The sequence below is a fragment of the Schistocerca piceifrons genome, chromosome 7 (genome assembly GCF_021461385.2).
Source record: "Schistocerca piceifrons isolate TAMUIC-IGC-003096 chromosome 7, iqSchPice1.1, whole genome shotgun sequence".
NCBI lineage: Eukaryota > Metazoa > Arthropoda > Insecta > Orthoptera > Acrididae > Schistocerca > Schistocerca piceifrons.
The window spans coordinates 515,255,221-515,327,309 of NC_060144.1; positions in this window are offsets into that span (position 1 = coordinate 515,255,221).

Below are 72,089 nucleotides of genomic sequence, written 5' to 3' on the forward strand. Positions count from 1 at the left end.
CCACCCCCGTCCCCCCCCCCCCCCCCACCCCTCGGTTTTGAATACTCTGTCGTGTGTGCATTGCATCTTACGCCACACGCATAACGAATTATTTCTGACAAGCTAAAAACAAAAATTGGGGTGGATTATTTATCCTTAGTTGCTGCATCTGTAGAGTTGTATTTGCTTTCGAGAACGTCGCTACTCCAGACACATAAACAGAATACTGAGCAAGAGGAAAGTCGCTTTTATTTTAGGGCAAATCAGTGTGCAGTCAGGATTTCAGTTGTTGTACTAGCAAGCAGATTAATTTGCAGCGAAAAGTATTGATAATTTTTAAACAGTCATACAGTAGACCAGTAATTTATTTTTTGTGGTTATTCCAAGTCTAACATTACACTTTACATCACGCATCGTAGATAATGCACTTCGGCACTGATTTCTAGTTATATAGTTTTCATTGAGCATACAACTGACCCGCCAGGGTAGCCGAGAGCGCTAACGCGCTGCTTCCTGGACTCGGTTAGGCACGCCAGCCACGTATCGAATCTGCCCGGCTGACTAATGACGTAGGGCCGGTGAGCCGACCAGCCTGGATGTGGTTTTTAGGCGGTTTTCCACATCCCCCTAGGTGAATACCGGGCTGGTCCCCACGGTCCGCCTCAGTTACACGACTCGCAGACATTTGCAACACATTCACACTATGCCATGGCTTACATTAGACACAGACAGCCGGTGTACACTAATTCCTTCCCAGGGGGTACAGGTTGGTGGTAGGAAGGGCATCCGGCCACCCCTTAAACTTACCATACCACATCCGATTAACCATAGCCGACCCTGCGGGACAAGGCTCAGGCAAAGAAAGAAACAAAGAAAGAATTGAGCTTACAATTATTTTCTTTTGGAGCATAAATAGATTCATTTTCTATATATCAGATTCTTCATTTCATGAAGTTTAAAGTTTTATTTCACGACAGTGCTCCATGCGTAACACAGGGCCAACTAACAGTCAGTTTTGCTCAGCAATTGAATACAATACCTAGGTATACGTTACAAAAGAAGAAAGTTTTTATATCAATATAGATTCAGTTTTCTCTCACGTACAGGAAATTTTTCATAGAAAGCTTTCAGATGACCCAAGGATCTGTTATAATTCGTGGAGGATCTCCTGTCTCCTGCTGACACAGGGGAATGTCAAAGTGCGGTGCTCACCATATGCCCTCCCATGTGATACACACGATCGAGCAAAGTGGCGCAGTGGTTAGCATATTGGACCCGCATTTGGGAGGACGACAGTTAAAACTCCCGTCCAGCCATCCTGATTTTGATTTTCCGTGATTTTCCTAAATCTCTTGAGGCAACTACCGGGATGGTTACTTCGAAAGGGCATGGCCCATTTCTTTCCCCATACCGTCCCTAACCGGAATATGTGCTGCGTCTATAACTATCTCGTTGTGGACGGGACGTTAAACACTAATCTCCTCCACAAGATGCAGACGGGAGCAAACGCGTGTGCCATACAAATGTTTAGGGGCAAGGCAGAGGGTCAGCTGCTCCGAAGGCAGGTGATGGAACCGAAGCCATACTCTCAGCTAGCTCTGCCTTGGGTGTACACTCAAGTACGATAATGTAATGTTAGTTGTGAATTGCTATGAACAAGAGAAGCTCATAGGAGCAAGACACAAGGAGCTAAGAAAGAGGTGGGTTAGTTAATGTGTAAGTAGGCTGTTTATGTTTTCTTATTGGCAACGTTACGTAGCGCTCAATATGAAAATCACTGGCTGTGCTGTGTGCAGTCTGTGGCTGCTTTGCATTGTTGTAATACTCGCCATTGTAGTGTTAGGCAGCTGGATGTGAACAGCGTGTGGCGTTGTGCAGTTGGAGGTGAGCCGCCAGCAGTGGTGGATGTGGGGAGAGAGATGGCGGAGTTTTGAAATTTGTCATGAACTGCTATATTTATATATGATGATATCAAGGTAAATACATTGTTTGTTCTCTATTAATATCTTTCATTTGCTAACTATCCCTATCAGTAGTTAGTGCCTTCAGTAGTTTGAATCTTTTATTTAGCTGGCAGTAGTGGCGCTCGCTGTATTGCAGTAGCTTGAGTAGCGAGGATTTTTGTGAGGTAAGTGATTTGTGAAAGGTATAGTTTAATGTTAGTCAGGGCCCATTCTTTTGTAGGGATTATTGAAAGTCAGATTGCGTTGCGCTAACAAAATATTGTGTGTTTGTTTAAGCACAGTCATTTGTAAGTGTTCAAAAGGGGACGTTTCAAATGGAACCTTGTGTGATAGTATGGAGACAACGTTTTATTTACAATCTACAGTGACGGAAGCGACTCACTGAAACATAGTGCAATCACAGCTGTATTGGCCAGATGAATTTTGGGAGATGTTTCCTAAATAAAAGCTTACCTTTCTAAATCATATCGGCGCATCAGGTCTTGTTCATTCTCTGAATAACATTATGTAGCCGCACTGGAGGGGCAGCTTACTGTGGGAACAACTAATTCAGCGCGCTGAACAGTATCGGGAAGGTAGGCAACGGTTACCGTGACCTTGAGTGCTGCAGTTCCTAGCGCCATGGGGACTCTGATTTTATTTTGCACAGCTTTTATTTACTTGAGAAGGAGACCCGTTCAGAAACCCGATGCATGGGTAATCCAGGTTTCAAGTGGACTAGATTCCCCAGCTGTAAGATGAAGAGTATTTTTTGTTAAAGCTAAAATTTGTTAGACAAGTAACATTAGAAGCACAGAGAAAGCTGTGTGAACCGCTGAACAATAGATACGTCGTGCCAGGTTTGTAGTAGAACATCTTTGCCTTAGGATGGCGCTGAGATCGGAGACTAGGGGAGTGGCAGTGAGACGGGGAAGGTGAAATACACTACTGGCCATTAAAATTGCTACACCACGAAGATGACATGCTAAAGACGTGAAATTTAACTGACAGGAAGAAGATGCTGTGATATGCAAATGATTAGCTCTGCAGAGCATTCACACAAGGTTGGCGCCGGTAGCGACACCAACAACGTGCTGACATGAGGAAAGTTTCCAACCGAGTTCTCATACACAAACAGCAGTTGACCGGCGTTGTCTGGTGAAACGTTGTTGTGATGCCTCGTGTAAGGAGGAGAAATGCGTACAATCACGTTTCCGACTTTGATAAAGGTCGGATTGTAGCCTATCGCGTTTGCGGTTTATCGTATCACGCCATTGCTGCTCGCGTTGGTCGAGATCCAATGACTATTAGCAGAATATGGAATCGGTGGGTTCAGGAGGGTAATACGGAACGCCGTGTTGGATCCCAACGGCCTCGTATCACTGGCAGTCGAGATGAGAGGCATCTCATCCTCATGGCTGTAACGGATGGTGCAGCCACGTCTCCATCCCTGAGTCAACAGATGGGGACGTTTGCAAGACAACAACCATCTGCAGGAACAGTTCGAAGACGTTTGCAGCGGCATGGAGTGTAAGTGGCTTGGCGCTGCATCGTAGACAGGAGTGCCTGCGATGGTGTACTCAACGACGACCCTGGATGCACGAATGGCAAAACGCCATTTTTTCGGATGAATCCAGGTTCTGTTTACAGCATCATGAACGTCGCATCCGTGTTTGGCGACATCGCCTTGAACGCACATTGGAAGTGTGTATTCGTTATCGCCATACTGGCTTATCACCCGGCGTGATGGTATGGGGTGTCGTTGGTTACGCGTCTCGGTCACCTCTTGTTGGCACTGACGGCAATTTGAACAGTGGACGTTACATTTCAAAAGCGTTACGACCCGTGGATCTATCGTTCATTCGGTCCCTGCAAAACCCTACATTTCAGCAGGATAACGCACGACCGCATGTTGCAGGTCCTGTACGGCTTTTTCTGGATACAGAAAATGTTCGACTGCTGCCCTGGCCAGCACATTCTCCAGATCTCTCACCAATTGAAAACGTCTGGTCAATGTTGGCAGAGCAACTGGCTTGTCACAGTACCCCAGTCACTACTCTTGATGAACTGTGGTATCGTGTTGAAGCTGCATGGGCAGCTGTATCTGTGCACGCCATCGAAGCTCTGTTTGACTCAATGCCCAGGCGTATCAAGGCCGTAAGGCCAGAGGTGGTTGTTCTGGGTACTGATTGCTCAGGATCTATGCACCCAAATTGCGTGAAAATGTAATCACATGTCAGTTCTAGTATAATGTAATTGTCGAATTAATACCCGTTTATCATCTGCATTTCTTCTTGGTGTAGCAGTTTTAATGGCCAGGAGTGTAGTTCGCTCGGAGTGAGGCGGCCGAGTTGGAGTTGTGTGCCGGCAGTTGACGGCTGCTACAAGTTCGGCAGTTAACAAAAATGGTTCAAATGGCTCTGAGCACTATGGGACTTAACATCTTAGGTCATCAGTCCCCTAGAACTTAGAACTACTTAAACCTAACTAACCTAAGGACATCATACACATCCATGCCCGAGGCAGGATTCGAACCTTGCGACCGTAGCAGTCCCGCGGTTCCGGACTGCTGCGCCGAGAACCGCAAGGCCACCGCGGCCGGCGGCAGTTAACAGTCACCAGCTTCAGCGACCGACAGGACCTTGCGTGAGCGGCGGATCGCCGCTGTGTTGAAGTTGTGAGTCTGCTACACGCTGTAGATCCTGGGTTGTTGAATGGATATGTCTCGTGAGCTTCCGATTTGGTTTGTCGGATGTGAGTGAGCCGAGCGTCGGCAGTAGCTATAATTGCTGTTTCCTGTACCAGTACTGTAACTGTTTAGTTCTGTAGTTTCTGTTTGCTTGTTTGAGTTTCACTCCCGGTTACATGTGAGACTTCTAGTTACTCATCTTGCCCGTATCTCTAGCCAGGAAAGTTGTCTGTGCGCTCCTATAAAATTACTGAATTTGTTTCTTTATTTGATGCCCCAATCTGCCAAATTTGGTCTCAACTTCCTGGTTGGCTAGTGCAAGGCGTCGGATTTGTTTCGGGGCGCATTTGAGTATTAAGTGGGCTCATTTCATGTCCTACAAGCGTCCTGCAGCGTACAATTTCATTTGTTGTCTTACTGGGTGGATATACTATCAAGTTTGACAGTGGTTTTTTGTCTTTTGTAAGGATAGGATCTCTTAGTCTTAATTATTTAAGTCTCTCTCAATGAGGACTTTATTTTGCGTTTGTTACTACTGTCTCATATGTGGTTGTTCTGTTATTCATAAGGTTATGTTCTGTCTGCTGTTAGTCAATGTTTCGTCAAGCAACCGAATGCGTTAGATTGGGTTTAACGCTCCGCTCTGCGTATCGGTTACTTGTTTACCCCTCGCCCACGTGGCGCGAGTTTGGCACTCGAACTTCCAGCTCGGTAACAGCATTATGAACTGTGTTTAGATTTTGGCCGTCTTACAAGTTTCATTGATTTGACTCTGTTAACTCACTGAAAAATTATTTACTTGTTTTTCTTGTTACTGTAACTTTGATCGTCGTGCCGTGGCATTAGGGTGGTTAGTTGAGTTTGTGGATGGGACCAAACAGCAAGGTCATCATTCCCAGCGGATTAGGGAAGGATGGCGAAGGAAGTTGCCCTTGCCCTTTCGAAGGAACCATCCCGGCATTTGCCTGAAGTGAGTTAGGGAAATCACGGAGAACCTAAATGAGGACTCCGGACGTGGGTTTCAACAGTTGTCCTCCCGAGTGCGAGTCCAGTGTGTTAATTACTGCGTCAACCCGCTCGGTTCGGCATTCACTCTCTAGAAGAGTCCTGATACAATACTTGTACTAAATTCTGTATTTCTCTGTTAATAAGGCCACCATTTGTGTTTCTTTTGGTGGTACTAGGGTGAAATCTGTCTGGTTGATAGAGCAGGCGCAGCGTCTGAAAGCGGAGCTAAGTCCGCGCCCGACTGAACGGCTAGCCGGATCCAGGTGGTCTTGCACCACTTGATATTTCCGAGCCCAGTACGCCTTCCCAGGACAGGGTTTATTAGAGTCTTAATCACTGCGCTGCTGCTGTCTTTTTTAATTTTTTTAATTTCCAGCTTATGTAAATTGTTTCAACGCTTACTGGCTAATTTGCCAATTGAGTAATTGCTAGTTTTATTATACGTTTTTATGAAAGCGTGGCCGCATCAACTGAATTGTTATTAATCTTATTCCTTATGTGCAGTGTTGGTTTTTGAACTTGCCAAATAATAAGAGACCCGTGAGGGGTTGCTGGTCCCTATCGGGCGCCTCCCCAGGTGGCAGATAGGGGAATTCTCACCAGATATGGTGGGTACCGGGGAAATAAAATACCCGGGGTGGACCAAAACCAGCGAAGAGGAAGTCAACGGCTCGGATGCTGGAAGAGAATTTTTTTTTTTTTTTTTTTTTTTTTTTTTTTTTTTTTTTTTTTTTTTTTAGCATTCCAACGGTAGAAGAGGCGGAAGGCATTTCTACGAGGCAGGCAGAGCTCGGAGCCTGGGAAAGGCAATCTGCCTAGGAAATGGTAATCCAAAAGCTTGGAAGCTGTGAGGTGGCAGCCCCATCACCAAGCTTAACCTGCGCAGCGCTCGTAACGCGGCCAGGGGACTCTTTACCTACTGGCTCACATCAACAATTTACCTCAGATAATGGATTCAAAGGAAACGGACATAGGCTATGGAACAGGAATTTGCGAGATGGAAACAAGAAACACTGCTTCACATTTGGAACATGGAACATTCGTAGTTTTAATAAACCAGCTGCAGCAGCGACTTTGATATCTGAACTAAAAACATAAAAGACAGATATTGTAGCTCTACGGGAAGTTAGGTGGCTTGAAGAAGGAATACACAAGGAGGATAATTGTGTCATTTTTTATGAGGGAGATGAAAAACATCATGAATTTGGTACTGGTTTTGTTGTTAATAACAGGATTGCTATTCGGGTTAAGAAATTCCATTCCATTAACAAAAGACTGTCTTACATAACAATCAAACACCAGTGGTACGATATAACATTCATAAATGTCCATGCACCGACTGAAGATTCAACTGAGGATGAGAAAGATGAGTACTATGAAGAATCAGAGAGAGTAGTCAAAAGTATTCCAACAAGAAATATGATAATTATCTTACGGGACTTTAATGGAAAAATAGGTAAAGAGGATATGTTCATCCCCACAATACGAAAACATAGCAAGCACTCAACCACAAATGAAAATGGATTAAAAATGATCAACTTTGCACTGTCAAAGAATATGAGAATTTGCTCAATGATATTCCCTCACAAAGATATACACAAAGGTACATGGTGCCCTCCAGATGGCAAAACAGTAAATCAGATTGACCATGTTATGACAGATCAACATTTCATTTTATTTATAAGAGATGTCAGAACGTACAGAGGAGCTGAAATTGGCTCAGATCATTTCCTAGTGGTAGGAAAGATGAAAATCAAGATGATTTGTAATCAACAACCAAAATCCACACCAAAACCTAATTTAGACATCGAACGACCGAAGGAACTGTCTGTTAAAGAAGCCTATGTGATTGAGATAAATAACCGATTTACAGCATTGCAAGAAGCTGAGGAGCGAAGTAGTGTCGAGAAGGCTAGGGAAAGAATAAAGACTGTGGTAACAGATGCAGCAGAAAAAACACTGGGCAGGAAAAGAAAACGAAGAAACAGAAATGGTTCAATGAAAAGTGTCAGAGAGCAGTAGAAAGGAGGAAAGAAGCCAGGATGCTGTGGCTGCATAATAGGGAGAGTGAGGACAGGAGGGAGACATTCAATGCGGTTAGAAGAGAAACAGCAAGAGTTCTACGAACAGAGAAAAGTAAATATCTAACTGGAGTCCTAGAATCTATAGAAGTGGAAAGCAGGAATGAAAACTCAAAGAAGTTATTTCAGTATACAAAGAAAAGTAAGAGAGGTTATCAAAGTGAAAACCTATTCATAAAAGATAAAAATCAAAATATGCTAACGCAGCTGTAAGGGATCCTAGAAAGATGGAAAGAGTATTTCTCAGAAATGTTAAATTGCGCTGAACCGCACATAGCCTTCAATTACGCGATGTCTGAGAGTGACAGCATTAATAACGACGAATGTAGAATCACAGAACAGGAAGTGATCCAGTCCATTCAAAAGCTCAAAAACAACAAGGCAGCAGGTGAGGACCAGATATCAGCAGAGATGTTAAAAGAGGGCGGAAGCCAACTACGCAAAGAAATTTATAACCTTATCATAATGATCTGGAAACATGAAACACTGCCTGAAGATTGGAAAACTGCAATAATTTGTCCCACACACAAGGAAGGAAACAGAATGGAATATGGAAATTACAGAGGAATCAGTTTTCTGAACATAACATACAAAATCCTGTCAATGACTATTCTGGAAAAAACTTAAATCTGACTCAGAAAACATTATTCAAGATTACCAGGCTGGATTTCGAACAAATCGTTCCACAACTGATAATTTGTTTACTATACGTCAAATCTTTGAGAAATACTGGGAATATAACAAAAACATCCATTGTCTCTTCATTGACTTCCAGCGAGCCTACGACAGCATCCACAGAAGCAGCCTCTACAACACATCACGAGAATTTAGTATACCCAGTAAAATCATTAGGATGATACAACTGTGCATGGATGGCTCCCAGGTAGCAGTTAAGTTCAGAGGATCCATGTCCCCCACCATTCCAATTAAAACAGGCTTACGACAGGGAGACGATCTTTCAAATGTCCTCTTCAACCTTGCATTAGAGAAAGTGGTTCGGGAGAGTAATTTACATCTATACAATGGTCTCCGATTCGAACACAGTGAAGTAAAACTCCTGGCTTATGCAGGTGATATAGTGTTGCTGAAAAAGAACTGAAAGACATGTACAGATCTCTCAGGCGCAGTGCCAGCAAAATCGGGCTTTTGATTAACCAAGAGAAAACCGAATATATGGAAATAGGTCGAGTCATACACCCAAATCCTTAGTTTGAAATTGACCAACATTCTGAATTCAGAAAAGTTCTCCAGTTTAAATACCTTGGATCACGTTTCAACAGTAAAAATATCATAATAATGGATATAAGTGAAAGAATAGCCTCAGGATCAAGATGTCTGTACTCACTAAGCAACCCACTCAAAAGTAAAGCTTTGTCAATCACCACAAATATGAAGATGTACAACACTATTACCTGCCTCATAGTACTATACGGTTCAGAAAGCTGGACGCTTACAAAGGATGAAAGAGAAAAACTGAATGTTTTCGAAAGTAATGAGAAAAATCTGGGGACCTGTGTTGGAGAATAGCGCATGGAGAATTCGAAAGAACAATGAAATTTATCAGTTAATGAAGCAACCCACTATCATCCAGAAATTAAAAAGTAGGAGACTGCAATGGGCTGGACATGTGGCCAGAATGGAAGACAAAAGAATCACCAAGAAAGCGTTTGAAGGAACTCTCCAGGCAACAAGACCATTGGGCCGACCCCGTACAAGGTGGAAAGAAGACACAGAGAAGGACATCGCAGCATTAGGAATGTCCGCAGGGTGGAGAGAGGCTGCGAGAGGCAGAAGGCGGTGGAAGCAGATCGTTGATGCAGCTCGTGGTATACAGGGCCTGTGATCGCCGAGAAGATATAAGATCTGTCAATTTCTTGAAGATTCACACTGACTATTTCTGCCAATCAGGACGCAATATTTAGCATGAATTTTGTCTGGTTATTTCTTTTGCGTTCCTTGCTCAACTCCGCTATTCGGCCGTACAGTAATTTTCTTATATGGTGGTTATTTGCAAAGTAAAATTCTATTTTGGATTGTAAATCTTAAATTTTCTTTAGAGAAAGAATTTTTAGCTCTTTTCATTGTACTGCTACAGTTTTTATTATTATGTTTAGTGTGTTTACTATTAATCAGTGTGATACAGTTTTATGATTGTAAATTATTTTGTTAGTACTCAGTACGACTAGAGATGTTTTTCCTGTAGATGTTTAATATATAGAACTTAGTGTATTCCGTTAAAATAAAGAGAAAGTTCACAACACGAATGATATCCAAACTCTCTTTGGCCCTGTCCTTCCTACCACAGACACCCTGCCGCGGGTACTGCATACCACCATGTTAAAAATGGTTCAAATGGCTCTGAGCACTATGGGACTTAACATCTTAGGTCATCAGTCCCCTAGAACTCAGAACTACTTAAACCTAACTAACCTAAGGACATCACACACATCCATGCCCGAGGCAGGATTCGAACCGGCGACCGTAGCAGTCCCGCGGTTCCGGACTGAAGCGCCTAGAACCGCACGGCCACCGAGGCCGGCTACCACCATGTAATGACCAAGGATGTACACTGGGCAGAGATACAGTAAGCAATAAATTTTGTAACGGAATTTTGAAGAAGCAGCCATAAAGTTTAATGTAGTATAAGAAATGGATAGTATTTAAATTTTCTAGCCCTGTATAATCTGGGGAGTGTGCTAGTTGTGTTGTAATTCGATGGTAGAGCCATTCATGATGCAGAACCAGTCCTGAGCAAGACCAGAAGGGCCGGGTCTTCCCCATGGAGGAGGCAATCTAGTGTCACTACCTAGCCTTAGGTGACGTTTGTAAGAAGCTCTCGTGGAGCGTTGCGTCAGCTACACTGGCCAGCAAGTCTAGTGTGGCAGCACGTAGGATACAGCAACATGTATGCAAAAGGATTGCGAGACGGGCTAGATGTGGTCTGTACCACACGACGGCAATAGCCGGAGGGGACATTACACTGTCACCAGGATCGCTGTTGAACTATGTTGCGAGCTACATGACTGGGAGCCGGGCAGTAGAGCAACAAATGTGCCTCAGAGCAGTTTAAATAGCTGTGAGTTTTGACATGGATTCATTCGGAGCCCAGCAGTACTACAACGAGGCCAGGCCTATGCTAGACGTCGAGATGGCTGGGCGCCGCAGCTGCAGTCATGGGTTCAGGATGGATCTGACAGTCACCTCTACCACGAAGTCTACCCTGGAGGAGCCCGTATGCGCCGTGTAGCGAACTTGCCGTCTGTGCGAGTCACCTACAGACTTTTGCCGGGAAGTGGCGTGTCATTTCCGTGCACGGCAGTCATCCCTCGTCACTGCAGAAGATGAGAGCTACTCTTGCGTCGCCTGGGCATAGATGTTCGACATCAGAAGGCAGACGCAGCCTACTGACAGGCCACCGACTTTCCATCCACGTCAGACATCAGCGTTGAAGGGCGCCAATGCAAATATCACTCGACTGTGGCTGAGACAAGTCGCCCCCGACCCCTCATGCGCCAAAGTGGGGCGTCACCGCTACTCACTGATGATGGAGAAATGCTGTACAGTGCTTTCTCAACCACCAGTCTCTCACTAGGCTCACCATTCAGCCCCACCCTCTGCCAGATGGGCCACTACAGAGTGGTGCACTGTGGAGTGTTTCAGGTTTGCTTGGGTTGCACGGTGGTTTGTTGTACTTCACGTCATGCACCAAACAAATAGACTACTGGGCATTAAAATTACTACACCAAGAAGAAATGCAGATTATAAACGGGTATTCATTGGGCAAATATATTACACTAGAACTGACATGTGATTACATTTTCACGCAATTTGGGTGCATAGATCCTGAAAAATCAATACCCAGAACAACCACCTCTGGCCGTAATAACGGGCTTCATACGCCTGGGCATTGAGACAAACAGAGCTTCGATGGCGTGTACAGGTACAGCTGCCCATGCAGCTTCAACACGATACCACAGTTCATCAAGGGTAGTGACTGGCGTCTTGTGACGAGCCAGTTGCTCGGCCACCATTGACCAGACGTTTTCAATTGGAGAGAGATCTGGAGAATGTGCTGGCCAGGGCAGCAGTCGAACATTTTCTGTATCCAGAAAGGCCCGTACAGAACCTGCAACATGCGGTCGTGCATTATCCTGCTGAAATCTAAGGTTTCGCTGGGATCGAATGAAGGGTAGAGCCACGGGTCGTAACACACCTGAAATGTACCTCCACTGTTCAAAGTGCCGTCAATGCCAACAATTGGTGACCGACACATGTAACCAATGGCACCCCATACCATCACGCCGGGCGATACGCCGGTATGGCGATAATGAATACATACTTCCAATGTGCGTTCACCGCGATGTCGCCAAACACGGATGCGACCATCATGATGCTGTAAACAGAACCTGGATACATCCGAAAAAATGGCGTTTTGCCATTCGTGCATCCGGGGTCGTCGTTGAGTACACCATCGCAGGCGCTCCTGTCTGTGATGCAGCGTCAAGGGTAATCTCAGCCATGGTCTCCGAGCCGATAGTCCATGCTGCTGCAAACGTCGTCGAACTGTTCGTGCAGATGGTTGTTGTCTTGAAAACGTCCCCATCTGTTGATTCAGGGATCGAGACGTGGCTGCACGATCCCTTACAGCCATGCGGATGCCTCTCATCTCGACTGCTAGTGATACGAGACCGTTGGGATCCAGCACGGCGTTCCGTATTTCCCTCCTGAACCCACCGACTCTATATTCTGCTAATAGTCATTGGATCTCGACCAACACGAGCAGCAATGCCGCGATACGATAAACAGCAATCGCGATAGGCTACAATCCGACCTTTATCAGAGTCGGAAACGTAATGGTACGCATTTCTCCTCTTTACACGAGGCGTCACAACAATGTTTCACCAGGCAACGCCGGTCAACTGCTGTTTGTGCATGAATAATCGGTTGGAAACTTTCCTCATGTCAGCACGTTGTAGGTGTCGCCACCGGCGCCAACATTGTGTGAATGCTCTGAAAAGCTAATCATTTGCCTATCACAGCATCTTCTTCCTATCGATTAAATTTCGCGTCTGTAGCACGTATTCTTCGTGGTGTAGCAATTTTAATGGCCAGTAGGGTAGGTTGCCTCCTGAACACTCCTATGCATAATGAATGGTGCTTACTGAATATTCGGTCGCCATTATGTATTATTAATGAGAATACAGCTAGTCTGTGCCCTGAATCCTTCTACCTTCTTCCTCCGACGTGGCGCAGACTCCGCCTCCTTACAGGTTGTAGATAAAGCTGCTGAAAATTAGCTTCTCGTTCTCATTCACTCCACCACATAAATGAGAACTGAGATTCAGTTCACCATCTTATATTAGCTTCAAAATTATAACCCCATACATGATAAATGAAGACCGCTACAAATTTGTATACTGGCTTTCTCTACTACGTACATAACAGGTCTGATATTTAACTTGATAATTAACAATTACAATACATTTATTATGTTTTACATTTCGCTTCTTAGATTTCATGCACCTCTTTCTGCCGCAAATCCCGCTCCATGGAGCTGTTCTCTCCACCTCAGCAGGCAGGGTCCACTGACTGCTAGCCCCTTCCGTACAGTCACTGGATCGTTAGCTCTCGTATCAGCATCTACGATTTAAAATACCTCCAAAAATTGGAGTGTTCACCACTTATCGACTAGTCTCAGTCGCGAACATCTCTTTTCTGACATATGTATTTGAGGAAATTATACCTCTCATTCAAGAAGTGGAATGTATCACTACAACCCCTATCATTTACCACCCCAAACAGTCATTTATGCACGAGCAAGGCGTTATGTGCTGGACACACATCGCGTTTGCACTACATAGGCATTCTGATTCTTAACGGCACATTTTACTGTTGTTGACTGCACATGTTTCAAGACACTATCTATGCCGTTCAACTTCCTTTGCCGTCTCTGGCAGAAATACGTCATCGTCGAACCTTAAGGTTTCTATTTCTTCTCCCTGAACTTTAATTCACTCACCAAATTTTTCCCTGGATTGCTTCACAGCTCGCTCAGTGTACAGATTCAGTAACATCGGGGGTAGGCTACAATCCAACGTCGCACCCTTCTCAGCTATGGCTTCCGTTGCATACCCTTAGACCTTTATAATAGCAGTCTGGTTTCTGTACAAGTTGTAGAGAATCTTTCGCTCCGTCTGTTTTACCTCTTAGCACTTCCAAAATATGAAATAGTATGTTCCATAGTCATAAGCTTTCCATAAACACACAAATACTATAAACGTAGTTCTGCCTTCCCTCAGCATATGAGATAAGTCGTAGGGTCAGTATTGCCTTGCGTGTCCCTACATATCTCCAGAGAACAAACGGATCTCCCTTAGAGATGGCTTCTATCAGTTTTTCCATTTTTCTTTAAGGAATTCGTGTTAGTATTTTGCAACCACGACTTATTATATTACACTGACAGTTCGGTAATTTTCACATCCGTCAGCGACGGCTTTCTTTGGAATTAAATTAATGGTTCTGCTGTATTCACACCTATGAACACCTGACGGCTTTGAAATTGGAATTATTACAGTTTTAATGAAGTCTGAAAGTATTTTGTCTGTCTTGTTTACCTTGCACACCATGTGGAATAATTTTGTCATGGCTGGCTCTCCAAGGCATCTCAATAATCCTGAGGCAAAGATGTCTAGGAGCCTTTTTCCACTTGAGTCGTTCAGTGCTCTGTCAGATTATTTTCGTAGTATCATATCTCCCATTTCATCTTCACCTACTTCCTCTACGCTTTCTATAATACTGCCTTCATTTGCGTTGCATAGTCCCGTCTATGTATTACTTCCACCTCTCAGCTTTCCCTCCTTTGTTCAGTACCGGCTTTACATCTGAGCTCTTGATATTCATAAAGGTGCTTTTCTTTCCTCCAAAGGTCTCTCTAATTTTCCTATATGCAGAATCTGTCTTTCATTGAGTTACGCATGCTTGTAATAACTTGCTTTAAGGGCAGCTTCATTAACTAGTAACCTAAAAGTTCTGCGTAGGCAATGCTTATATTTTGAATAAAATTCATCAGTATTGTCGGCCAAAGACACTGGTTCTACCAACGACCTTATCAAAGAGGGCGGAGGATCAGGATTTGAGGGCAGGCTCTTTCCCCTGGTCTCGGAAGCTAATTTGTGGAAGAATCAATGATAAAGAGCATAAGGTTGAAAAAGCCAGTGGAAACCATTCTATTAAAGACACATAATGCGGATCCACAGAGTATGTGGCCAGTAACTGAAATGGCGTCATGACGACCTCTCCATGAAAAAAAAATTCTGAGTCCCGTATTCGCATCTCCGGAAGAGGATTGCCAAGGGGGATGTAAAGATGAGAAAAAGATTGAAGAACATACCAGCAGTCGGAGAGTGAAATGTCAGAAGTTTGAAAGCAGTAGGGAAGCTAGAAAATAAGAAAAGGAGAGTTGAAAGCCTCAGTCTAGATGAAGTCGGTGTTATTGAAGTGAAATTGAAAGAAAATAAGAATGTAGGTAATCTCAACAACAAAGGGAAACGGTATAGCGGGATTCGGATTCGTCATGAACAGGGATGTAGGGCAGAGGGTGTGTTTCTGTGAACAATTGAGTGATAGAATTATTCTCATTAGAATCTACAGCAAACCAACTCCAACAAAAATAGCTCATATATTGAGAAATTATATCAGGACGCTGAGTGGATAATTCAGTATGTAAAAGGAGATGATAATAATCTAATAATCATAAGGGCTGGAACATAGTGGTAGGGAAAGAAATAGAAGGAAGGCTTACACGAGAATATAATCTTTGTAGAAATGAGAGAGGAGGAATACTAACTGGGTTCTGGAATAAATTTTATGCAGTAATAGCGAATACACAGTTCAAAAATTACAAGAGGAGTACGTATTCTTAGAAAAAGCCACGAGGTACAGAAAGATTCCACATGGACTACATCATGGTAATGCAATTATTCCGAATCAGATATTCGATTATAAGGCGTATCCAGGATCATATATACACCAAAACCACAATTTAGTAATGATGAAGAGTAGTCTGAAGTCCAAGAGACACATCTGGAAGAATCAGTACGCAAAGAGATAGGACACTGAAGTACTGAAGAATGGCTATTAAGTTTCTCGAGGCTATAGATGCTGTGACGATGAATAACATAGTACGTATTTCAGTTGAAGACGAAGCGACACCTCTTAACAGGACAAAGAAAATGGCTCTGAGCACTATGGGACTTAACTTCTGAGGTCATCAGTCCCCAAGAACTTAGAACTACTTAAATCCAACTAACCTAAGGACATCACACACATCCTGCCCGAGGCAGGATTCGAACCTGCGACCGTATCAGTCGTGAGGTTCCAGACTGTAGCGCCTAGAACCGCTCGGCCACTCCGGCTGGCCTTAACAGGACAGTTACAGAAAATCTGGACAGAGAAACATAGGTATAAGGAGTGTATCTGCGAAGAAACCATTTGTAACAGAAGTACTACTGATCGACGAAAGAAGTAAGAACAAAAATGTTCGGCGAAAATCTGGAATAGAGGAATATAAGTCACGTAGGAATTAAATAAGCGGAAAGTGCAGGAAGCGAAGGCAGAATTCCTGCAGGAAAAACTGTTCCGTCGTAACGACAAGCGCCAGCACGACGATCAAGAACGTTAGAGCAGAGAGGGCTGTGAGACATCAGCCAATAGTACGCTGACGAACCTCTCTCTAGGACGACAACACGACAGAAGCGGCGTCTACACGAAGAGAATATAAGCGCCACACCGACGGGCCGCGGCCGGAGTGGAAGAGGAGCCATCATACAAACGTTACAGCAGTGACTTAAGAACTGCATTATTTTGCTTGCAGTGAAATTGTATATACCAAAGGACACATTATTTCCATGTCGCCATTCGCTTGCGACACACCTTCGCAAATACGCAATGTTAAGTATTGTCAATTTAACTTACTGTAATAAACTCCATTAATACGATTTGCTTCAATTGTTGTCTATCGGTTCGAGAAAACAGCTTCCTAGGCACCCTAAACAAGGCGTGTGGGTACATCACAATAAAAACATTAAGAAATCGAAAAGAAATGGTCTTTGGGGGACTTTGTCAGCTTGTGACAACCTTTGGTGAAATTAAAAGCAAGTACTTGTGTTATGATGTGATTGAAGAAAAAATTGTAGTCGATAGGGAAGAAATGGGGATCCAGTATTAGAATGAAAGTTTAATAGTGCTTTGAAAGACTAGTGACCAAGTAACGCAGAAGGGATAAGTAACATTCCTTTGGAAGCTTGGAAATACTGAGATCGTTGGGGAAAGCGGCAACCAAGCGAATATTCACGCTGGTACGTATAAATTATGAGTCTGGGGATATAACATCAGACATTCGGAAAAATATGGTCCATACAATCCCACAGACAGCAAGAGCAGGTACATGCGAGAACTGTTGCACAATCAGCTTAACGGCTCATGAATCCAAATTGCTGACAAGAATAATACACAGAAGAATTGAAAAGAAAATTGAGGATTTGTTATATGACGATCAGTTTGGCTTTAAGAAAGATAAAGGCACTGGAGAGGCAGTTCTCATGTTGAGTTTGATAATGGAAGCAAGGCTGAAGAAAAATCAAGGTACGCTCATGGGATTCTTCGACCTAGAAAAAGTGTTTGACTGTGTAAAAGCTATATGGAAAGGTGGGTAATATACAATATGTACAAGGATGAAGGGGGCACAATAAGATTGGAAGAATAAGAACTAAGTGCACAGATTAAAACAGATATAAGACAGGCATGCAGTCTTTCGCGCCTGTTGTTCAATCTACACATCGAAGAAGCAATGATGGAAGTGAAAGTTCCAAAAGAGGGATTGAAATTCAGGGGGAAAAGAAGTGAATGATAAGATTCGCTGAAGACATTGCTATCCTCAGTGGAAATCAAGTAGAATAACAGGGCGTGTTGAATGGAATGAACTGTCTAGTGAGCACAGAATATGGACTGAGAGTAAACCGATGAAAGACGAAAGTAACAAGGAGAAGTGGAAATGAGTTCTGTGATATACTTAACGTTAAAAGTAATGACCAGGGAGCGGACAAAGTAAAATTATTCTGCTACCTTGGAAGCAAAATAACACGTTACGGACGAATCAAGGACGACACGCAAAGCAGAGTAGCACAGGCGAAGACTTTCTGGTGAGAGAAGTCTGCTAGTATCAAACATAGGCCTTAAGCTCAGGAAGAACTTTCTGAGAATGTACGTTTGGCCCACAGCACAGCATAGTTGTGTAACACGGACTCTGGGAAAACCGAAACAGAAGAGAATAGAAGTGTTATGGTGCTATAGAAGCAAGTAGAAAATTAGGTGGGCTAATAACATAAGGAATAAAGAGATTCTCCGCAGAATCGGCGAAGAAAGGGGCATATGGTAAAACTGACAAGAAGAAGGGACAGGAAGACGGAACATGTGCTAAGATATAAGGGAATAATTTCCATGGCACTAGAAGGAGCTGTATATGATAAAAACTGCAGGGATAGACAGAGGCTGGAATACATCCAATAAATAATTGAGGACGTAAGTGGTGGCACTTTCAGGATTTCGTAGTGGGCTGCACCGAACAAGTCAAGATTGATGACAAAAAGAGTCCGACATTTGTCGTCTAGCCATTCTGTCAACCTCATTTTTCCGACGTCTCTGTCCTCTTTCGCCTCTTTCATTACATGCTTTGTCTTTTTGCCTATGTGATCTCTGCCGCCTCCCCTATTTCATCTCCTTTCTCCTTTTTCAGTCCCAAGTTGCCTAATGCTCCGTCTTAGACTAACAACCTATAATTGCTTCAATGTATCCATGTCATCTCCTTCATTTTCTATCTTTTTGCGATTCATTCAGTTTAAACCTGCATATCATAACGAAAACGTTATTCTCAGAGTCTACATACGTTCCTGGAAATGTCTTAGAGTTTGAAATCTTGTTCCAAATCTTTGTCTTAACTATATACAATCAATATGAAACTCACAAATGTCGCCAGATCACTTCTAAGTGCATAATTAAATAAACAGCTTAAAGACATTTTACCGTTAAAGAGCGAATTAAGGAACACATGCCACATGTCGCGTATTTACATGACACAAGGTGCGGTGTCTTTACATTCTTGACAACAAATTGTACATATACGGATTTTAAAAATTTCAGTATTTTCATGTCCTACACATGAAGTAAAGCTGTCCCACGTTTATAAATTTTGTGCCACCTTGTATGGGTCACTGCGCAAAGCCATCTGAAGTAAAACAAGTAGAAATTAATAACTGCAGGGCTCATTTTGACCGACTACTGTTGGTGAACGAGAAGCAATATGACTTCTCGCTATCACAGCTCGAAGCACACTGAGCTACTGCGTGAATAATGTTATGTCTAGAAATCATGCACACTCGGTTCGGCAGACAAACAATCAAACAAGTATAATTGTGAGGACGGGTCGTCAGTCGTGCTTGGGTAGCTCAATTGGTAGGGCACTGTCCGCGAAAGGCAAAGGTCCGGAGTTCGAGTCTCGGTCGGGCACGCAGTTTTAATCTGCCAGGGAGTTTCGTATTAATGAGATTTATTACAAAAAGACAATCACAAATGGTTCAAATGGCTCTGAGCACTATGGGACTCAACTGCTGAGGTCATTAGTCCCCTAGAACTTAGAACTAATTAAACCTAACTAACCTAAGGACCATAGTATGAAGGCTTTCACGACCGGATGACATATCTTCTGGTAAACCTTGCGGGATGTAAGGTCGCGGTCCATGAAACTCTTCAGCTCCTAACGTTTCGTCCAGTGCTTCGCTGGACATCTTCAGAGGGGTGTTTCTCCTCTGGTGAGTCTTGCCGACTGTCGGCAAGACTCACCGGAGGAGAAACACCCCTCTGAAGATGTCCAGCGAAGCACTGGACGAAACGTTAGGAGCTGAAGAGTTTAATGGACCACGACCTTACATCCCGCAAGGTTTACCAGAAGATAACCTAAGGACATCACAAACATCCATGCCCGAGGCAGGATTCGAACCTGCGACCGTAGCGGTCTTGCGGTTCCAGACTGCAGCGCCTTTAACCGCACGGCCACTTCGACCAGCAAGGCAATCACAGATACTTAACTTTGGCAATTACACAGGTGTGTCGCAAGCAAAGGGCGACATACGAAATAATCAGTCTTTCCAGTGACTGCTGATGTCAAACTGACAGAACTCTTTCCTGAATTGCTGTCGAAGTGCCTAACGTTGACGCTGCTATCCAAGTCGCTAATCTTGAAGCTGCTGTTGAACTGGGCCGCCACCAGTCGGGAGTGCCGCTTATGTCCTCTTCACCTAGGGGCCGCTGCTGTCGCGTTGTCGTCCTGTAAGGGAGGTCGTTCAGTGTGCGATTGGCTGAATCCTTGTCACAGCCTTCTCTGCTTTGTCGTTCCCCACTGGCGTGCCGGCACTTGACATTACGTCGTAACAAATAATGTTAGCAATTGTTCGACCCCTCCACGCCATCACCCCTCCCATCAGTCCCCACTAGGACTTCTCGTTGTGGATCAGAATGGTAGTTGCTTACGTATATCCATCATATACAAGTCCTTTGCTCATGTCTTAACCAGCGATTTATGAATGTTTCTAGTGTTTTATCCCATGGCCAAGTATTGCACTGATCAAGATGAAATACGTGAGAGAAAAATAGGACAGAACGATTGCGAGATTGATATCATGGAAACCAAACAAAAATAGACCAAAAGTATTTTTACTTGAAAATTGAGTTGTTTCAGCGATACTTTAATGGCCACTTCAAAGCGTTGAGCACGTAATACATTGTACGACAATAAAAAGCGATGCTCCACGAAGGAATCATCCGACTGGAACGGAATTCAGTAGATGTGACGTACATGTAAAAACAAACAAATTATTACAATTTCAAAAAAATTGGATGATTTATTCAAGAGAAAGAGCTTCACAAATTGAGTCAATACACCTCTGACCCTTACGCACGTAGATATTCGACTTGTCGTTGATTGATTGAGTTGCTGGATGTCTTCCTGAGGGATTCCGTGTCAATTTCTGTCCAATTGGCGCGTTAGATCGCCAAAATACCGAGCTGGCTGGAGGGCCCTGTCCATAATGCTCCAAACGGTCTCAGTCGGGGAACGATCTGGCGACCTTGATGGCCAACGTAGGGTTTGACAAGCACGAAGACAAGCTATAAAAACTATCGCCGTGTGCTGGCGGGTATTAACATGCAGAAACGTAGATCCAAGACGGCTTGCCATGAAGGACAACAAAACGAAGAGTAGTATGTTGTCGACGTATTGCCGTGAATGACAACCAAAGGGGTCCCGTTTTTTTTTTTTTTTTTTCGTATGGTGGGCGATAATCAGGCTGGTATCTCACCATTGTCTGGAGAGGTCTCCAGACGTGTCTTGGCTGGTCATTGGGGCTCAGTTCGAAGCGGGACTGAAGACACTGTTACTCCAGTCAATGGGATTCCACTGCAGACGGGCTTATTGTTGCACAAAGGTCAATGTCAGACGCCGCAAGGTTCGCCTTGACCACAGCTGTCTTTCTATGAATGGTCCTTGTGGTCACTGAAACATCAGCTGCACACCGGATTGGTGATAATGATGAATTCGGGGCTCTGAGTGCCTAGCTGACGATTGCTCGGTCCTCACATTCTGTCGAGAGTCCGCAGCTCGTGATCTAGTGGCTAGCGTAGATTCCCGGACTCGATTTCCAGCCGGGCTGGGGATTTTCTCTGCCCACGGACTGGGTGTTTGTGTTGTCCTCATCATTTCATTATAATCATTATCATTCGTGACAGTGGCATTGAACTGTATAGAAATTGGACTTTGTAGAAGTTGGGACTTTGTACAGGTGCTGTTGACTGCGCAGTTGAGTGCCCACGAACCAAACATCATCTAGGTCGAGCGCCTAACCCTGTGTTCGCCCGTGGTTCACCCATCCTGCCAACAACGTAGAATAATGGCAACACTGCTATTCATATGTCGAACGATTCGCCGATTAGTCCAGCCTACTTCTTTCAGCACAACTACACTGCCTCTCTCAAATGCTGACATCTGTGCATATTGTTCACGCCCATGTTAGCGAGGCAATGGTACTGTTCAGCTGAGTACACGGAATGAAATTCGCATGGGGCTTTATGCTCTGGTATTGACATGTCCTCTCTTTCCCATTGTTGCCAGTTGCGCGGTGAAATTGCGCTGCAGAGTCATAGGTTCATCCATCTGCCGCCAAAGTTCATAATTTTGCATTTTCCGTCGACACCCGTGTGAGTATCAATTTGTGTAAAGCCTTCGTGATGCGCCCATTTTCTCTTCTAGAGTATCAGAAACGTAGTGTCGATTCGAGAACATTTTTCCCTACAATCGACTTATCCTTGTCCCCCCGCCCCTCTCCCCCGTCGCTCTACCCCTATTCCCTTGTACACCTTGTGAGGTGGTGCAGTGGTTAGCACACTGGACTCGCATTCGGGAGGACGACGGTTCAAACCTGCGTGCGGCCATTCTGATTTACTTTTCCCATTATTTCCCTGAACCGCTTTAGACAAATGCAGGGATGGTTCCTTTGAAAGTGCAAGGCCGACTTCCTTCACGATCCGTCTCTAATCCAATGGGACCGATAACCTCGCTGTTTGGTCCCCTCCCACAAATCAACCAATCAACCAACCTTGTACACTTTCAACAATGTCAATTTTCATCATTATTTGTTATACGCACTGTATACAAATCTCGCACTTGGGTGCCCTGGTGCCCCAAGCGACGGCTTGTGTCGCTTTGGCCTTAAACCAGCCTTGTCAGAAACGACTTAAGGTCGTACTTTTCAAGTCCAAAATGTATCTCTCTCGAGCTCTTCAGAATCTTTTTGTAAAAGTCTGTCGTGAATTGAAAACACATAATCTATTACTTTCTGCGAGTTACAGACCAGTTACGAAAATGAGTTCGCGTTTGTAATTTTGTAAGCGGCTTATAATGTTATTAGTAGCGTTGTGAGCCTCTTTCAGCTGAACAGAAAATATTCAAAAAGAAGCTAATATCAATCTGTTACGAAAAATGTTGTATGCCAAATAATATACAGACAGAATAAGTATACTTCCTACTGACACAGATAACTTTCTGCCTACTGGGATAAAGACATCTGAAATTGGACGCACCTCGCAAGAGAAACTGTTCAGGGTCCTAGACAAGATACCTGCTGGAGCTGGCAAGAAAGTAACTCTCAAGGTGAGCCTGCTTGCAAAGAAAACACGTTGCGAATGCTCATTCCCAGCTACCTTGCGGTAGCAGATGGCGAGCGAAGATTGTCATTCAGGTGTAACTCATTGCTTTCTTTAGGAGAGCTGCTAACGTAACACAAACAGCTGTCTCATCTCGCACGCACATTGCTTTCTTCCTGATGGTGCGTATGTGTGTTAACAGAAGGGAAAGTTACTCTTACGGGATCTTCTATGTGATGTATCCGCTTCTTGTGCCTCTGTTTGTGTGTGTGTGTGTGTGTGTGTGTGGGCGTGTGCGTGTTTTGCATTCCCTCTTGGCCAATGGTGGTTTGCTGTGTGATGCTTCCCTCCACCTCACACACACACACACACACACACACATTCTCTCTCTCTCTCTCTCTCTCTCTCTCTCTGTGTGTGTGTGTGTGTGTGTGTGTGTGTGTGTGTGTGTGAGTGTGTGTTTTCTGCATTCCTTCTTGGCCAATGTCACATAGAAAATACTTCATGAAAATCTGCTCCTGGTCTGTCTACTGTTCTCGAAACTTTAACAAAAGCCCGTACCGAGCTACTGAGCATCTCTCCTGCAGAGTCTTCCACTGGAGTTTATCTATCATCTCAGTAACGCTTTCGCGATTACTAAATGATCCTGTAAAGAAGCGCGCTGCTCTCCGTTGGATTTTCTCTATCTCTTCTATCAACCCTATCTGGTACGGATGGAGCAGTCAGCGTGGGTCTGGACAAGGTGAGCAGGCTTTGCTCGTTAAGCGATTTTATCATAACAGCAATAGTGCTGTTGCCCTGCGCAAGTATCGGCACATTAAAGCAGTACTGAGGAATTCTCTTTCCACGCGGAAGTTCGAATCAACTGGCGATTTCGGAATTTCTCCTGGGAGAGGCCAACAGCCAATTGCGCCATAAATTGTTGTAGAAGTTACTGTAGCCATGGCTGAGAATGCTGGAAGCAGTGTGCGACGTACAAGCAGCGCACGACCTGTGTCACCACAGCAGAACATGCCACTGTCCACCGTTGTAGTATATTCAAGACCAGTTGGTTTTCAAAACAGCCATTTTCGTAACAAAACTGCGGCAGTTTTTTCCTCGACGGTTTATCATATATTTTTTTACGTGCTGAAACCGAATTTCTTGTTCGTTGCATTGTAGGATGTTGGACGCGCAGCGAAAAACGCAAAAACCTCAATTTTTGCACTTTTTTTTAGTTTTTCGATATCGAAAAGTATGCGTTTTTCGAAGATGTAAGAAGCTACTCAATTAAAGTACACAAAATTTCCTACAAAATGCACTAGTCAGATCTGATTTTCTGATGAGCGGTGGTAACGCTACAGCGCGCTGAAAAACCGGTTTTCTGGACGTACTGTGAAAACGTTAAAAACGCCCTTTTCCATCCCCTCTAACTCGAAATTCGTACATGTTATCAACTAAAGCCCCAACACCACTTCATAATTCATTAAATTTCCTACAAGATACTTTTGTGACATATAATTTATTCATAAGGGGAATGGAGCAAAGCGAAAATTACGAGAATTACCTTGTACGCCCTATAATCGCTTTCCCTCCCCCCCCTTACCCCTTCCCTCCTTCCACCGCCTGCTGGGAAAGCATGTCTGACCTGAACAACTTAACAAATTATATTTACGACATATTAGGTACATGACAATGCGTAGAAAGACGAATATGAAATCTCTGTTTAGTAAAGCATGTGTGTCATCTCACGCCCAGGGCTGGCTCATCACTTCGCGACGGGTGGGGGGGGGGGGGGGGTCGTTCGGCTGCAGACCGCCGAAGGTATTTTTCGTAATTTTCGCTTTGCTACCGCCCCCTTATGAGAAAACTATGTGTTACAAATATTTCTTATATGAAATTTAATGAATTTTCACGTGGCGTTGGAGTTTCATTTAGTAACACGTACATATTTCGATTTGTAGGCGATGGAAGTGGGCATTTCTGAGGTTTTCGTAGAACGGCCAAAATATCGCTGCTTTTCAGCGCGCTCTAGCACTGATGTCGCCCGTCAGAAAATCGAACCTGTCTATTTCACTTTGTAGGAAACTTTTGCCTACTTTAATTTTTTAGAGAGCGATTATCTTCGCAAAACTTATTTTCGAGATATAAGATAAAAGCTCCAAAAAGAGCAAAAAATTTGAATTTTTTTGCGTTTTTCGTTGTGGAGCCGACCTGCTACAGGGCAGAAAACTTGAAATTCGGATTCAGCATCCCAAAAACTTGTAGAACATCTGGGAAAAATTTCCGAAATTTGGTTATGGTTAAACCACCATTTCAATGGCTGTGTTGCGGTTCCAGATTGTTGTGGATGCAGATGGTCGTCATACTGAGCAACCTTTGTAGCATGGAACGTAAACATAGCAAACAATTAACAAATGTTACCATCTCATGTGGAAATTAAAAGGTATTTCTTTCAGTGGTTTATTCGTTACATCTCTTCTGCGTGTCCTTACAATTGTTTCCACGAACTTCTATTGTTCTATGATCACTCGTTTACGATGGGGCCCTCTCAAGTAGCGAAAATGTAAATACAACCACCTTCTGTAGCTCTATTCCACGCCGGTTTCAATGTAAAATAATCGTCCCCCTGATGATGATCTGAGACTGGAACCTATCACGGAATAAATATTTACGGGCAGCCTGTGTACCGTGAGCTTTATAAAATATAGCAAACCTGCAGATGCTTCGCAATTGTTGATCATGTATGGGAATCGCATAAACGTCCAAAACTTCTCCCTCCCCTGCTCTTCCTACGTCTCTTTGCCCATCTTCTCCTCTGCCGTCAACTCTCTATCAATCACCTTCCGCACATCTTTCTATCCCTTTTCTTCTCTCCCCCCACCCCTCTCTCTGTCTCTCTGTCTGTCTGTCTGTCTGTCTCTATGTGTCTGTCTGTCTGTCTGTGTGTGTCTGTCTATCTGTCCCTCTGTGTCTGTCTGTCTGTCTCATTGTGTCTGACTGTCTGTCTCTCTCTATGTCTGTCTGTGTGTCTGTCTGTCTCATTGTGTATGTCTGTCTGTCTGTCTCTCTGTGCCTGACTGTCTGCCTGTCTGTTTCTCTGTGTCTGTCTCCTGCCTCTCTGTGTCTGTCTGCCTGCCTGCCTGTCTGTCTCTCTGTATCCATCTGTCTGTCTCTTTGTGTCTGTCTGTCTCTCTGTGTCTTTCTGTCTCTCTGCATCTGTCTGTCTGTCTGTTTCCTAGCATCTGTCTATCTGTCTGTCTGTCTCACTGTGTGTGTTTGTCTGTCTCCATGTGTTTGTCTGTCTGTCTGTTTCTCTGTGCCTGTCTGTCTGTCACTCAGTGTGTGTCTGTCTGTCTCTCTGTGTCTGTCTGTCTGTATATCTGTGTCTGTCTGTCTGTATCTACGTGTCTCTCTGACTGTCTGTCTCTCTCTGTCTCTCTGTGTCTGTCACTCTGTGTCAGTCTGTCTGTCTCTCTCTCTCTCTCTGTGTGTCTGTCTGGCTGTCTCTTTCTCTGTGTCTGTTTGTCTGTCGTCACTCTATGTCCATCTGTCTGTCCCTCTCTGTGTGTCTGCCTGCCTGTCTCTCGTTCTCTGTGTGTCTGTCTGCCTGTCTCTCTCTCTCTCTTTCTGTCTCTGTCTGTCTGTCAGTCTCCCTCTCTCTATGTCTGTCTGACTGTCTGTCTCTCTGTGCCTGTCTATCTGTCTCTCTGTGTCTGTCTGTTTGTCTGTCTTCCTGTATCTGTCTGTCTGTCGGTCACTCTCTGTTTCTCTGTCACTCTGTCAGCCTCTCTGTGTCTGTCTCTCTGGGTCTGTCTGTCTGTCTGTCTGCCTCTCTGTGCCTGTGTGCCTGCCTGTCTGCCTCCCTCTGTGTCTGTCTGTCTTTCCATGTCTGCCCCTGTTGGTCAATGTCTGTCTCTCTGTGTCTGTCTCTACCTCTCACCCTGTCTGGCTCTGTCTGTCTCTCTGTGTCTGCCTGTCTCTGTCTGTCCTTCTGTGTCTATCCATCTGTCTGTCTGTCTCTCTGTGTCTGTCTGTCTGTGTCTCTCTGTGTCTGTCTGTCTCGCTGCGTCTGCCTCTCTGTCAGTCTCTCTGTGTCTGTCTGTCTGCCTCTCTCTCTCTCTCTCTGTGTCTATCTCTCTCTCTCTTTCTGACTTAGTCTGTCTGGCTGTCTCTCCCTCTCTGTGTCCGTCTGTCTGTCTTTCTCTTTGTCTCTCTCTGTGTCTGTCTGACTGTCTCTCTCCATGTGTCTGTCTGTCTGTCTGTGTCTGTGTGTCTGTCAGTCTGCCCCTCAATCTGAGTCTGTCTGTCTGTCTGCTTCTCTGTGTCTTTCTGTCTGTCTGTCTCCTTTGTGTCTGTCTGTCTCTCTCTCTTTGTCTGTCTGCCTGTCTGTCTCTCTGTGTCTGTCTGTTTGTCTGTCTCCATGTGTCTGTCTGTCTGTTTCTCTGTGCCAGTCTGCTGTCTGCCTCTCTGCGACTGTCTAGTCTGCCTCTCTGGGTCAGTCTGGCTGCCTCTCTCTCTGTGTCTGCCTGTCAGTCTCTCTGTGTCTGTCTGTCCATCTCTCTCTCTGTGTCTGTCAGTTTGTCTCTCCCTCTGTGTCCATCTGTCTATCTTTATCTATGTGTCTGTCTTTCGGTCCATCTGTCTGTCTCTCTGTGTCTATCTGTCTGTCCGTCACACTGTGTCTGTCTGTCACACTGTGTCTGTCTGTCTGTCTGTCTCTCTGACTCTGTCTGTCACTCTCTGTGTCCATCTGTCTGTCTGTCTATCTGTGTCTGTATGTCTCTCTGTGTCTGTCTGTGTGCCTCTCCAAGTATGTGCATCTCTCTGTGTCAGTCTGTCAGTCCCTCTCTCTCTCTCTCTCTCTCTATGTCTGTCTCCCCGGCTCTCTCTCTGTGTCTGTCTGTCTGTCTCTCTCTCTCTCTCTCTCTCTCTCTCTCTCTCTGTCTGTCTGTCTCTCTCTCTGTGTCTCTCTGTCTGACTCTCTCTCTGTGTCTGTCTGTCTGTCTGTCTCTCTTTGTCTCTTTGTCGGTCGGTCTATCTCTCTGTGTCTGTCTGTCTGTCTGTCTCTCTCTCTCTCTCTCTCTCTCTCTCTGTGTCTGTTACCCTGGCTCACTGTCTGTGTCTGCCTTTCTGTCTCTCATTCTGTGTCTGACTTTCTGTCTCTCTCTCTCTCTCTCTCTCTCTCTCTCTCTCTCTCTCTCTCTCTCTCTCTCTGTGTGTGTGTGTGTGTGTGTGTGTGTGTCTGTCTGTCTGTCTCTCTCTGTCTTGGTCTGCCTCTCTGTCAGCCTCCCTGTGTCTTTCTGTCTGTCTGTCTGTCTCATTGTGTCTGTCTGTGTCGCTGTGTCTGTCTGTCTGCCTCACTCTCTGAGTCTGTGTGTCCGTTTGTCTGTCTGCATCTGTCTGTCTGTCTCCCTGTCTCCCTGTGTCTGTCTGCTGTTTCTCTATGCCTGTCTGCTGTCTGTCTCTCTGTGCCTGTCTGCTGCCTGTACCTCTGTGTCTGTCTGCTGTCTGTCAGTCTCGCTGTGTCTGTCTGTCTCTCTGCTTCTCTGTATCTGTCTTTCTTTCTGTAAGTCACTCTATGTCTGTCTGTCAGCCTGTCTGTCTCTCTGTGTCTAGCTGTCGGTCTCTCTGTGTCTTTCTGTCTGTCTGTCTTTCTGTGCCTGTCTGTCTGTCTCTCTGAGTCTATCTGCCTCTCTGTGTCTGCCTGCATGTGTGTCTGTGTCGCTCTGTGTCTGTCTGCCTTTGTCTGTCCCTTACTGTCTCTCTCTGTCTGTCTGTCTGACTGTGTTGGTCTGTCTCTTTTACTCTGTGTCTGTCTGTCTCTGTCTGTCATTCTGTAACTGTTTGTATCTCTGTGTCTCTCTGTATGTATGTCTCTCTGTATCTGTCTGTCGGTCTGTCTCTCTCTCTCTCTCTCTGTGTCTGTCTGTCTGTCAGTCTGTCTCTCTGTGTATGTCTGTCTGCCTGTCTGTCTCTCTGTGCCTGTATGTGTGTGTCTGTCTGTCTATGTCTGTCTGTCTTTCTGCCTAGATGTGTCTGTCCATGTGTCTGCCTCTCTCTCTCTGTCTGTCTATCTGTCAGTCACTCTGTGCCTGTCTGTCAGTCTGTCTGTATCTCTTTGTCCGTCTGCCTGTCTCTCTGTGTCTGTCTATCTGTCTGTCACTCTGTTTCTGTTACATGACTGTCTTTCTCCCTGTGTCTGTCTGTCTGTCAGTCTTTGTCCGTGTGTCTGTCTGTCTGCCTCTCTCTCTCTGTGTCTTTCTGTCTGTCTGTCTCTCTGTGTCTGTCTGTTTGTCTGTCTCTCTTCATCTGCCTATCTGTCTGTCTCTTTTTGTCTGTCTGTTTGTCTGTCTCCCTGTCTGCCTGTCAGTTTCTCTGTGCCTGCCTGCAGTCTGTCTCTCTGTGTCTGTCTGGCTCTCTCTCTCTCTCTCTCTCTCTCTCTGTGTCAGTCTGTCTGTCTCTCTCTCTGGATGTGTCTGTCTGTCTCTCTCTGTCTTTCTGTCTCTCTGTGTCTGTCTGTCTCTACTGTCTCTCTGTGTATGTCTGTCTTTGTCTGTCTCACTGTGTCCATCTGTCTCTCTGTGTCTGTCTCTCTGTGTCTGTCTGTCTCTGGCTGTCACTCAGTGTCTGTCTGTCCATCTATCTGTCTGTCTGTCTCTCCATGTCGCCCGGTCTGCCTCTCTGTGTCTGTCTGTCTGTCTCCCAGCATCTGTCTGTCACTCTGTCCATCTATGTCTGTCTGTTTGTCTGTCTGCCTGTATCTGTCTGTCTGTTTCGCTCTGCCTGTCTGCTGTCTGTCTCTGTGCCTGTCTGCTGTCTGTCGCTCTGTGTCTGTCTGTCTGTCTGTCTCGCTGTGTCTGTCTCTGTCTGTCATTGGCTCTGTCTGTCTCATTGTGTCTGCCTGTCTGTTTCTCTCTCTGTGTCTGTCTGTCTGCCTGTCTCACTGTGTCTTCTTTCTGTGAGTCTCTCTGTGTCTTTCTGTCTGTCTGTCTGTCTGCCTGTGTGTCTCTCTGCATCTGTCTGTCTGTCTGTCTCTCTGCATCTGTCTGTCTCTCCATCTCTCTGTGTCTGGCTGTCTCTCTGTGTCCTTCTGTCTCTCTGTATCTGTCTGTCTGTCTGTCTGCCTTTTTCTCTCTCCCTGTCTGTCTATCTGGCTGTCTGTGTCAGTCTGTCTGTCTCTCTGTGGCTGTCTGTGTATCTGTCTTGTTGTGTCTGACTGCCTGTCTGTCTGTCTGTCTCTCTGTGTCTGTCTGTCTCTCTGTGTCTGTCTGTCTCTCTGTGTCTGTCTGTCTCTTTCTCTCTCTGTGTGTCTGTTTGCCTCTGTCTGACTTTCTGTGTCTGTCTGTCCCTGTCTGTCTCTCTGTGTCAGTCTCTGCCTAACACTCTGTGTATGTCTGTCTCTGTCTGTCTGTGTGTCTGCCTGTTTCTCTGTCCCTGACTGTCAGTCTGTCTGTCCCTCTGTGTCTGTCTGTCTCTCTGTGTCTGTCTGTCTCGCTGTGTCTGTCTGTCTGTTTGTCTATCTGTATCTGTCTGTCTCTCTGTGTCTGTCTGCCTGTCTCTCTCTGTGCATCTGTCTGTCTCTCTCTGTGTCTGTCTGGCTGTCTCTGTCTCTCTCTGTGTCCATCTGTCAGTCTCTCTGTGACTGTCTGTCTGTCTCTGTCCCTGTGTCCATCTGTCTGTCTCTCTGTCAGTGTCTGTCTATCTGTCTGTCTCTCTGTCAGTTTCTCTATGTCTGTCTGTCTGTCTGTCTGTCTGTCTTCCTCTCTGTGTCTGTATGTCAGTCTGTCTGTCTCTCTGATTCTGTCTGTCTCTCTCTGTCTCTCTCTATGTCTGTCTGTCTGTCTGTCTCTCAGGATCTGACTGTCTGTTGGTCTCTCTGTGTCTGTCGTTTTGTCTGTCTCCCTGTGTATACCTGACTGTCTCTTTCTCTGTGCATGTCTGCCTGTCTGTCTGTCTGTGTCTCTCTGTCTCTCTGTCTCCATCTGTCTGTCTGTCAATCTGCCTGTCTGTGTCTGTCTAGCTGTCTGTCTCTCTGCATCTGTCTGTCTTTCTTTCTCTCTTTGTCTGCCTGTCTGTCTGTCTCTCTGCATCTGTCTGCCAGTCTGTCTCTCTGTCTGTTTGTCTGTCTCCCTGTGTCTGTCTGTCTGTTTCTCTGTCCTGTCTGCTGTCTGTCTCTCTGTGTCTGTCTGTGTGCCTGCCTCTCTGCATTTATCTGTGTGTCTGTCTCCCTGTATTTGTCTTTCTGTCAGTCACTCTCTGTGCGTCTCTCTGTGTCTGTCTCTCTGTCTGTATTTCTGTGTCAGTCGGTCTGTCTGTCGGTCTGTCTGTCTCTATGTGTCTGTCTGTATGTCTGTCTCTCTGTGTCTGTGTATCTCTCTATGTCAGTCTCTCTCTCTCTCTCTCTCTCTCTCTCTGTCTCTCTCTCTCTCTCTCTCTCTCTCTCTCTCTCTGTCCCTCTCTCTCTCACACACACACACTCTGTGTGTGTGTGTGTATGTTTCCAGCTGTCTCTCCCTTTCTGTGTCTGTCTGTCTGTCTCCCTCTCTGTGTCCGTCTGCCTGTCTGTCTCTCTGTGACTGTCTGTTTGTGTTTCTCCCGGTGTCTGTCTGTTTGTCTGTTCTCTGTGCCTGTCTTTCTCTCTCTGTCTGTCTGTCTTTCTGTGTCTGTCTGTCTGTTTGTCGCTCTGTGTCTGTCTGTCTGTCTCTCTGGGTCTGTCAGTCTGTCTGCCTGCCTCTATGTGACCCTCTGCCAGTCTGTCTGTGTGTCTGCCTCTCTGTGTCTGTCTGTCTCGCTCTGTGTCTGTCTGCCACTGCTTTGTCGGTCTCACTGCGACTGTCTCTGTCTGTCTCTTTCTGTCAGTCTGTGTCAGTCTCTCTCTGTCTGTCTCTAGTTGTCTGTCTGTCTGTCTGTCTGTATCTCTGTGCCTGTCTGTCTGTCTCTCTGTGTCTGTCTGTCTGTCTATCTCTCTGTGTCTGTCTGCCTGTCTTCCTGTGTCTCTCTGTCTGTCTGTCTCTCTGTGTCTCTGTGTCTGTCTGTCCATCTTTCTGTGCCTGTCTCTGTCTGTCTGCCTCTCCTTGTCTGTCTGTCTGTCTTTCTAACTCTCTGTGCCTGTCTGTCTTTCTCTCAGCGTTTGTCTGCCGTCTCTCTGTGTCTGTCTGTTTGTCTGTCTCTCAATGTCTGTCTGTCACTCACTGCCTGTCTGTCGGTCTCTCTGTGTGTTTCTGCCTGTCCCTCTGTGCCTGTCTGTCTCTCTGTCTTTCTCTCTGTGTCTGTATGTCTGCCTCTCTGTCTCTCTGTGTCTGTCTGCCTGTCTCTCTTTCTCTTCGCGTCTGTCTGTCTCTCTGTGTCTGTCTGTCTGTGTCTCTCTCTGTGCCTGTCTGTCTCTCTCTCGCTCTGTATCTGTCTCTCTCTCTCTGTGTCTGTTCTGCTGTCTCTCTCTTTTTGTCTGTCTGTCGTCTCTCTGTGACTGTCTCTCTGTGTCTCTCTTTATGTCTGTCTGTCTCTCTCTCTCTCTCTCTCTCTCTCTCTCTCTCTCTCTCTCTCTCTCTCTCTCACTCTCTCTCTCTCTCTCTCTCTCTCTCTCTCTCTCTCTCTCTCTCTCTCTCTCTCTGTGTGTGTGTCTGTCTCTCTCTCCCTCTCTGTGTCTCTCTGTCTGTCTCTCTCTCTCTGTGTGTGTCTGTCTGTCTCTCTCACTGTGTCTGTCTGTCAGTCTCTCTGTGTCTGTCTGTCTGTCTCTCTATCTGTGTCTATGTGTCTGTCTCTTTATCTGAGTCTGTGTGCCTGTCTCTCTCTCTCTCTCTCTCTCTCTCTCTCTCTCTCTATGTCAGTTTGTCTATCTCTCTGTGGCTGTCTGTTGGACTGTCTGTCTGTCTCTCTGTGTCTGTTTGTCTGTCTGTCATTCTGTCTCTCTGTATCTGTCTGTCTGTCTATCTGTCTCTGCCTCTATGTCTGTCTGTGTGTCTGTCTGTGTCTGTCTCTGTCTCTTTGTCTCTCCTCTCTCTGTGTCTGTCTGTTTGTTTCTCTCTCTGTGTCTGTCTGTCAGTCTCCCGGTGTCTGTCATTCTGTCACTCTGGGTCTGTCTGTCTGTCTGTCTCTCTCTGTCTCTCTGTTTCTCTATGTCTGTTTGTCTGTCTGGTTCTCTGTGGCCACCTATCCGTCTCTCTGTATCTATCTGTCAGTATGTCTCTCTGTCTCTCTGTCTGTGTGTTTCTCTTTGTCTGTCTATCTGTCTTTCTCTCTGTCCCTCTTTTTCTGTCTGTCTGTGTGTCTGCCTGTCTGAGTCTTTCACTCTGTGTCTGTCTGTCTCTGTCTCTCTGTGTCTGCCTGTCTGTCTGTGTGTCTGTCCTATTGTGTCTGTCTCTCTATCTCTCTGTGTGTCTCTCTCTGTATCTCTGAATCTGTCTATCTCTCTGTCTCTTTGTGTCCGTCTGTCTTTTTGTCTCTCTATGTCCATCTGTCTGTCTGTCTTTCTGTGTCTGTCTGTCTGCTGTCTCTCTGTGTCTGTCTGTCTGTCTCTCTGTGCCTATTCAACTGTCCATCTTACTCTCTGTGTCTGTCTGTCTCTCTGTGTCTGTCTGCCTGTCTCTCTGTGTCTGTCTACCTTTCTGTTTGTCTGTTTGTCTGTCTGTCTGTCTCTCTATTTCTATCTCTCTGTCTTTCTCTCTGTGTCCATCTGTCTCTGTCTGTCTTTCTGTGTCTGTCTGTCTCTCTATTTCTATCTCTCTGTCTCTCTTTCTGTGTCCATCTGTCACTGTCTGTCTTTCTGTGTCTGTATGTCAGTCTGTCTGTATCTCTGTTTCTGACTGCCTGTCTGTCTGTCTTTTTCTCTGTGTCTGTGTCTCTGTATCTCTCTCTCTCTCTCTGTGTCTGTCTGTCTGTCTCTCTCTCTCTCTCTCTCTCTCTCTCTGTGTGTGTCTGTCCATCTCTCTCTGTGTCTGTCTGTCTGTCTCTCTCTCTCTCTCTCTGTGTGTGTCTGTTTGTCTCTCTCTCTGTGTCTGTTGGTTTGTCTCTATTCTCTCTGTGTCTGCCTGTCTGTCTGTCTCTCTGTGTCTGTCTGTCTTTCTGTTTCTGTCTGTTTGTCTGTTTCTCTGTGCCTGTCTGTGTGCCTCTCCTTGTCTGTCTCTCTCTCTCTCTGTGTCTGTCTGTCTGTCTGTCTGCCTCTCTGTGTCTGTCTGTCTGTCTGTCTGTCTCATTGTGTCTGTCTGTGTCTGTGTGTCTGTCTGTCTGCATCTCTCTCTGAGTCTGTCTGTCTGTCTCTCTCTGTCTGTCTGTCTGTCTGTCTGTCTCACTGTCTCTGTCTGTCTGTGTTTCATCAGGCCTGTCTGTCTGTCTGTCTCTCTGTTTCTTTATGTCTGTCTGTCTGTCTCTCTGTGGTTGTCTTTCTGTCTCTCTCTCTGTGTCCGTCTGTCTGTCTCTCTCTCTGTGTCTGTCTGTCTGTCTGTCTCTCTCTCTCTCTGTATGTCTGTCTGTCTCTTTCTCTGTGTTTGCCTGTCTGTCTCTCTGTGTCTGTCTGTCCTTCTCCCTTTCTGTGTCTGTCGGTCTGTCTCTCTCTCTCTCTCTCTGTGTCTGTCTGTCTGTCTCTATCTCTCTCTCTCTCTCTCTCTCTCTCTGTGTCTGTCTGTCTGTATCTATCTCTGTGTCTGTCTGTCTGTCTCTCTCTCTTTGTCTGTCTGTCTCTCTCTCCCTCTCTCTCTGTGTCTGTCTGTCTGTCTCTATCTCTGTGTCTGTCTGTCTCTCTCTGTCTGTCTGTCCTTCTCTCTTTCTGTGTCTGTCGATCTCTCTCTCTCTCTGTTTTTTTGTCTGGCCATCTCTCTCTGTGTGTCAGTCTGTCTGTCTCTCTGTGTCTGTCTGGCTGTCTCTCTGTGTCTGTCGTTCTCTCTGTGTTTGTCTGTGTGCCTCTCCTTGTCTATCTCTCTCTCTCTCTCGCTCTCTCTCTCTCTCTGTGTGTCTGTCTGTCTGTCAGTCTGCCTCTCTGTGTCTCTCTGTCTGTCTGTCTGTCTTATTGTGTCTGTCTGTGTCTCTGTGTCTGTCTGTCTGCCTCTCTCTCTGAGTCTGTCTGTCTGTCTGTCTGTCTGTCTCTCTGTGTCTGTCTGCCCATCTCTCTGTGTCTCTCTGTCTGTCTGTCTGTCTCTCTCTCTGTGTCTGACTGTGTGTGTCTCTCTCTCTCTCTCTGTCTCTCTCTCTGTGTCTGTCTGTCTCTGTCTGTCTTCCTGTGTCTGTCTGTCAGTCTGTCTGTATCTCTGTGTCTGTCTGTCTTACTGTCTCTGTCTTTCTGTCTGTCTCTCTGTGTCTGTCTGCCCATCTCTCTGTGTCTCTCTGTCTGTCTGTCTCTCTCTCTCTGTGTCTGACTGCCTGTCTGTCTCTCTCTCTCTCTCTCTGTGTCTGTCTCTTCGTCTCTCTCTCTGTGTCTGTCTGTCTCTGTCTGTCTTTCTGTGTCTGTCTGTCAGTCTGTCTGTATCTCTGTGTCTGTCTGTCTCTTTGTTTCTGTCTTGCTGTCTCTTTTTCTGTCTGTTCCTGTGTTCCTCTCTGTCTGTCTCTCTGTTTGTGTCTGTCTTTCTGTTTGTGTCTGTCTGTCTGTCTCTCTGTGTCTGCCTGCCTTCTTGTCCATCCCTCTGTGTGTGTCTGTCTGTCTCTTTGTGTCTGTCCACCTGTCTGTCTTTCTGTGTATGTCTATAGGTCTCTGTCTCTCTCTCTCTCTCTCTCTCTCTCTCTCTCTCTCTCTCTCTCTCTCTGCGTCTGTCTGTCTGTCTCTCTTTCTGTGTCTGTCTGTCTGTCTCTCTGTGACTGTCTGACTGTCCCTCTGTGTCTGTCTGTCTCTGTCTGTCTGTCTGTCTCCTCCTTCCCCCTAGCATGTCCACTTTCTCCCAACCCTCACTGTCCACCTGCTCTTTTCCCCTCCCTCTGTCCCTGTGCCTTGTTTATTGTTATTACAATCGAAATCCTGATTGTAAAATGAAATCGATTGAAATGACTTGGTTAATCGGTCGGGTTCTTTGGTATACAGGATGTTAGGAAGACCCCTCCATTTGATACGATTGTAGCAGCAATGAGAATATTTCGCGTAGTTTTAATCTACGAGCGGGACGATTCATATTCCGTGGTAGTGCTATAATCATAAACCAATTAGCATAACTGCAACTTTCATTTCTTTTGTTAACACTGACTGCCAAGAAGAAAAGAAAGCATCACATAGTTGTGTATTACAATTTTTATTAAAACTTATACAGGATGGACAGAAGATGTCTGAAACGCTTGTGGGGATGTTGCAAGCCTGGTTGTACTGAGGCATAAACGTTGAGAAAAAGAAATATCGATACGTTCCGCCCTTTGGAGTTATTTAGCAATGAAGTTAAGCCAATCAATGGTCTGCCAGAGACAGTGTTGCGCAGCGAATGCTTTGATTAGTCACCTGAAACTTGGATTTGCTAACGCGAAACTACCTGATTGGCTAACTTCAATACTAAATAACTCGGAAAGGGCGCAACGCATCGAATTTTTTTATTAGCATTTATGTCTCAATAGAACCTTCCCTGAAACATACCTGCAAGCGTTTCAGACACTTTGTGACCACCTTGCACATAAGGAGACTGAATACACGTGAGTTGCCCAGATAGTAATGCACCGTTTTTTTTTCTTCGACAATTCTTTATTGAACATAATGAGAATTACACACACAAAAGAATGGTGTTTTATCTACACACTCTAATTTTCCACGTAATCTCCATTCCGTTTTATGGCCTTCCTCCAGCGCGAAACAAGGACTTGTGTGTGCTGTCGGTTCCAATCTTTGTCCTGATGGCGGAGCCAGTGCTTCACTGTGTGAATCACCTCCTCCTCGTCCTCAAAATTTCCACAAATGGCCTCCGTCTCAGCTTCAAAACGTTGCAACAAATCAAGACAAATGTTTTTTTTTTCGTGCGTTTTGTGGTCCACCGTTAGATACCGCGGGACCCATCATGCACACACTTTTGAGTATCCAAGAGTGCGGTCAACTGCATCAACACTTCCTTTGCTGAATGACAGATGCAGAGCCAACTGCCAAGTTGTAATGCGTCTGTACTCACGAATGACAAGATCAACTCGCTGCAACATATCAGGTACGACAGCCGTGGATGGTCTCCCTTACCGCTGCAAATCTTGGAGCTCCGCCGAACCGCCATCTGATGACCGCACCCTCCATGCGCAGCGACTAACTGTGCTTCTGTCGACAGCAGATGCTCCATAGACTTTGCACAAGCATTTGTCAATATTGCCCACAGTTTATTTCTCTGCAGTAAGGAATTCAATGTCGGCACGTTGCTTGTAACTTACATCAAATAAAGACGCCATTTTGAAACTGTCCTGCAGCTACGCTATCTGTCGGAAATGACAGAAGCTTGGCGCCCTCACTCAGGAGGCTTCAAATAATACACTCCTGGAAATTGAAATAAGAACACCGTGAATTCATTGTCCCAGGAAGGGGAAACTTTATTGACACATTCCTGGGGTCAGATACATCACATGATCACACTGACAGAACCACAGGCACATAGACACAGGCAACAGAGCATGCACAATGTCGGCACTAGTACAGTGTATATCCACCTTTCGCAGCAATGCAGGCTGCTATTCTCCCATGGAGACGATCGTAGAGATGCTGGATGTAGTCCTGTGGAACGGCTTGCCATGCCATTTCCACCTGGCGCCTCAGTTGGACCAGCGTTCGTGCTGGACGTGCAGACCGCGTGAGACGACGCCTCATGCAGTCCCAAACATGCTCAACGGGGGACAGATCCGGAGATCTTGCTGGCCAGGGTAGTTGACTTACACCTTCCAGAGCACGTTGGGTGGCACGGGATACATGCGGACGTGCATTGTACTGTTGGAACAGCAAGTTCCCTTGCCGGTCTAGGAATGGTAGAACGATGGGTTTGATGACGGTTTGGATGTACCGTGCACTATGCAGTGTCCCCTCGACGATCACCAGTGGTGTACGGCCAGTGTAGGAGATCGCTCCCCACACCATGATGCCGGGTGTTGGTCCTGTGTGCCTCGGTCGTATGCAGTCCTGATTGTGGCGCTCACCTGCACGGCGCCAAACACGCATACGACCATCATTGGCACCAAGGCAGAAGCGACTCTCATCGCAGAAGACGACACGTCTCCATTCGTCCCTCCATTCACGCCTGTCGCGACACCACTGGAGGCGGGCTGCACGATGTTGGGGCGTGAGCGGAAGACGGCCTAACGGTGTGCGGGACCGTAGCCCAGCTTCATGGAGACGGTTGCGAATGGTCCTCGCCGATACCCCAGGAGCAACAGTGTCCCTAATTTGCTGGGAAGTGGCGGTGCGGTTCCCTACGGCACTGCGAAGGATCCTACGGTCTTGGCGTGCATCCGTGCGTCGCTGCGGTCCGGTCCCAGGTCGACGGGCACGTGCACCTTCCGCCGACCACTGGCGACAACATCGATGTACTGTGGAGACCTCACGCCCCACGTGTTGAGCAATTCGGCGGTACGTCCACCCGGCCTCCCGCATGCCCACTATACGCCCTCGCTCAAAGTCCGTCAACTCCACATACGGTTCACGTCCACGCTGTCGCGGCATGCTACCAGTGTTAAAGACTGCGATGGAGCTCCGTATGCCACGGGAAACTGGCTGACACTGACGGCGGCGGTGCACAAATGCTGCGCAGCTAGCGCCATTCGACGGCCAACACCGCGGTTCCTGGTGTGTCCGCTGTGCCGTGCGTGTGATCATTGCTTGTACAGCCCTCTCGCAGTGTCCGGAGCAAGTGTGGTTGGTCTGACACACCGGTGTCAATGTCTTCTTTTTTCCATTTCCAGGAGTGTACATACGTAACGTTTCGCATTCGTAGCATTGTTTTCGGCTGAGAAAAAAAAAAAAAGGTGCGTTACTTTCTGGGCAACTGTCGTATAAGATAGAAACAATTAGTGTAAGTCCTTAAACGTCCTGCTTCCGCCGTTCACACTGACTGCGAGAAAGAAAACAACATGGTATTTTCTTTTTCACAGTTGGTTTTAACAGGAAACTTGTACATATGTTGTTTCAGTACAAATTTGAAGTAAATCGGACGAGAATTCGTCTACACTTTTGTTAATAACGGTTCCCTATCGTGTATTATACAGGGTGTTACAAAAAGGTACGGCCAAACTTTCAGGAAATATTCCTCACACGCAAATAAAGAAAAGATGTTATGTGGACATGTGTCCGGAAACGCTTAATTTCCATGTTAGAGCTCATTTTAGTTTGTTCTTCCACCTACGCTCAATGGAGTACGTCATCATAATTTCATATGGGATACTCTATCTGTGCTGCTAGAACATGTGCCTTTACAAGTACGACACAACATGTGGTTCATGCACGATGGAGCGCGTGCACATTTCAGTCGAAGTGTTCGTACGCTTCTCAACAACAGATTCGGTGACCGATGGATTGGTAGAGGCGGACCAATTCCATGGCCTCCACGCTCTCCAGACCTCAACCCTCTTGACTTTCATTTATGGGGGCATTTGAAAGCTCTTGTGTACACAACCCCGGTACCAAATGTAGAGACTCTTCGTGCTCGTATTGTGGACGGCTGTGATACAGTACGCCATTCTCCAGGGCTGCATCAGCGCATCAGGGATTCCATGCGACGGAGGGTGGATGCATGTATCCTCGCTAACGGAGGACATTTCGAACATTTCCTGTAACAAAGTGTTTGAAGTCACGCTGGTACGTTCTATTGCTGTGTGTTTCCATTCCATGATTAATGTGATTTGAAGAGAAGTAATAAAATGAGTTCTAACATGGAAACTAAGCGTTTCCGGACACATGTCCACATAACATATTTTCTTTCTTTGTGTGTGAGGAATGTTTCCTGAAAGTTTGGCCATACCCCTTTTTGTAACACCCTGTATATACATACCAGCTGACAAAGCCAGCATTGTCCGGGTATATGCTTTGATGTTGTGTCGTTATTTACGAAAGAGCCTCTACAGAACCCATTACAGATTATTAGCAGCAGCTTGGAGAAATAGATTGTTGCACTGTTTATACGTATTCTTCCCTCAACTTGTTTCTTTTTTAATAACCGTTATTTGGAACACGTGAACAGTGTCACCATGGCAAGTCCCCTGTCTCCCATGGTAGTCAACTATCTTGTGGAAGATTTTGAGCCGGCCGGTGTGACCGTGCGGTTCTAGGCGCGTCAGTCTGGAACCGCGAGACCGCTACGGTCGCAGGTTCGAACCCTGCCTCGGGCATGGATGTGTGTGATGTCCTTAGGTTAGTTAGGTTTAAATAGTTCTAAGTTCTAGGGGACTGATGACCTCAGAAGTTCAGTCCCATAGTGCTCAGAGCCATTGGAACCAATTAAACGCCTCAGACAGCCTGATATATCAGCAATAGTAGAGCACTATCACAACACAGGGTGTCGCATGTCTTACGAGAGGACTGGTGGTTATCAAGAAGACCATGGTCATGGTCTGTGCGGCTGATCCCGGCGGAGGTTCGAGTCCTCCCACGGGCATGGGTGTTGTCAGTAGGAAAGCGAGACTTCAGCTGAGCACTGCCTGAAATTCAGCAGTGGGTGCCAACAAATTAGACTGGGGGAAACAACAACCTCGGGTATCTGACACCGACACGGCAGATTGCACGGAACTAGGTCCGGCAGCGACGTCGCTGCACTCTGCGTCGCACAGAAGGCATCTCTGCGGCTCCTGGCAGTGGGCGCCATGAACGCTACATTCATCCAGCTGTGCTTCTCTGTGCATGCGTAATTTCTGCTCATAGATTTGGTAAATTTCGTCATCGCCGTGCAAGTATCGCCAGCCGCATGCTGCACGAACTACCACCACCAGATTGTGCCGAAAAATTATTTCGGCGGCGCGGGATTAGCCGAGCGGTCTCAGACGCATCAGTCATGGACTGTTCGGCTGATCCCGGCGGAGGTTCGAGTCCTCCCACGGGCATGGGTGTTGTCAGTAGGAAAGCGAGACTTCAGCTGAGCACTGCCTGAAATTCAGCAGTGGGTGCCAACAAATTAGACTGGGGGAAACAACAACCTCGGGTATCTGACACCGACACGGCAGATTGCACGGAACTAGGTCCGGCAGCGACGTCGCTGCACTCTGCGTCGCACAGAAGGCATCTCTGCGGCTCCTGGCAGTGGGCGCCATGAACGCTACATTCATCCAGCTGTGCTTCTCTGTGCATGCGTAATTTCTGCTCATAGATTTGGTAAATTTCGTCATCGCCGTGCAAGTATCGCCAGCCGCATGCTGCACGAACTACCACCACCAGATTGTGCCGAAAAATTATTTCGGCGGCGCGGGATTAGCCGAGCGGTCTCAGACGCATCAGTCATGGACTGTTCGGCTGATCCCGGCGGAGGTTCGAGTCCTCCCACGGGCATGGGTGTGTGTGTTTGTCCTTAGGATAATTTAGGTTAAGTAGTGTGTAAGCTTAGGGACTGATGACCTTAGCAGTTAAGTCCCATTAGATTTCACACACATTTGAACATTTTTTAAAAATTCTTTCAATGAACTTTTGCAGGACTTGCAAAATATTATCCGGCATCAAATCCGAGATTTGCTTCTTATATGTATTACTAGCTTACTCCACACTGCTTCGCTCATGTAGACTGTATGGTGTGCATTCTTTATATGTTTTTCTTTAACCGAATTTTTGTGTTGTCCACAAATTGTAACATCTTTTAAGCTTTTCACACCAATTAATGCCTTAGAAGTATGGAATTTTCCGAATGTACTCCAGACAAAAAAGGGATCCTGGTAGCTGGAAATTGATGTCTTTGCTGATCCTGCCTTCTGAGATCTTTTGATGATATTTGCATAGAAACTTTCATCCCCTGACACATATTTCTTTAGAAGATATATGCCATTTTATATAGATTTACATTTGTAAATGTTTAAATATTTTCAACCCTTGTTTCGCTCCTTTAGGGGTTGAACTGCCAATGAATACTAACTCAGAAGTCTATTGCCAATTTTCATGGATATGGCTTTAAAATGCTCTTGCAATATTTTAATAATGATTTATTTTTAAAAAGGCTTTCACCCATTATTTTATTCCCTTAGTGGTTGAATTTCCGGAAATCTGAAATAATTTTTTTAAATTTCTGACTGAGGAACTAAATACCAATCTTCGTAGTTCTACCTTCAGAATAGCAGTAAAAACACATGTTTTCAAACAACCTTTCATTCCCTATTTCATCCACTTGGGAGCCGAATTTCTAACAGTCCCTTCTTAAACTATACCAATAGTAGAACATCTACATTCTCTCCAAATTTCAATTTTGTATCCTTAACAGTTAGGACTGGGCAATGATGAGTCAGTGAATCAGTCTTACCTTATTTCTATCCTTAGGGTTTCAAGTACCAAAAACAGGGAGACACGTATTTTTTCGTTTCCAACCGAGAAGCTAAATACCAGTTTTCATAGATTTAGTTTTAAAAATGCCTTCACAATGAAATATTTCATAAAACATTTGACTTCTCCTTTCATCATCTTCAATTTCCAAAAACATGAAAAGTGTATTTTTTATTTCTGACAGAGAAACCAATTGCAGATTTTCATACACTTAGTTTCAAAAATGCTTGCAAAATGAAAAATTTTCATAAAATGTTTCATCCGCTATTTCACACCATTAGAGATTAAATTTTTTTTAAAAAAGGAAAAAATTTGTTTTTATTTGTAACCAAGAAGAAAAATACCAATTTTGATACCTGTAGCTTTTAAAATAATTTTGTAGTTCTTTAACAATGATTTTTTCAAAAAATTTTCACGCTCTGTTTCATCCCCATGGGTGTCAAATTTCCAAAAATGCTAAATAAGTATTTCTTTATCTCTGACCGAGAAAACAAATACCAATTTTCGGAGGTTTAGCTTCAAAATTTCCTTAATGGCAACATATTTTCAAGAAACCCTTTCATCCCCTTAGGGGTGGAATTTCCAAAAATCGCTTCTTAAACAACGCTTTCAGATAATTTCAAGTTTCTGCCCGAAGCGGATTGGATGGGCAATGATGAGTCAGTCAGTCAGGACATTGCCAGATTTGTCGTCCACGTTTCACTTTCATACAAAGTTGCACTCAAGACAGATACCTCCAGAAAAGACTTCGCTACATATAAATTTAAATTCGATGTTGACAAACTTTCCTTTTTCAAAAATGGTTTTCTTGCTGTTGCCACTCTGCATTGTACATCATCCCTACTTCGGCCATTATTATTTATTTCGCTACCTAAACAAAAAGATTCTTCTATTGCTTTTAATGTTGCATTCTTGATAAAATCCCCTCAGTATCGTCTGATTTCAATCAGCTGTATGCCATTACCTTTCAGTTTCGTTGATAACATGAAACATATATTATAAAATAATTGTTGTTTTTGTGGTCTTCCGTCTAAAGACTGGTCTGATGCAGCTCTCCGTGTTACTCTATCCTGTGCAGGCGTCTCATCTCCCATCCTTCTCAATCTACTTAGTGTATTCATCTCTTAGTCTCCCTCTACGATTTTTATCCTCCACGCTGCCCTCCAATACTAAATTGATGATCGCTTGATGCCTCAGAACGTGTTCTACCAACCGATCCCTTGTTCTAGTTAAGCTATGCCACAAATTTATCTTCTTTCAAATTCTGTTCAGTATCTTTTAGATAGTGATGTACCCATTTAATCTTCAGCATTCTTTTGTAGCACTACATTTCAAAAGGTTCTATTCTCTTCTTGTCTAATCTGTTCATCATACGTGTTTCACTTCTATACATGGCTACAACCCATACAAATACTTTCAAAAAAGACTTCCTGTCACTTACACATGCCATCGATGGAAAAACTTTTTTGCTGAAAATACCTTATTCTTATGTTTTTTAGGGTGGGAAATCCAAATATGATACTTAAAAAACTGTATCACCCATCATTTCTTCACATTTTACAGTTAAATTTAGTAAATTATGCGATTTTTTAAAGAAATTAACAGCTTTTATATAGTTAAAATAATTTAAAAAGAGGTGTAATGAATGTAGACGACGTTGGTAGCACTGCTGAAAAACATTTGCTTGCAAAACAAGTTCGATTCTATTTTTGTGTTAACATACATTGTTTTGTTTACTGTCAACCTAACCTCACTTTCCCGTTTCCTGTACGTGGGCTCAGTACAACGTCTAATCGTGGTTGAAAAACTCTGCTGACAGTTTTTGTTATACTTGTGGTGAATTTGTGATTAAAAACACCAAAGAAACGTTAAACACTTTGTGAAAAAAGCTTATCTATCATACTTTCGATCTAAACTTGGTGATTAAAGATAAATCTTGAGCGCCGCATAAGGTACGTTATGTGTGTTGATTTAAATTCTATTCCAACAGAAGTATTTTCTGATGTACAATGTGATGTAGATGAACCGGATGATGATGAATTCCATTCTATTACAGAAATTCTGGAGCCCAAATTGTTTACTCAGACCGAGCTTAACGATTTGGTTAGGGATTTGGGCTTAATGAAAGACAGAGCTGAACTGCTTGGCTCTAGATTAAAAGAAAAGAACTTATTGGCAGTTGGAACCAGCATATACATGTATAGAAAGATATAGTAGCAATTTTCCCAGTTTTTTCAACAAGAAGGTGATTTAGTGTATTACTCAGACATCCCACACTGATGAAATTGGCTATTCTGTTCACGGTTGGATGATATGTGGCGATCTAAAAGTAACATGTATGCTCCTTGGTCAGCAAGATGTCTTTACCAAATTACCATGTTTCTTGTGTGAATGGGACAGTAGGGCTAGGGATCAACACTAGTGCAGAAAGAACTGGCCTGTGAGGGAGTCTTTAAAACCTGGTGGGATGAAAATTCTACGCTAAAATCTTCTAGATTCAAGAACCTACTCCTACCACCTCTACATACAAATTTAGGCCTAATGAAACAGTTTGTAAAGACTTTGCCTAATGATGGACCATGTTTTAAGTATCTTTACCAAACGTTTCCACGCCTTTGAGAAGCTAAACTAAAAGAAGGCGTCTTTGTTGGATCTGACACTAGAAAATTGATGTTGGACCTTAACTTTGAATCCACAATGACCTTAAATGAGAAAGAAGCATGGGTATAACTGAAGCAGGTCGTTACGAAGTTCTTAGGGCGTGAAAAGGACCCTGAATATGTTTCTATTATATCTACAATGTTAAAGAAGCTTGAAACTTTATGATGTTTAATGAGTATGAACGTTCACTTTTTGAATAGTCACCTTGATTACTTCGCGGACAATATACGAGATGTTAGTGAGGAGCAAGGAGAGCGTTTTCACCAGGAAATTAAAGTTATGGACAAACGCTACCAAGGACGCTGGAACACCAACATGTTGGGGGACTACTGTTGGTCACTCCACCGAGAAGTTCAGCAAGCGACTCACCGTAGAAAAAGCTACACAAGAAGCTTCAAAGAAAAAAGAGGAAGAAAATAGAAACCAATTCCAGCTGACAAGTGAAACCTCTATTAACACATATCATTGTTTTAAGTAGCTTACTGTAAGTACAAACCATGCTTATGTTTCCAGAATGAGAATTTTCATTCTGCAGCGGAGTGTGCGCTGATATGAAACTTCCTGGAAGATCAAATCTGTGTGCCGGACCGAGACCGAACTCGGGACCTTTGCGTTTCGCGGGCAAGTGAGCTACCCAAGCACGACTCACGCCCCGTCCTCACAGTTTTACTTCTGCCAGTACCTCGTCTCCTACCTTTCAAACTTTACAGAAGCTCTCCTGCGAACCTTGCAGAACTAGTACTCCTGAAAGAAAGAATACTGCGGAGACATGGCTTAGCCACAGCCTGGGGGATGTTTCCAGAACGAGAATTTTCACTCTTCTGCGCAATATCATTTCTTTCAGGAGTGCTAGTACTGCGAGGTTCGCAGGAGAGCTTCTGTAAAGTTTGGAAGGTAGGAGACGAGGTGCTGGCAAAAGTAAAGCTGTGAGCACGGGGCGTGAGTCGTGCTTGAGTAGCTCAAATGGTTGAGCACTTGCCCGCGAAAGGTAAAGGTCCCGACTTCGAGTCTCGGTCCGGCACACAGTTTTGATCTGCCAGGACGTTTCATGTTCATGTTGTAATAAAGCGTTTCATTAATTTCCCCGTTTATCGTATAGGTTCAAATGGCTCTGAGCACTATGGGACTCAACTGCTGAGGTCATTAGTCCCCTAGAACTTAGAACTAGTTAAACCTAACTAACCTAAGGACAACACAAACATCCATGCCCGAGGCAGGATTCGAACCTGCGACCGTAGCGGTCCTGCGGTTCCAGACTGCAGCGCCTTTAACCGCACGGCCACTTCGGCCGGCTTTATCGTATAGCATGGTATTTTTGTACTATATATTAAAAAAGCATATTGCTCGAAAACTATGGGTGATACAAAAAAAACTAAGGCTAGATTTGGATTCAGCTCATAAAAAATCTATAAAGATCAGCTATGAGAGTAAAAAAAGTTTCTTAAAACAATTTTTTCGTTGGCGTGTGTAATCGATGTTAACGAATTTCTCTTCTTGAGAAACGCTTTCCTTGCCATCGCCAGTCTACATGTATCCTCTCTACGTCGACCGTGATAGGTTATTTTGCTGCCCAAATCGTAAAACGCATCTACTACTTTAAGTGTCTCATTTCCTAATCTGATTCCCTGAGCATCACCTTATTTAATTAGACTACAGTCCTTTATCGTCGCTTTTCTTTTGTTGATGTTCATCTCGTCAAAAGAAATTTTGACATGTCCCATCTCAGTGTACCTATGCGACGCGAGGGCCGTTTTGTAACTAGCCGGAAAGCTGGAGGACCCAGCAAACGGAAGGGAAAGCGCGGGTGGGCGAGTTACTGGACAGCCGGCAGAAAGCGAGACAGTCCGTCAACGCCGAGCGAAAGTGGCGGCCAGGGACCAGCGGGCTGACACCACGAAACGTTAGCAGGCACACTCACAAGCGGACGAGAGCACACCCAGCGCGTCACCGGTTTTCCTTACGTTTCAACACGTTTCTAGCGCATACTTAGTTACAGGTGCCGCCGCTCCAGTGCAGTCCTGAATAATGAACCCATGTAACTGACGTAGATTTGCAACAGCGTATTAGAGCATACAACTTTGTCAATAAAATTCTTCTGGGCTGTTGATTGCATAGTCAAAACATAAAAAGTTTTCCGACTTTTCGGCCAGTATTGCAAACGGCTTTCCTCAGGACTTTGTGCTGGGCTAGCTAGGCAGTCCAGCTCAGCACTTAGCTCTGAGAAAGGCTATTTGCAACAGTGGCCGAAACGTCGGAAAATTACACTCCTGGAAATTGAAATAAGAACACCGTGAATTCATTGTCCCAGGAAGGGGAAACTTTATTGACACATTCCTGGGGTCAGATACATCACATGATCACACTGACAGAACCACAGGCACATAGACACAGGCAACAGAGCATGCACAATGTCGCCACTAGTACAGTGTATATCCACCTTTCGCAGCAATGCAGGCTGCTATTCTCCCATGGAGACGATCGTAGAGATGCTGGATGTAGTCCTGTGGAACGGCTTGCCATGCCATTTCCACCTGGCGCCTCAGTTGGACCAGCGTTCGTGCTGGACGTGCAGACCGCGTGAGACGACGCTTCATCCAGTCCCAAACATGCTCAATGGGGGACAGATCCGGAGATCTTGCTGGCCAGGGTAGTTGACTTACACCTTCTAGAGCACGTTGGGTGGCACGGGATACATGCGGACGTGCATTGTCCTGTTGGAACAGCAAGTTCCCTTGCCGGTCTAGTAATGGTACAACGATGGGTTCGATGACGGTTTGGATGTACCGTGCACTATTCAGTGTCCCCTCGACGATCACCAGTGGTGTACGGCCAGTGTAGGAGATCGCTCCCCACACCATGATGCCGGGTGTTGGCCCTGTGTGCCTCGGTCGTATGCAGTCCTGATTGTGGCGCTCACCTGCACGGCGCCAAACACGCATACGACCATCATTGGCACCAAGGCAGAAGCGACTCTCATCGCGGAAGACGACACGTCTCCATTCGTCCCTCCATTCACGCCTGTCGCGACACCACTGGAGGCGGGCTGCACGATGTTGGGGCGTGAGCGGAAGACGGCCGAACGGTGTGCGGGACCGTAGCCCAGCTTCATGGAGACGGTTGCGAATTGTCCTCGCCGATACCCCAGGAGCAACAGTGTCCCTAATTTGCTGGGAAGTGGCGGTGCGGTCCCCTACGGCACTGCGTAGGATCCTACGGTCTTGGCGTGCATCTGTGCGTCGCTGCGGTCCGGTCCCAGGTCGACGGGCACGTGCACCTTCCGCCGACCACTGGCGACAACATCGATGTACTGTGGAGACCTCACGCCCCACGTGTTGAGCAATTCGGCGGTACGTCCACCCGGCCTCCCGCAGGCCCACTATACGCCCTCGCTCAAAGTCCGTCAACTGCACATACGGTTCACGTCCACGCTGTCGCGGCATGCTACCAGTGTTAAAGACTGCGATGGAGCTCCGTATGCCACGGCAAACTGGCTGACACTGACGGCGGCGGTGCACAAATGCTGCGCAGCTAGCGCCATTCGACGGCCAACACCGCGGTTCCTGGTGTGTCCGCTGTGCCGTGCGTGTGATCATTGCTTGTACAGCCCTCTCGCAGTGTCCGGAGCAAGTATGGTGGGTCTGACACACCGGTGTCAATGTGTTCTTTTTTCTATTTCCAGGAGTGTATATATATTGACAATGCGGTGAACCACACAGAAGAGTTTTATTGACAGTGACAACGGCCACGGAAGCTTACGCTTACGTTACACATGTATCTAGTCTGAACATTATGAAAGCCGCGCGGGTTTAGCCGAGCGGTCTAGGCGCTGCAGTCATGGACTGTGCCGCTGGTCCCCGCGGATGTTCGAGTCCTCCCTCGGGTATGGGTGTGCGTGTTTGTCCTTAGGATAATCTAGGTTAAGTAGTGTGTAAGCTTAGAGACTGATAACCTTAGCAGTTAATCATACAATGAAGGCTTTCACGACCGGATGGTACTGTTGTTGATAATTCTTCCGGGTTATATGGCCGTGGTCCATGGAATTCTTCTATTCCTAACGTTTCGTCCAATACTACGTTGGACATCCTCAGAGGTATGGCTGGTCCTGCTGAGTCCTGCAGACTGACGAGTCGGGCGTCGGAGAGCGGCCTAAATACCGAGGACAGTGGGCGTGGTCTAACTTGCACATAGTAGCAGAGAGAAAACTAGTTAAAGTTAAAATGTAACTATCGATAATAGTCCGTCATAGATAAAAATCACTTATCGATTCTGTAACGCCTCTGTCCATATCTCGCTTAATTTCAAGGCCTCTTCTTTTCTATTAAAATTATCTTCATGTTTATAAATTTCAATAGCCTCCCTATACAGCCGTGAATAATAGTTCGTGGTAGTTTCAGAAAACTTAACTACATGGTCACCGGACTGAAGTGCATGTTCCGCAACGGCCGATTTATCTAGCTAGACCACGCCCACTTTTCTCGGTATTTAGGCCGCTCTCCGACGACCGACTCGTCAGTCGGGAGGACTCAGCAGGAGCAGCCATACCTCTGAGGATGTCCAACGTAGTATTGGACGAAACGTTAGGAACAGAAGAATTCCATGGACCTCAGCAGTTAAGTCCCATAAGATTTCACACACATTTGAACATTTTTTGAACATTATGAAATACCTCGAAGAAAACGACCTATTGGCCAGTAATCGGCAAGAATTCAGAATAAGTTGTCATAGTGAGACACAACTGGCTCTTTATTCACACCAAGTAATGCGTACAATTGACAGGGGATCTCAAGCTGATTCGGTAATTCTAAATTTCCAGAATACTTCTGACATTGTTCCTAACAAGCAGTTTATAATCAAACTACATACCTATAGTATGTAGTCTCAGCTGTGCGACTGGATTCACATTTTGCATCAGACAGGGCACAGCTCGTAGTAACTAAACGGAAATGGAAAGGGATTCCGCTTTATGGAAAACACTTTTGTAGTTTTGTCTTCACCCAGGCATATTTCTGCACTTTTTGTGCTGTCTTCAGGCGGTTTATTTGTTTGTTTTTCGTCTGAATAATTGTTGTTAAACGTAACCTTTAAAGAAACTTTTGGCAAAAATAGTTACATTTGTAAAATGAACCATTATTGTCAAATGTTTTACAGTGGTTTGCGTACAGTATGGAGTTGAGACATATAACACTGTGTTGAAGCATTCTATGCTGCTTATTTACGATATTTCTGAAGATTCTAGTTTTGTAGTACATTTGAAAATACGCGTAAAATGGAGGTGTGCGTTTGCTTACATACCTCACATAAAGCTATGGATGTTTATGGGAGGCTGGAAAATTGGTTTTAACGCCCGTTGGCATCGAGGTCATCAGAGCACAAGCCCGGATAGTGTCAAGGATGGGGAAGGCAATAGGCCGTGCCGTTTCAAAGGAACCATTCCGAAATTGCCTGGAGCGTTTTGGGGAAGTCACGGAAAACCTAAATGTGCCACCTCGCTCGGTTAGAATGATTATGTCAGTAGCTCCAGGTCTGCTACGTATTCTACACCTTGTCATATGCAAACAGCGAAATGTTATTTTATTTCTGTTTATTACGCACTTCCGACCGAGAAGCACTTTGTGCCATGTTAATTAGCGTGTTACCTGCACTTTTTGATGTTATAGTGTTTTTACTTAGTTTGTGTCGAGGTAACACGCTCATTTCTCTAAGGAGACATGCATTTCTTACGATTTGTGCGCCAAGTTAAGTGTTTTCGTCGTCGGTACGTGTTATTGCGAGCGTATAGTGTTCATTTATTTCGTTGAAGTATTGACGCTTATGGTGTTCAGTCCATGAGTGTGTGTGCGTGTGTGTGTGTGTGTGTATCGTGTTTTTCCAAGGCATGGGGAGAGAGAGAGAAGGATGGAGTGAGGGAGGGAGGGAGGGCTTGGGTTATAAATAGGCACGTAGAATGAATGGTGTGCAGTATGTGGCGAAGGGAATTTAATGCTAGAGGCTGATCATTCATAAGATGATTATAACTGACCGGAAGTCATCTAATGAAACAGAAGTTATACCATAGGTTCCCCAAGGAAACGTTATAGGCCTTCTGCTGTTCTTAATCTGTATAAGCGATTTACGAAACAATCTGAGCTGCCCTTTTAGATTATTTGCGGATGAAGATGTCATTTATTGAGTAGTAAAGTCATCAGAACATCAAATTAATTGTTAAATGATCTAGACAACATAACTGTATAGTGATTAAAATTCTTCTGGGTATTATGCCGCGTCGTTGCTAAAAACTAACAACAATAGTAAACTAAAACCGACGTCTCGACCGAATTGCAACGGCTTTCCTCGGGGCACGACTGGTTTTGCATGCGAATAGGTGCTTCTATTTATTACCGACTATCGATGTCTGACGTCGCAGCCTCTTTGGACTGGTATGGCGATCGAAATTATTAAACAGCTTGACAACATCAACAGAGAAGATGGCTACAAACTCCCGGCGTCCTGGCTGCCGGCCACCCAGTCCAACGGGCCGCGAGCGGTCGCGGGGCAGAAGCTAACGGGACACGGACGTATCTGCACAAACAGCTGTAGAGCACCTGTCAGTCCACTTCCGCGCGCACCAGGAGGAAAACTTGCCAACCAGAAGCCGAACGCTGATTGGCGGAGAGCTACCAATCGTAGACGACATGGACATCCACGAATAGCCTCTTTCCTTCCATCTTCCCTTAAGTCATGACTAGCCAATCATATTAGAGGGCCAATTAAAAGTTTTACAACAGTGACGTCAGACATGGATAGTCTGTAATAAATAGAAGCACCTATCCCCATGCAAAACCAGTCGTGCCCTGAGGAAGGCCGTTGCAATTAGGCCGAAACGTCGGTTTTAGTTTATTATTGTTGTTAGTTTTTAGAAATGAAGCGACATAACACTCAGAAGAATTTTAATCACTATCACACTGGCCGCGGAAGCCTACAGTTATAACATAACTGTATGTTGCAGAAACTGCCAATTCACCCAAAAAATTAATAGTGTGAACTCCAAGTGAGTACTAATAAGAGTGCCTTAAATTTCGGTCACACGATTTATCCCTCAAATTCAAAGATTATCAATTTCACTAAATACCTTCGGATTACAATAACGAATAACATATGCTGGAACTATCCAGTACATAACGTAATGCGAAAGGCGAATCGCCGGCCGGGGTGACCGAGCGGCCCTAGACGCTACAGTCTGGAACCGCGCAACCGCTACGGCAGCAGGATGTGTGTGATGTCCTTAGGTTAGTTAGGTTTAAGTAGTTCTAAGTTCTAGGGGACTGATGACCTGAGAAGTAAAGTCCCATAGTGCTCAGAGCCATTTTGAAAGGCGAACCAATATCTGCGTTTTGTTGCTGGAGCATTTAGAAGATGCAATAAATCCATTAATAGACTGCGTACACTGTAGTTGTCTTGCAATAATTCCATTAATAGACTAAGTACACATTTGAACATTTTTTTGATAGTCTTGAAAACTTTTTAATTCTGCAGATCGATGAACATAACCGACATGGGATTGTTTACTGCCAGAAAGACAGTGCACCACATCATTTCCTTACGGAAGTTCGAGGTTTGCTCGATAATCGCTTCCCAAGTCGATAGATTGCCCTTGAAGGGCGAATAACATGCTCACCTCGCTCTCCAGACTGGGCACTACTGGATTTCTTTTTCTGGGGTTTCATTACAGACGGTGTGTATGTTCCTCCCCTACCAAACAATATAGCTGACCTAAAAATCAAATTTACACTGTCGTTGCCCGATTTGTTGCAACAAGTGTAAGAAGAAACTGAATAAGGGTGAGATGTTTTCTGCATCACAAATGGTCGACACATGACACTTTTATGTGAAACTTGAGGTTGTTTACTACAAAATGACACGTCTAGCAATTCTATACGTTAGCTCAATAAACTTCTGTATCATTCCAAAGTTATGAAGTCCTTTTTGGCGCACCGCATAAACTACACCGAGGTGACAAAAGTTGTTGGATACCTGCTAACATCGTCTCGGACCTCCTTACGTCCGGGGTAGTGCACCATCTCGAGATGATATGGACTCAACAAGTCGTTGGATGTTCCCTACAGAAATACTGAGCTATCCTGCCTCTATAGCCGTCCATAACTGCAAAGCTGTTGCCAGTGCAGGTATTTGCGCACGATCTGACTTCTCTATTATGTCCCATAAAAGTTCGATTGGATTCATGTCAGCCGATGTGGCTCTCCAGATCATTCGCTCGAATTGTCCAAAATGTTCTTCAAACCAACTGCGAACAATTGTGGACCGGCGTCGGGGCGCATTACCAACCAAGAAAATTCCGTCGTTGTTTGGGAACACGAAGTGAATGAATGGCTGCTAATGGTTTCCCCAAGTAGCTGAACGTAACCATTTCCAGTCACTGATCGGTTTATCTGGACCAGAGGACCCAGTTCATTTCAAGGAAATATAGCCCACACCATTAAGGAGCCACCACCAGCTTGCACAGTGCATTGTTGACAATCTGGGTCCATGGTTCCGTAGGGTCCGTACCTCACTGAAATCGGGACTCAGCTCACCAAACATACACAGCATAATTTAAGCTTTATACACTCCTGGAAATGGAAAAAAGAACACATTGACACCGGTGTGTCAGACCCACCATACTTGCTCCGGACACTGCGAGAGGGCTGTACAAGCAATGATCACACGCACGGCACAGCGGACACACCAGGAACCGCGGTGTTGGCCGTCGAATGGCGCTACCTGCGCAGCATTTGTGCACCGCCGCCGTCAGTGTCAGCCAGTTTGCCGTGACATACGGAGCTCCATCGCAGTCTTTAACACTGGTAGCATGCCGCGACAGCGTGGACATGAACCGTATGTGCAGCTGACGGACTTTGAGCGAGGGCGTATAGTGGGCATGCGGGAGGCCGGGTGGACGTACCGCCGAATTGCTCAACACGTGGGGCGTGAGGTCTCCACAGTACATCGATGTTGTCGCCAGTGGTCGGCGGAAGGTGCACGTGCCCGTCGACCTGGGACCGGACCGCAGCGACGCACGGATGCACGCCAAGACCGTAGGATCCTACGCAGTGCCGTAGGGGACCGCACCGCCACTTCCCAGCAAATTAGGGCCACTGTTGCTCCTGGGGTATCGGCGAGGACCATTCGCAACCGTCTCCATGAAGCTGGGCTACGGTCCCGCACACCGTTAGGCCGTCTTCCGCTCACTCCCCAACATCGTGCAGCCCGCCTCCAGTGGTGTCGCGACAGGCGTGAATGGAGGGACGAATGGAGACGTGTCGTCTTCAGCGATAAGAGTCGCTTCTGCCTTGGTGCCAATGATGGTCGTATGCGTGTTTGGCGCCGTGCAGGTGAGCGCCACAATCAGGACTGCATACGACCGAGGCACACAGGGCCAACACCCGGCATCATGGTGTGGGGAGCGATCTCCTACACTGGCCGTACACCACTGGTGATCGTCGAGGGGACACTGAATAGTGCACGGTACATCCAAACCGTCATCGAACCCATCGTTCTACCATTCCTAGACCGGCAAGGGAACTTGCTGTTCCAACAGGACAATGCACGTCCGCATGTATCCCGTGCCACCCAACGTGCTCTAGAAGGTGTAAGTCAACTACCCTGGCCAGCAAGATCTCCGGATCTGTCCCCCATTGAGCATGTTTGGGACTGGATGAAGCGTCGTCTCACGCGGTCTGCACGTCCAGCACGAACGCTGGTCCAGCTGAGGCACCAGGTGGAAATGGCATGGCAAGCTGTTCCACAGGACTACATCCAGCATCTCTACGATCGTCTCCATGGGAGAATAGCAGCCTGCATTGCTGCGAAAGGTGGATATACACTGTACTAGTGCCGACATTGTGCATGCTCTGTTGCCTGTGTCTATGTGCCTGTGGTTCTGTCAGTGTGATCATGTGATGTATCTGACCCCAGGAATGTGTCAATAAAGTTTCCCCTTCCTGGGACAATGAATTCACGGTGTTCTTTTTTCCATTTCCAGGAGTGTATGTTTGACCACTATGCTTCCAATAATATTTTTTCTTCACCTATAATTTTTTTGTCTAAGATTCTTAACATGAATGTATGTTTTCACCATTTGCTGTAATGGACTGATTTGTTTTGCTGAGGCATACAATGTGCCACCTTCATGTGTGCTCATAGATCTTGGTTGTTACTGCAACTCTTTGTATCCCTCTTTACAACAGTCTACTGTCTTGGCAGGTAGCATGTTTTCATTAATGACCATGTTTTTGTTTTTTTTATTATCAGATACGCCACTTTTATACTTAGGACGATGAACTGTTTTACTGTCTCCTTATGGTGGGATCTGGTGTTATGTATTGTCAGCTGCCACCGTTTAGACAGCTGCATTCATAGACCCAAACTGACACATTCCCAAGTTCACTTGTGGGAATTCGGTACCTCTTGACTGGATCTCATAAGTACGATCAGCACTCTGATAGTTTACCAGCGTGTCAGCATTGTCCTTACTTCGCAATACAGCTTAGGGGAATACTATGATGTTCTTACCAGATACGCGTTTTGGTTTTCACGGAGTTTTACGTTGATCTGACGTCAGTTATAAAATTGGTGAGTTCATGGGCTACCAAAGTCACTAGTGATTAGACATCGTGAGAGAGCAGAATGAGGCGCTCTGCGAACATCACGGACTTCGAGCGTCGTTAAGTGATTGTGTGTCACTTGTGTCATACGTCTGTACGCGAGATTTCCACACTCCTAAACATCCCTAGGTCCACTGTTTCCGATGTGATAGTGAAGTGGAAAAGGGAAGGGACACGTATAGCACAAAAGTGTACAGGCCGACCTCGTCTGTTGACTGACGGACACCGCCAACAATTGAAGAGGGTCCTAAGCTGTAAAAGGCAGACGTCTATCTTCACCATCACACAGGAATCCATCACACAGGAATTCCAAACTGCATCAGGATTCACTGCAAGTGCTATGGCAGTTAGGCAGGAGGTGATAAAACTTGGATTTTATTGTCGAGCGCCTGCTCATAAGTCACACATCACGCCGGTAAATGCCAAACGACACCTCGCTTGGTGTAAGGAGCTTAAACATTGGTCGGTTGAACAGTGGAAAAACGTTGTGTGGAGTGACGAATCACGGTACCCCAGGGCTTTAACAACTGGCCGGTTTAGAGCGCGAGTACTCGCGTCTGCTCAGGCTCGTGCTCGCGAGCAGGTGCAAGGTCGCGGAGTTGGGTGGGGGGGAGGGAGGGGAAATGCGCGCGAACGTTTGAATAGGCCGCAGCGTGCCTATTGAATTCGCGCCGACTGTGTAACGTTTAAAGTACTACGATCAGCTCTAACGGTCACTTCGCTGGTTAAGAATCATGTCAAGTCGCCGTTGTGTAACCCCAACCATGCTTTTGCAGTTCAACCCCCATTGGGAGGAATTGTATCTGTTTACAGAAAAAGATGGTGTTGCAAAATTTTTAGTTTGTCACAAAACGCTGAATTCTTTTAGGAAATTTAATTTGCAGCGACATTATATGTCGTACCGCGCGAAAGACTACGCAAGTGGAAAATGTGATGGACCAGATCGTGCACAGGAAGTTATTAAACTTAAAAGGAAGCTATCCGAAGAAGATCTCGACGACGAAGAAAAATCAAGTGAGGCAGCTCTCAGAGTGAGTTACAAAATTGCTTTGCTTTTAGCAAAATCGCTGCGCACCTCACTGATGGCAGTTTAATAAAAGAATGTTTGGTAGTTGCAGCGGAACATTTGTGTCCATCTCAAGTTGAACAGTTTCGGATTGTGCCATAATCTAACATGACCATTATGCGTCGCATACAGGACATGGCAGACGACGTCCAGAGCCAGCTTGCAAATATCTGTAAAGATTTTATGGCGTATTCTCTAGCTCTGGACGAAAGTGTTGATATCACTGGAACAGCGCAGCTTGCCATATTTATTAGAGGTGTTAATAGAGCTCTTCAGGTGAGGGAGGAGCTCCTCGATGTATTAGCCATGAAGAACCGGAGGTGATATTTTAAGTAGTGTTGAAGAAAGTGTTGAAAATATAGGATTGTCGTGGAATTCTTTAGTTTCGGTGTCTACAGACGGTACACCAGCGATGATAGGGAAAAAATCAGTTTTCGTTGCGCTGTTGAAGGAGAAAATGCAAAAAGTTACCGTGCCGAATGAAATAAGGTGCGTTCACTGTGTGATCCACCAGGAAAACTTATGTGCAAAGAGTATCACTCTAAAAAATATGATGAGTGTTGTTCGTACAACCAATTATATAATGAAGCATGGGCTACAACACAGACAATTTAAAAGCTTTCTTGAGGATGTAGAAAGCCAGTATGGTAGCCTGCCTTATCACAGCGAGGTCCGCTGGCTTAGTCATGGCGAATTATTAAATCGATTTTTTGCCTATTAGATAAAATAAATATGTTCATGGAAATAAATAACATGTGTGTTCCTGAATTGAAAGAGTCTTCATGGAAATGCGATCGCGCGTTCTTAGCAGATTTAACTTGCCATCTCAATGCTTTGAACATTTCACTACAAGGTAAAGATCTGCTAATTACTCATTTCATAGATGGAATACGAGCTTTTAAAATGAAACTGACACTTTGGGTGAGTCAGCTGGAAACAGGAAATCTAGCTCATTTTCCTAAATGATCACCCATGCAAGATGTTCACAAAGACTGTGAACGTTATTCACATAGTTTAGTTGCCCTTAAGGAAGAATTTGATCAACGGTTTCAAGATCTGACAGCACTAGACAGTGATTTTGATCTGTTCTCCTCTCCATATTCAGCGAATATTGAAGAGATTCGTCCTGAGCTGCAACTAGAAATTATTGACCTGCAGTGTGACAGAGAATACAGACAAATTTCAGAACAAGAAAAACATTTTGGAATTCTACAAACACTTCCCTCAGGACAGATTTCCTCGTTTGCACAAACTGACGGCTACAATAATATCAATGTTCGGTTCCACGTATGTTTGTGAACAACTGTTCTCTGCAATGAAATGTAACAAGACGCGCCTGAGAAATGCATTGTCAAATGGTTCAAATGGTTCTGAGCACTATGGGACTTAACATCTGTGGTCATCAGTCCCATAGAACTTAGAACTACTTAAATCTAACTAACCTAAGGACATCACACACATCCATGCCCGAGGCAGGATTCGAACCTGCGACCGTAGTAGTCGCGCGGTTCCGGACTGAGCGCCTCAACCGCTAGACCACCGCGGCCGGCAACGCATTGTCTGATCGAAATTTAAACTGCACGCTGCGCCTACAATGCACAAGAACAATTACTCCGAACATTGACGCAATTGTAAAGGGCAAAAAGTACAAGATAACCGAGAATCCCACACTTCAGTGACACCTTTTATTGTGTAACAGTTCACAAATTAATACGAATGTAGAGGCATACACTAAGCTAATAAAATTATGTGGCACGTGTACATTCTCCTTTATTTGTTTCATTTGTCGCAGTAATAATTCGTGAGTGATATCCCTGCAGGTGGCCACGGATTTACATTGACTGGCGGCAGCTGTTGTGTGTCCCACGTAACGCTCCCCACTCTCCCCTCTGGTCTGGTAGTGGGGGTAGCGTGCTCGCGTTGCTCCGTGCTCGCGTCTTGCTGCTCACAGCTTGCTCCGCGAGCACGTATGTTGTGAAGCTCTGCGGTACACAATGTAGCGATCCGATGGCAGGGAGTGACTATGCCCGGTGAACATCATCCGCCAGTGTGTTCAATGCCATGGAGCGGGCTTGCACCCACTGTTGTTTCACGTGGCACACAGCACACACTTACACTGATGTTGTAAGCACGTTCTTGCTTCCCACTGTTGAAGAGCAATTTGGGGATGGCAATTGCATCTTCCAATACGATCGAGCACCTGTTAATAATGCACAGCCTGTGGCGGAGTGGTTGCACGGCAATAACATCCCTGTAATGGACTGACCTGCTGAGTCCCGACCTGAATCCTATACAACACCTTTGTGATGTTTTGAAGCGCCGACTTCGTGCCAGGCCTCACCGACCGACATCGATACCTCTCCTCAGTGCAGCACTCCGTGAAGAATGGACCGCCATTCCCGAAGGAACCTTCCAGCACCTGATTGAACGTATACCTGTGACAGTGGAAGCGGTCATCAAGGCTAAGGGTGGGCCAACACCACATTGAATTCCAGCATTACCGATGGAGAGCACCACGAACTTGAAGTCATTTTCAGCGAAGTGTCCATATACTTTTGATCACATCATAGTGTATGATCTGAGATCCTTGTTGGCTTGGTTCACTGTGGTGATGCCGACCTGTTAAGTGACAAAAAGGATACCAAATCATATCTTTTTATTTCGATTTGCTGTATAATCTAGGTCCACAAGGAATTTGTAAATATTCTTAGTGTGCTCTTTGCCTGCTGTTTTTTTTTCTCTCAATACGTCGTCTTCCGTTGTGTTTCGCCTCAAGTCGTTTTTTGACGCTATGACAACTAATTTATCAGCAGTTGTGATATTACCTAGGCCTTAATTGTACTTCATAGATTACTGTGTGACACTTCACTTTAAGTGGAGATAGGTCCTGATATATACTAGGGGTTTCCTCGTCTACTAGCGAATCTCCTGATTGTATACTGTCTAGCTCTGATGTTTTCAATGTTTTTGCATGTTCTCTTGTAAATTCTTGGTGTTAAATAGTTTTATGACCAACAAACATGTACACATGCTTTAGTCTAGTGTGCTGAATGTAAACAGTAGCTTTAAGGGCTTTCATAATTACCCATTATTGTCTGTAAGCCTGCCTTGTACACCCTGATATACACTACATGTATACTCTTTTATTATACAGGGGCCTGAAGATGGCATAGTGGAATGCCGAAACTGGTAGCCTTCACAATAAAATAAAATAATATCTCAATTACACATCGGTTGGAGAGTTTCATTGATACTGACAAATACGAAAACATTGCCGTTTGTACCGTAGTAGGTAGGGTACTGAACTTCTAATGCAGTGTTCGCAAGATCGATACATTTTAATTTCTATATTCATTTATTATCTTCATTTTACACGGGATCAGTTTGAAACGAATCACAAGAATGCTGTTGATGAACTGTACTTCCTATCTGATGTGGCTCTTACTCTGAAGAATCTGAGAAATCATTTAAAAATTTCAGACCACATTATTCTTTCTAAACAAGTCGTTAAAGCAATAATTTGCCACTTCCAGCTGTGTCCACTGAGCCAGTTGTAAAGCTGTGTGATTTTGACAAAGAGAAAAATTTAACATTGCTTAGAAACAGGACATTACGATAAAAAGAAAGCTACACTTGCTTCATCGCTTAGTGTTTCCGCAGCAGTTAAGTATGCAGTAGAACAGAAGATAATTTAAGGTTCTGCTGCGTCAACTGTGTACGTATTTTGATAGACATAATTTTCCAGTGGTTTGAATTAATAACATGAAGGAGCAGAAAAACTGTAATTGTGAAGCTGTTGAAGGCAAAAACACGATGATACACTACAGTTCGCCACGGATGTTATTACTATGTCCGAAAATTTTAAAACTGAGAAAAGGGATACCTGGAAAACAGTAACTGTTCTGGCAACAACCACAGCAATTTAATAATCCGAAATATCTTCTGAATGAAAAGGTTTTCACTGTGTTTTATTGTGCAGGCTTTCACAGCTTTTCGGCATGGTCCGAACAAATAATCCAGTTTAGAGTCCCTCAGTTTTAAGAAAATTCTGCGACATAAAAATCAGCTTTGTTTGTGAAGAACGAAGAGACCATAAACGAATCAGCTTTTGGAAGGTTTCCTCTACCAGCCATCACAAAATATTATCCCATTGTTAGTTAAGGTCACTTCTTGTGAATCTGCTTCAAAAAATCGGTTTCATCTTAAAACGATGCTTACAGTTTTCTGTACAAAATAGTAGTTAAAGGAACTGAACTGGACATCTGAAAGTTCTTTAGAAACCAACTTAAAGATCTCTCGGTGTGCGACCACAGCCATGTTTCTGCTGCTTTCATACATGAAATGTTGTCATTAGGCTCCCATTCGAGAAAATATACTATACAACTGTGTTATATTTTCACTAGTATATCTCTTGTTTTAGAGCATTGTTTTGCTTATAAACATTTCTACAGTTTCAGTTTCTGCTGCTTTGTTTTTCTCGAAAGTAATTACGCCTCGAAAAAAGTGTTTTGTTATTGGTGTGAAGTTGTGTAGTTACTAGGAATATAATCTGGCTTCAATATGAGTTGATTCCAAGGGAGTGGCCAAAGTTGAAAAGTGGATCCTTGAGGCAACTAAGGAGGCCAGAATAACAAGGAGAAACAAGAAAATGGAGAGGGGAGATCAGGAAAATGTAAACAAAGAGGACTGTGCAGCTTGAATGTATCAGGAACAGCAGAGATGAGCCATTGATGAAATGTAGCTTTGAATTGAATTTCCTGAGAATTAATTTTTCTGACATGTTTATTTTAAATGGGAACATTTTGGTTATGCTTTACCGTGACTGTTATTGACATTAAATGAAACAACAAGTTTACTGTTACCAGTCACTGTTAAGTATGATGGAGGTTTAAACTTTTGAAACGCGTAGTGGAGATAAATAAACAGTGACTAGTAACAGTAAACTTGTTGTTTCATTTAATGTTTATTTTATGTACAAAAAATTAATTTGAGCCAGAGGTTTGAAATTTTTAGTGATGTTTCAGGATACTATTTGGAGAGACGTATACTACAGACACTTACGTACTACCAATAGGAAGAAAAATACGTGAGAGTAGCTATCGTAATTTTTATTATAAGATGTAAAAACTTGTAGCATAAAAACTTGTAACTGAAATGACATGATTTTAGTCTCCTTTTTACAAAGACATGATGATAATGTAATACGTAAAGTTTCCAGCACGTAAATAAGATATTTAGTGCACAGGTTGCAAGTACTGACCAGCAAACTGAACATGTATTTTACTGATCTTCACAAAAAAATTGTAATAAAGCGAGTATGAGAACTAATGTAATTAATTGCATATCAGAATGTTCAAAATGAAGCACTCCTATTGCCCTACAAATTTCATCCTACTAAGTGTTCACGTTTATAGCTATAACCACGCAAAATTTATGAAAATTTTTGGCATTTTTCCAAGCGTTCACAGGTAAGTTACCTCAAAAGTAGTAAATGCGTTTTCCATCACTAAATAACTGAACTGTTTGCAGAAAAAGTACTGAAAAACACTAGTAACTTCTGCTAATAAACATTTGTAGCTTCGTCCTACACTAGCCTTCGACGTCACCAGAGATTCAGCTAATAACAGGGAGTTTTCGATCACGTGACCAAATGTTGAACTTTAATGATTTTTAAGATTAAAATGCACAAAGAAACAGATATTTTGTGGGGATATTGACTTAAAATGCTTTTGAATGTTACAGTCATTCAGAATAACAACAATACGAGCCATATTTTTTACATACGAAATTAACATATTGTAGTGCAGACAGGGGCACTTCAGCGACCATTCTTCCCAAGCTCCCTATGCAAGTTAAACGGGAAGAACCATTAATGACTATTACATTTGGAAGTACCCTCCGTCATGCACTTCACAGTGGTTTCCAAAATATGGATGTAGATTTGTGGGGCACCAACATCGAGTTGACTTTTTGGGCCGGAGCGCTTTCTCCACAAACTCATCTAGCCCCACTGAACTACGTGTGCACCTCACAAGATTAATTAAGTTACGGTGACAACACAGTCGGCAACAGAGGAACTATTCCTGCAAGCATGGGACTGGACCAAGACCGCCGAGATTTCGCCTCCTGGTTTGTGCTGTCACCTCTCCCCGGAGATGAGTCTGCACTTCGCTAAACGCATTCAGAAGAAGTCGCGTTAATGGCGACCGACTGCAGAAAGCCGCGAACTTTCTTCTCTCACGCCTGCGTTTCTCACGAGCCTTAAGCGCTGCTCGTTGCGACTAACGTGCGACGCCGTCTCTTGTTGGTTCAGTGTCTCATTACGCGTGATGTTTAAAAAATAATAATGTCCCACATTCATTTTGGAAACATCTCCCAGGCTTTGGATAAGCCAAGTCTCCGCAATATCCTGTCTTCCAGCAGTGCTAGTCCTGCAAGTTCGTGCAGGGCAATGTGACCGAGGGGTTCTAGGCACTACAGTCCGGAACCGCGCTGCTGCTACGTTCGCAGGCTCGAATTCTGCCTCGGGCATGGGTGTGTGTTGTCCTTAGGTTAGTTAGGTTTAAGTACACAACTGCCCATTAAAATTGCTACGCCACGAAGATGACGTGCTACAGACGCGAAATTTAACCGGCAGGAAGAAGGTGCTGTGATATGCAAATGATTAGCTTTTCAGAGGATTCACGCAAGGTTGGCGCCGATGGCAACACCTACAACGTACTGATCTGAGGAAAATTTCCAACAGATTTCTCATACACAAACAGCAGTTGACCAGCATTGCCTGGTGACACGTTATTGTGATGCCTCGTGTAAGGAGGAGAAATGCGAACCATCACGTTTCCGACTTTGATAAAGGTCGAATTGTAGTCTATCGTGGTTGCGGTTTATCGTAGCGCGACATTGCTGTTCGCGTTCGTCGAGATCCAATGACTGTTAGCAGAATTTGGAGTCGGTGGGTTCAGGAAGGTAATACGGAACGCCGTGCTGGATCCCAACAGCCTCGTATCCCTAGCAGTCAAGATGACAGGCATCATATCCGCATGGCTGTACCGGATAGTGCAGCCACGTCTCGATCCCTGAGTCAACAGATGGGGACGTTTGCAAGACAACAATTATGGAAGACAATGGCTGCGGTTACCCTTGACGCTGCGTCACAGACAGGAGCGCCGGCGATAATGTACTCAACGACGAACCTGGGTGCACGAATGGCAAAAGTCAGTTTTTCGGATGAATGCAGGTTCTGTTTACAGCATCATGATGGTCGCATCCGTGTTTGTCGTCGACGCGGTGAACGCACATTGGAAGCGTCTATTGTCATCGCCATACTGGCATATAACCGGGCGTAATGACAAGGCGTGCTATTGGTTACACGACTCGGTCACCTCTTGTTCGCATTGACGGCACTTTGAACAGTGGACGTTACATTTCATATGTGTTACAACCCGTGGCTCTACCCTTCATTCGATCCCTGAGAAACCCTACATTTGAGCAGGATAATGCATGACCGCATGTTGCAGGTCCTGTGCGGGCGTTTCTGGATACAGAAAATGTTCGACTGCTGCCCTGGCCAGCACATTCTCCAGATCTCTCACCAATTGAAAACGTCTGGTCGATGGTGGCCGAGCAACTGGCTCGTCACAATACGCCAGTCACTACTCTTGATGAACTGTGGTATCGTGTTGAAGCTGCACGGGCAGCTGTACCTGTTCACGCCATCCGAGCTCTGTTTGACTCAAAGTCCAGGCGTATCAAGGCCGTTATTACGGCCAGAGGTGGTTGTTCTGGGTACTGATTTCTCAGGATCTATGCACCCAAATTGCGTGAAAATGTAATCACATATCAGGTGAATACCCGTTTATCATCTGCATTTCTTCTTGGTGTAGCAATTTTAATGGCCAGTAGTGCAGCTGACGAGGTACCAGCGGAAGCAAAGCTGTGAGGAGAGTCGTGAGTCGTGCTTGGGTAGCTCAGTGGTAGAGCACTTGCTCGTGAAGGGCAAATGTCCTGAGTTCGAGTCTGGACATGGTTGTAATCTGCCGCTCAATTCCTTTTACGTAGAACTCGGTCAGCCGCTGACGGAGCCACAACCGCATCCACTCTTACACTTGCTCGTCCGACCGAAACCGTCATCCACGCATGTCTTTCTTCAGATAGCCAAAGATGAGAAAATCACGCGGTGAATGATCCGGGCTGTATAGATGATGTTGCTACGTTTCCCAATCAGATAGCTGAAGCATAGTTATTCGATCGACAGTGTGGGAGCGGATGTTATCATGCAACATTATGATTCCGTCCGACTGCATTCGTGGTCGTTCTGACTTTATGGCGCGCAGCACTTTCTACAAAGTGTCTTCATAGCGCCGGTCATTGATTGTGGTTCCACATTAGAGGAAGTCGGCGAGCAGAGGGCCACCGCAGTCGAACAAGAAAGTCATCATGACTTAGCGGAACTTGTGTGAACATCTTTTTATTTCTCTGCCGAGAGGGGTTTTGGCGACCTGAAGCGTCGACGTCGGTTTCAGTCGGACGAAGAAGAACAAGAGTGAGTGCGATTGTGGATCCATCCTCGACCAACCGTGCTCTTCGAAACAGGAATTGATTGCCTTGTCTTCCAGGTGGTTAAATGTCTTAACGCGTGTGGTGATTACTTTTGAATGGAACCCTTCCGCAGTCCCGTTATGGTCGGCGTTCGGTTTCTATTTGACTGCCACTCATATTAGAAACAGAGAAATGTCGTTTGTTGTAGAGCGTTTTTCAGCTCCCAAAGTGTTTTCCCACATCCATAGCAGTAGATTTGACGTGGAGGCCATCAAAGTGCCGACAGACCAGGAGAAGGCGAAGTGTTTCATCTGGTACGCCGTCCGCCCCGATATCTCAATGGCCAGCGTGACGGACTGCCGTCCTAAGGGCCCCGGGTTCCATTCCCGGTTGGGTGGGTCGGGGATTTTCTCCGCTCAGGTACTGGGTGTTGTTTGTCTTCATCATCATTTCATCCCCATCCGGCGCGAAGGAAGGATGCCCAGTGTGGCGTCGACTGTAATAAGACCTGCACTAAGGCGGCCGGACCTGCCCCGTCAGGAGCCTCCCGGCCAATGACGGGGGAGGATCTGCAGCGAATTGACGCATGGTGCAGGGAATGGCAACTGAATCTCAATGTAGACAAGTGTAATGTGCTGCGAGAACATAGAAAGAAAGATCCCTTATCATTTAGCTACAATATAGCAGGTCATACAATTGGAAGCAGTTAATTCCATAAATTATCTGGGAGTCGGCATTAGGAGTGATTTAAAATGGAATGATCATATAAAGTAGATCGTCGGTAAAGCAGATGCCAGAATGAGATTCATTGGAAGAATCCTAAGGAAATGCAATCCGAAAACAAAGGAAGTAGGTTACAGTACACTTGTTCGCCCACTGTTTGAATACTCCTCACCAGTGTGGGATCCGTACCAGATAGGGTTGATAGAAGAGATAGAGAAGATCCAACGGAGAGCAGCGCGCTTCGTCACAGGATCATTTAGTAATCGTGAAAACGTTACGGAGATGATAGATAAACTCCAGTGGAAAACTCTGCAGGAGAGACGCTCAGTAGCTCGGTACGGGCTTTTGTTGAAGTTTCCAGATGGTACCTTCACCGAGGAGTCAAGTAGTATATTGCTCCCTCCTACGTATATCTCGCGAAGAGACCATGAGGATAAAATCAGAGAGATTAGGGCCCACACAGAGGCATACCGACAATCCTTCTTTCCACGAACATTACGAGAACCGATAGAGGTACTTAAGGTACCCTCCGCCACACACCGTCAGGTGGCTTGCGGAGTATGGATGTAGATGTAGATGTAGACGCCATACGCTCATTGCATTTTCCATCTGGTACGCCGAATACAAATCCGTAGCAACGGTACTGCGGACTTTCGGACGCCAGTATGGTAGCGACCCGTCGTTAAAAACAACCATAATGAGGCGGTCCAAAAACTTTAAACAGGCAGTGTAATAGGCACTCCCCGGAGTGGACGTCCTCCTGTGTCTTAAGCATGCGTTGAACGTATGCAAGCTCCATTTCAACGCAGTCCCCAGAAGTCAATTCGTCGTCCACCAAGCGAATTGCAGGAAGCAAAACCATTTGTCCGTGAAGGGTTACGTAAGCGGTTACGCCTTTTTCGGCACAACTTGCAAATGGTTCAAGACTTTCATTTATTGGTCATGTGAACAGCCACAACATTGAGATTCGGGCTCACAAAACTCATATAACACACATTAACACATTCAGTATAGACTGAAGCTTTCAGTTTCGTGTAGTGTCATAGAGTTATAGACCTATTTTTCTTCACAGAGAAGATCGTAACGGAAAATCTTCGTCTGGGCATGCTTGAACAGTTCCTGCTAGTACATATGGAAGATCCACAGCTATCTATCGTCTTCCAGCATGATGATACACCCAGCGTTAAAGTTTGAACGGGCGGGGTGTACTGAATGATCCATTTCCTAAGAGGCGGATGGGTCGTTACGGCCGCATTGCGTGGCCTCAGCGCTATCCCGATGTCAAGCCAATAGACTTTTTTTTATCGGATTAAATCAAGGATGACGTGTACACAAGAGCAGTCCATGAGATTGCTACCCTTCATGCACGAATCAGTGAAGCAAACATAAAGCTGCAATGCTACAATGCGATGCGTACATAGGCAGAACTCGAATATCCCTTGGTGTTCTACGATCGACGAGTGGAGCACACCCTGAAATTCTGGCAAAACAGAAACATGAGAGACGCTAAACGTGTTACAACAAATAGGGGAAGTCGGGGCAGAAAGGGATAGCGGGGCACAATGGGAGATTGCTGGACAGTGTTGCAACCTGTTGTATGGGCATGTAACTATTTCTCCGAATGGAAGGGAAGTGAGGGCAGCCATTCTCATTTAGTTAGAAGTGCGAGATCTAAGTGAATTGTTGTCCGTCACGTTGTTCTAACGTTTGGTGGATTTCAACACCAGGTAAGCTGTTAATTATTAATTGTATACCCTAAAATGACACATTCCCTTGAAGTGCATGGCATTTGATACACTTTAGTTATTTAATGCGTTTAAATACGTCAGTTATTACACTCCATAAAAGTTGTTAACCTCAAAAGTGCCTTGGGGCGGAACGGGACGGGGCAGAATGGGATAGTGTCCCGTTATGCCCCGTCATATTTTGATGCAAGTAGAAAGCAAACCCAGCCTGGATGTTCACGGATGCCAGACTCTCCCAGCCAGCTATGTTCGCCGAACAACTCAGCTTCCAGATATCGCCCGAGGCTGTCATTCCAATCCCACTAATCCGTCAAAATACTCGGCGGACTACAAGACGAAAAGGAAAAACTGTCGTATTAACAGATTCTCCTTAGAAGAAGGAACTGCAGAATGCTGTCACATGTAAAGTAGGCCTACAGAAAGGAGGAGGGTGCACAAATACAAACAATGTCAGGACCGAGACGTCAGGTGCAATGCAACTTAAGGTAAAAATATCAAACTGTACACCCAAAAAAACCAAAACAGAGGACATCAAAGACCTTAAGAAAAACAAAAGATGGGGAAGAGAGAATCAGAGAGAGAGGATGCTGAGTGTCTCTACTGTGGGGACTTCTACTCCGTTTCTAATGAGGGCTGGGTCGCATGCCAGAGTGGGCACACAATTCATGTGCTGGCATAGACAGTGGTTATTAAGCATTGTGCATTTTTCGGAGCGACATTAAAATATTTTCTTATTTTGAAGAATGACTTTTTAATTGTTTAAATTACACATTCCTTAGTCTGAATTGCCTGTTATACAACATTTTGTCATAGATTAATACGATACACGTAATTAAAAATCAACGTTTATGCAATAATTTGACAAACAATACTCTTATCCCATTCTGCCCCGTGGGTGGGGCGGAACGGGAAATATGCAAGACTTTCTTTGAAAAATTGTAAAAAATGCAAAATGTATTGTTTTAAGTGATTTTAAAATAAGGTACATTAGGTTACACTACAAGCTGTTTTTTTATCACTTTAAGAAGTGTTTCCTTGTGTTCCCTTATGTTATAGAAATTGTTAAACATTAAGTATCCCGTTCTGCCGCGAGTTCCCCTAACCGTTCTCTATCTCTAGTAGTTTGCAGGTTACTATTTTTTGAAGTGGCAGTGAAACTTCAGAGACGCCCTGTAGATAGCGAAACGAACAATTCGTTGAGATATAGACCATCTACATCTGCATCTACAAGGATGTTCTACAAATCAAACTTCAATGCCTGGCAGAGGGTTCATCGAACCACCTTCACAATTTCCTTATTATTCCAATCTCGAAAAGCGTGCGGAAAAAGCGAACACCTATATCTTTCCTTCCGAGCTCTGATTTCCCTTATTTTATTATGATGACCGTTTCTCCCTACGTAGGAGGGTATTAAGAAAATATTTTCTCATTCAGAGGAGAAAGTTGGTGATGTAATTTCGCGAGAAGATACCGCCGAAACTAAAAATGCCTTTGTTTTAATGATGTCCACCTCAGCTCCTGCATCATGTCAGTGGCACACTGTCCCCTAATTCGCGACAATACAAAACGTGCTGCCCTTCTTTGACATTTTTCGATGTATTCCGTTAATTCTATCTAGTAAGGAACGCACACCGCGCAGCAGTATTCTAAAAGAGGACAGACAAGCATACTGTAGGCAGTGTCTTTAGTAGATCTGTTACATTTTCGAAGTGTTCTGCCAATAAAACGCAGTCTTTGGTTTGCCTTCCCCACAGCATTTTCTATGTGTTCTTTCCAATTTAAGTTGTTTGTAATTGTAATTCCTAGATGTTTAGCTGAATTTACGGTCTTTAGATTTGACTGACTTATCGCGTAACCGAAGTTTAAGGGATTCCATTTAGCACTTACGTAAATAACCTCACACTTTTCGTTATTTAGGTCAATTGCCAATTTTTGCACCATACAGGTATCTTTTCTAAATCGTTTTGCACTTTGTTTTGATCGTCTGATGACTTTACTAGACAGTAAACGACAGTATCATCTGCAAACAACCTAAGAGGGCCCCTCAGATTGTCTCCTAAATCGTTGATATACAGGATGTTACAAAAAGGTGCGGCCAGACTTTCAGGAAGCATTCGTCACACACAAATAAAGAAAAGATGTTATGTGGACATGTGTCCGGAAACGCTTAATTTCCATGTTAGAGCTCATTTTAGTTTCTTCCACCTACGCTCAGTGGAGCAAATTATCATGATTTCATGTGCTGCTAGAACTTGTGCCTTTACAAGTACGACACAACAAGTGGTTCATGCACGATGGAGCTCCTGCACATTTCAGACGAAGTGTTCGTACGCTTCTCAACAACAGATTCGGTGACCGATGGATTGGTAGAGGCGGTCCAGTTCCATGGCCTCCACGCTCTCCTGACCTCAACCCTCTTGACTTTCATCTATGAGGGCATTTGAAAGCTCTTGTCTACGCAACCCTGGTACCAAATGTAGAGACTCTTCGTGCTCGTATTGTGGACGGCTGTGATACAATACGCCATTCTCCAGGGCTGCATCAGCGCATCAGGGATTCCATGCGACGGAGGGTGGATGCATGTATCCTCGCTAACGGTGGACATTTTGAACACTTCCTGTAACAAAGTGTTTGAAGTCACGCTGCAGCGCGCTGGTACGTTCTGTTGCTGAGTGTTTCCATTCCATGATTAATGTGATTTGAAGAGAAGTAATAAAATGAGCTCTAACCTGGAAAGTAAGCGTTTCCGGACGCATGTCCACATAACATATTTTCTTTCTTTGTGTGTGAGGAATGTTTCCTGAAAGTTTGGCCGTACCTTTTTGTAACACCCTGTAGATAAGGACGAGCAGAGGACCTGTAACACTACCTTGGTGAACGCCAGAAATCTTTTTTTTTTTTTTTTTCACTTGATGAATTTCCGCCAGTTACTACGAACTGTGACCTTTCGATAGGAAATCATGAATCCAGCGACATAACCGCGGCGATATTCCATAAGCATGCAATTTCACTACAAGCCGCTTGTGTGGTACTGTGTCAAAAGCTTCTGGAAATCTGGAAATGCGGAATCACTTTGAAATCCCTTGTCAGTAGCACTCAGCACTTCGTGTATGTGAAAAGCTAGTTGTATTTCACAAGAACGATGTTTTGTAAATCCGTGATGACAGTGTGTCAATAGACAGTTCTCTTCGAGGTAATTCATAATGTTCGAATACAATATATGTTCCAAAGTACAGCTGCATATCGACCTTACTGATATGGGCCCGTAATGTAATGGATTACTCCTAATACCTTTCTTGAATTTTATTCGTGTTCAGAACAATCAATACTTATTGGTGTGAGTTCCTGTTGACACTCTGCCCAACTCTTGATAGTTCTATTTACCTCTGTACTCTGACTGTTACGTTGCTGTCAGATGTAGACCTGACAATGCCTTCTACGTGACCCATACCGTACGCATTGTTATGTGGCTGTGATGGCGTCAGAAAGATGTTGGTGATTCCGTGAAATATGAACAGCGTAAATACTGTAATGGATTCCTAGTATTTTACGCGAAAAATGGCAGACACGGTATTCCGCTGCGATTAGCCAACGGTGTTACTCGGCAGACGGTTGTCAAGTACGCCGCATTCCACCTGAAAAAAAAGTTAAGTACGTTGTTCCAGCTACTTTCAGGGACGGGATCACTCGCAGAAAGAATAAGGGACCGCAGTAGATCTCACGTAGTTCGTACGACGGTAATAGATGAGTGAATGTTGCGGAGAGCAGGTAATGACCATCAGAAAAGTGTGCGGCTGAAGTTACGCAGGACACGATATGGTTAAAGTAACAGCTGTTGAAGAAATAACTGATCACCATCGTGAATTACACTACGGCCAAATCACATTTCTGCCAAAGGATTTCAAGACGGGGCTCTGAATATCCACAGTTCATAGTGTGAATTTCATTTACGACAAAGTTGGATAATGTGCTCTAAGACAAAAAAATGTAGCACCACGAAATAATTATTCGAATGGGACAGAAATCGGCAGAGGTTACGTACATTTACAGGCAAACGAATGATTACAGTTTCAGGAGCACTGCATGATTTATTCAAGAGAAAGAACGCAAACTGAGCAACTCAATAACGTAGAGGCCCACCTCTGGCCCTTGTGCAAGCAGTTATTCGGCTTGACATTGACTGACAGACTTTTTGCATGTTCTCCTGAGGCTTACAGTGCCAAATTCTGTCGATTTGGCGCCTTAGATGTCAAAATCCCGAGATCGTTGAAGAGCCGTGCATTAATGCTCCAAACGTTCTCTATTGAGAAGTGATCTGGCGACATTGCTCGGCAAGGCAGCGTTTGGTAAGCACGAAGATGGACAGTAGAGAGTTTCGTCGTGTGCGGACGAGCGTTATCTTGGTGAACTGGA